The following is a 60,948-nucleotide window of genomic DNA, read 5'->3' as shown; positions in this document are numbered from 1 at the left end:
TGCTGTTTGGAGCGGTCTCATACCACATTACAATTCTGTATCTACCTCTTATACTCTCCTCAGCACCTGGCCTGTATCTGTGGTCACAAAGGGAAATCTGTTTATAGGAAACAATTATTTTGCATGTCCTCCTAAACATCCCCATTTGAAAGTAAAATGTTATGTAAAAGGCATGCTGGAAATGTTCCCGGCATGCCTGGCTGGAAAGAAAGAAATGGAATGGTATCAAACGTGTATTACATTCACTCCATTCCCGCCGTTGTTATGAGTCATCCTCCCCTCAGCAGTCTCCCGTGATGCATACTATTCATATGGTATCTCTATCAGAAGGTGGAGATGGGGTCTGTCCATGGAGATGTCTTTTCTCTATAAAACCACCAGGTGGCAGAAATACAACTACAACTCAGGTGTTGCATACCCTTTTGATATTGTTTTATTCTGGGAATTAAAAACGTTTTAATTAATTATATTTGTACTGTAACCCTCATGGCTTGACGATGAAAATATATTATAACACCCTAGTAGCCTAATAATAACCGTATGCTATATCTCTTGAGGTTTCTCTTGGGGGTGAATAGCGTGTTTGCCTTGGTTTAGCTATATCTGTGTCAGAAGTGGGATGGCCCCAGTGTTCCCTATAATATTTTATACACAAGACAAGAAACAGTAAAGTACAGTACATTGTTTTCTCGCGTGATATCAAATGTCACTTACAGTATTAGGCATTTCCAAAGACCACAATATATTGACTCAAAGGTCAGTCTGGTATTTTGACAGAAAAAAAACAGGAAGTATTCGTGTAGCCAGCTGGTGGTAATTGTAGTTGAATGAGCAGAGCTCACTGTGGCAGTGAAGGACGGACGCCCTGAGACAGAGAAATGCGCGGTGGAACTGTTTTCAATTAAAACTATTTATGCCACGACGAGAGAAATAGCTTACACTGACTGAAAGTATAGGAATATAGTGGACTGGAGAAGCACACTCCTGGTCCTTTAAAAAAATATTTAATAAAAGTGTAAATCCAAGCGACCCGATAGCTTTCACACAAGGTCGTGTGTGGGTCTCGGGAGCACTAGGTCGCTTTTTATCCCTTGCATGTTGTTACTGTATATATTTGATATTTTTGAATCACTTGGGTCCAGAGGATTTGCTTGAGGATGGGGTGTACCCTGAGCACGGACGATAAAGCGGCGGTGGAGCGCAGTAAAATGATCGACAGGAATTTGCGGGACGACGGGGAGAAAGCCGCAAGAGAGGTCAAGCTACTGCTTCTCGGTAAGGGAAGTGGTTGTCCTTGCTTCGTCCCGCAACGTGATACATTGTGGGACGAAACAATGGTTATCCGTGAACTTCAATGACTGCAATATTATATGCGATTGCGACATTGTAACTAAATGTCAAACGCACTATTTACAGTGATATACAATTGGTCTGTATACATATAATGGCAACAATTTGAATTGAGAATTATTGCACGATTTCATACAATTCCGCATAGCAGACAAGCTGTCATGATCAAATTTAAAACATTGTCAACTTTTGCATAGACTACCTTGAAATCACAAAGCACATTGGCTACAGTGGATTGCCTAATTAACAAAAGTTGAAGAATAATTTCCGATTTAGCATATAGGCAGAAAAAAGGTTGTCCACGCTGGCTCATCAGTTCCAGCCTTCGGTGTGTCACCACCCATGCAGGCAGTTGCAACAAAGTACCCCTTTTGTTACGCTTATCCAGCAACACAAATGGTTTCTATGGGCCATATGCATTGGCTTAATCCTCCCAGTATTTGACACCTTGTCGCCTGTCAGCAGCATTGTGTTTGAATGCTAAGTCCAGCTGAGTGTATATGATGTTATCAATTTGGTATTTGGCCCAGAAACTGTTGGAATAAAGAATTGCAAGTGCTATACTACTATGTTCAAAACATTTTTGTTTGAGACTTAATCACCTTTTTTGCTACTTCAGGCATAGATGTAGGCTTTTTATGAGTCCACCATTGCTTAAAGAGGTCTAAATTAAACTTGAGGTTCTTTCTTACCGCTACCCTCATTGGTTGGTGGAATAGTGGATGGACTTATCCCTGAGCGTAGCCTGCTGCACAATGTGTTTTGCCTAAAATCATTTAAAACCGTGGACATTCCATTGACAAACAAACGAGCCCATTCCCTGGACAGAAACTAGTGCTTGTTTTTGAAATACTGCTCTACCATCCACTCCATTGGGGAAGAGAGCTCTAGACACGCATGTCATATAATATTTTCATGTTGAATATGGGTCACAAGGACTGGATGTGTCTTCTCTATTAATACGGGTATTCTTCACTGATGCCATGAGCAAGAACAGCTGTCCTGAAATGCCTGTATAACTGTAGGCCTGTATAACTGTAGGCCTGTATAACTGTAGGCCTGTATAACTGTAGGCCTGTCAGTAGATGGCTATGAAAGCTTTTGGTGAGGACATTGTCCCTGTTCTGTTTTTCTGCTATTTTCTTCTGGTTTTACATGTTGATATTTACCATTTATAAACTGGGTGGTTAGACCACTGAATGCTGATTGACCACGGGTATGACAAAACATTTATTTTTACTGTTCTAATTACGTTGGAAATCAGTTTATAATAGCAATAAGGCACTTCGGAGGTTTGTATGGTTATATGGTATAAACCTCTTCCTTGTTGTTGAGAACCAAGGCTACATTCATCTGTGTTGCTATGATTGATGAAACTGATTCGAAGCAAGTCTGGTCAAGTACTATGGCTGCAGGCTGCGACTTAGGTCTCCAAATATTCCTCTGAGTGAAATTATAAAGTTTGTGTAAAGTCAATCCCAGACCTGTGACATCCAATATTTTGAACTCTTTTGAAAATGGTCTCTCCCAGTATCATATACAGAACAAAAATATAAACACAACATGTAAAGTGACATTTTCCATACATACGCACAAAAAGCTTTTCTCTAAAATGTTTCTTACATCCCTATTAGTGAACATTTCTCCTTTGTCAAGACAATCCATCCATCTGACAGGTGTGGCATATCAATAAGCTGTATTAAACAACATGATCACTACACAGGTACACCTTGTGCAGGGGACAATAAAAGGACACTCTAAAATGTACAGTTTTGTCACACAACACAATCTCACAGATGTCTCAACTTTTGAGGGAGTGTGCAATTGGCATGTTTGACTGCAGGAACGTCCACCAGAGCTGTTGCCAGAGAATGTAATGTTAATTTCTCTACCATAAGCTGCCTCCAACAGTTTTAGATAATTTGGCAGTACATCCAACCGGCCTCATAACCGCAGACCATGTGTAACCATGGCAGCCCAGGCCCTCGACATCTGGCTTATTCACCTGCGGGGTAGTCTGAGACCAGCCACCTGGACAGCTGATGAAACGGTGGGTTTGTACAACACAATAATTTCTGCCCAAACTGTCAGAAACCGTCTCAGGGAAGCTCCTCTGCATGCTCGTCATCCTCACCACTTGACCTGACTGCAGTTTGGCGTTGTAACTGACTTCAGTTACAACGCCAGGCCGATTAATCGGTATCGGCTTTTTTGGTCCTCCAATAATCGGTATCGGCGTTGAAAAATCATAATTGGTCGACCTCTAACTGAGAGCATCTTGACTGACTGTGTCACTGCTTGGTATGGCAATAGCACCGCGCTCGATTGCATGGCGCTACAGAATCTCTATAGCAGGCGGTGTGACTCAAAGGCCAGGAAAATCATTAGACTCCAGCCACCCAAGCCATAGACTGTTTTCTCTGCATCCGCACGGCAAGCGGTGCCGGTGCATCGAGTCTGACACCAACGGGCTCCTGAAGAGTTTCTATCCCCAAGCCATACGACTGCTAAATGGTTAACAGAATGGATACACAGAATAAATGAGTTGACCCTGTCTATGCACACTCATAGGACTCGCACTTGCACGCACACTAACACTCCAACGCAGACACATCTATATGGACTACACACACGCGCGCACACACTTGCATACAATCATCATTTATGCTGCTGCTACTTTTTTAAATCATATCTCCTGATGCCTTGTCACCTTATTCCTAATAGTAATATGTCGTCGGACTTTGTCGGTTGGCAACAAACTTTAAGGTGTATTACCGCCACTGACTGGAGTGCGGACTGCAGTTCCTCTTTCAATCACCCACGTGGCTATATGCTCCTAAAAACCAATGAGGAGATGGGAGAGGTGGGACTTGCAGCATGTCAAAAATCTAACCAAGTTCATATGTACGTGTCAATTTATTTTGAAACGCAAGGTCAGCTTGTTAGAGTTTGCAAGTAGGGCATTTCACTGTACTTGTGCGCGTGACATTGAAACTTGTTTGCACGTTGGCACCCTGACCTGCTTCCTGTGTCAGCCATTCAGGTTGGTAACCAGGTAACACACGCAGCCTTGTCAGATGACCGTGAGATATGCTAATAGAGGAGCAACAGGAAGGAATGTTCTAGATCAGGTCTAAACCCTAACACTCATTATGAATTGAGAAGGTGTACTCATGGAGAGGAAAAAGATGTTTGGTTGCTGTTTGATTACATATTAGTCTCTTCAGTTACTATACTTCTGTCACAAAAGTCTCAATTCCTCTCATCTGCCTCCTAGTCGCCCCACTAAACATACTTTGTTTAATTACATCCTGGTCAAGAGGTCACAGCCATATCAGTGATGCTGATGGTGCATACATCGGCACAGGCAGCACCTCAGAAACGGTGGTGAATATTAACAATTAAATCACTTCAAGGACACCAAGCGTCAAACGTCTGTGTTTTACATTGTCAGCCCATCAACGCCACACAATGTCCATGTCTGTGCAGTGGACTTCATGGGGGGTGGCATACGGTAGGACGCACGCACGCATAAAACAATTGTTGCATTGTCCAGATGCATGTAAGCATTTAATTGGCCAGTGTATACCATGTGTATCCTGTACATGCGGCTAATATCACACACACACACACAGCACAGCACAATGAGCAGTCTGTCAGCAGAGTATACCAACATCCTGCTGTCAGAGGAACAATCATTTGTATGAGGAGTGCTATGAATGTTTGGGTGTATGCTGTCAAGTCTGTACAAGCAACATCTTGTCTATATTAGGCTGACTAAACCCAACCACGTTGGTGTCGAGGATTCTGTAGGTGTTCTATGTAACATTTTATGTAAAGCATTACGGGTAGGGCTTTATTTTACAGTACTAATGCTTACACTTGTATTTCCTGGATGTTTGATAGGAAACTGTCTTTCTTGTACTTCAAATAGTTCAACACATGGTGGTTAATTACCTGTTACCAAATGTGTAGCAATAACTTTCAAATAACCTAGGAATTGCTTGTTTGTTTATCACTGTATCTGCTATTTTACCATGTCATTCATCACATCTGGTGATTTCATGTAGGCCTACTGTAAACTGAAGTGCTTATGAATTGAGGAATTCAATAGCTTCCACTTCTCCAGCACCGTCCCGTTAGATCTACTACTGTTACTGGTCTCTTCCAGTAAAGTATCGGCCTCCATGGAGTTTGAGGAAACATTCTATTATCCATTGGCCTGGATGTGGGCAGATGAATCCAGCTGATTTAGCTACATGACTCCCTGATTGGTTAATTAATGCTACTGTAACTTCTTGGGTTCCCTTGTGAGTCACTCAGAGGCTCAACAGCTCCCGATGGTAACGAGGAAAAGAGAGAGGGATGGTGCCTGCTCAAGTCGCTAATGTGGTGCCGCTAATGTGGTTCCTGGAGAGTGAGCCAGGCCCAGCCGTAAGCCCGTTCAGCTCTGTCCCCTGTCTCTCAGCTGTGTCTCTCGCTCCCTCTCAGCCGTGTCTCTCGCTCCCTCTCAGCCGTGTCCCTCGCTCCCTCTCAGCCCGTGTCCCTCGCTCCCTCTCAGCCCGTGTCCCTCGCTCCCTCTCAGCCCGTGTCCCTCGCTCCCTGTTTACCAGGACAGCCTGGCCAGAGGACTGTATGTCCTGGCCAGCCTAACTGAAACCCAGGCAGGACAGGCCCTGGTTTCTTCTAGTGACCCAGACAGATAACCCCTCGGCTCAATTGAAAGCCCTCTTCAACTCCGTACCAGGCAGAGAGATCGGGGGAGAGAGAGAGTGGGAGGAACTCCAAAAGCTATTATCCCCACCCTAGTGTTATATAAAAGCTCCAACTAAATCATAATTTAAGATTAAAATACAACAGAGCTGTCATTTGGAATGAAGACCTGATTGTAGCCAATCCCACCACAACACTTTGAAAAACATTCCTTCATTGTTGACATGCATTCCATTCATGTCCTCTTTTCACTCTGTGGAAAACCACCGTGGGGCACTTTCTAGGAGAGATGGGTTGGATGGTTGGTGGGCTTTAGAAGTACTGTTCTATAAACGTCCATTTTGTTTGCAGGCCTCAACAATTTTTCTTAAAATACAGTCGTTTCCCAACTGCCAGAAAGCAGCTGCCTCACTGTGGTTTTGGTCTGGCTCTTTGATGGGTGTATCAAATTGTGGGTGGGTAACATGACTCTGTCTATCCGAGCCCATGAGGTCCACTTTTCTGTCTCTGCTTTCTCGAATGGCCCATGTGGCTCAAATCAGACTTTAAAGTTACTGGGGTGGGGCCACACCCCTATGACATCACTAGAGTTGAAGGATAGGGCAAGGTCAGTTAGGCAAACAAACGCTTCAGTCTGGACTGACTTAAAGAAATGTCATAAGGGAACAGTACCTTGGCGATATCATCCAATAATTATTCCTATGACTTGCTAGCATACATTTTGTTGACCCTATGCAGGGTTTTGTGTTCCATATTGAGAAATCAAGTGTGTCGGTCAGACAGTAAAACATATATCTAGAGGGAGGGTTCAGTGAACACACAACGGCCTGTAAAGAGGGTATGTTTATTCTAGATTGAGAGGCAGCCAGTCAGTGTGGTAGGGAGTGGAATGCTGTGTTGTGTCGCTGCCTTGGCACCGAGGCCATTAGCAGAAGGAGGGAGGTGACTTTACCTGCTGCCAATGCTGAGTGTCTGTGTGCGCGCACGTTTGTTTTTATGTGTGTTACAGTGCACGTGTGTCTGCTGTCTCGTAGTCCCTCTGGGGTTCTTAGTTTTTGGCTCCTGAGCAATGAGACATGTTAGTCCTCTCCTCTCTGGGGCCAGGACCACAGCAGTGACATGTAATTAAAACAATTTGTCCTCCGGTGAAAGCCATTCCATTAGGCTGAACAGTAGGAGGTACCTGCCTGGCACACTGTTAAAACACACACATTCTCTCACACACACTGTATCAGCATGCTCTAAGGCTCTGGAGAAAGGCTTGTCCACAGGAATTCACTTCTACATGTTGGTTTCAGGTTCTCTTCTGCGTTAGGGAAAGTTCCAGGCCCCTAAGTTTCACTTGCCACAACGAGAAGCCCTGACGTAGTGTGTGGGTGTGTGTGTGTGTGTGGTGCGGCGTGCATGTGCTCATTGTCTTGCTGTATTGCAATACTAGCTGGTTCTTGTGAGATGGGAAGGTTGGGTGTTACAGAAATAGCTTCCTCCTGGCAAATCTAATGGGTGTTAGTACAGTTCTGAATAAACAGTAAAGAACTTTAATCACACTAGTAGCAACAACATTGTATTAAAATGTGATATACTACTTTGGTAGTATATCAATGGCGTTTGTAATTACACAACATGAGTTGGGACTTTCTTATTCCACTACTGAACTTCTATAGAATTGGTAAGTAATACTAATGAGTAAAGTTTAGACTGACATGGCTACAGTTCCCCTTTTTCTGACTGTGTTTGTGTCCGAGCTGAGCAACCCCTATGGGAAGGGACTTAGCAAGCCCACGAAACAAGTGAAAACATCATGAGTTTGTTTACAGGGTCAACCCATATTTCCCAGTGGTCTGACTCTCCCTTAGTGGAAACGTCCTCCTCTTATGTCAAGGAGGAGGGGCCTGCCTTAGTCAATCTCCATGACACATCCTCTACTTATGTGTTATGGGGACATTGGGGACATTTTGGGGACATTTTCCTATCAATAATACATGCCCTGGCTGTGGAGATGAGCCATCGCTACACAACCGCCACCAACCCTCCTCAGGTGACCGTGTGGCGAGCGCTTTGGTACCGGACCCGGTTGCCATGGCAGTGTGACGGAGGCACGGAGCCCCTAGCAGCAGCCAGGTCCAAGCAACGCTTGTTCTGTGTTCCCTGCCTTTCTCATAGGAGTATTGCCAATCACCTCACCACCTCTCACTCATTGGATGCTAGCTTTAGTGTCCACCCTCCTGGCTCTTGTCCCCATGTGAGTGGTTTACACAGCCTATCAGTCAGTAATGTGTAATTTCAATATAGAAGGCTTGTACCATCTTGAAGTAACACAATATGCGCTCATAGGCCCTTTCAGGCAAACCCTGGTTACAACTAGGGATCGTTGTTTTTCTGGTGGTATAGCAAAGCTGACAACTAACTCATGTACAAAGACACAATGACCCGATTATTAACTGGTTGATAGCAGCGTTGTGTTGATAGTGTGTTAGTGGTTGCTGGGAACTTCTGCAGGCTGCATGCTTCACTGCTGTTAATGTAGATGATGAGGACTGTACTGCCTGTGATTTGGCCTTTGCAATAATACTGAGGATACTGTATTCACCTCTGTCCCTTCACTGTACTCCCACCGCACTCACTCTCACACACACACTCACTCATCACTCTGCACTCTGAATGTTACGGAGTTTTGCTATGGTGCTGTTCATTCAGTGATTCTTGCGATGCTGCCTGGGATGAGTCGTTGGTTCCTGCTGCAGTAGGTAGTTAGCGCTGCTGTCGAAATGTGCTCATAAAGGGAGCGGTGGGGAGGGTCAGTATTAGAGGTCGACCGATTAATCGGAATGGCCGATTTTTAATTAGGGCCGATTTCAAGTTTTCAAAAAAATCAGAAATCGGTATTTTTGGGCGCCGATTGTGCCAATTTTTTTTAAAATGTATACCTTTATTTAACTAGGCAAGTCAGTTAAGAACACATTCTTATTTTCAATGACGGCCGAGGAACGGTGGGTTAACTGCCTCGTTCAGGGGCAGAACAACAGATTTTCACCTTGTCAGCTCTGGGGATCCACTCTTGCAACTTTACAGTTAACTAGTCCAACGCTATAACCACCTGCCTCTCGTTGCACTCCACAAGGAGACTGCCTGTTACGCGAATGCAGTAGAAGCCAAGGTAAGTTGCTAGCTAGCAATAAACTTATCTTATAAAAAACAATCCATCAATCATAATCGCTAGTTACACATGGTTGATGATATTACTAGTTTATCTAGCGTGTCCTGTGTTGCATATAATCGATGCAACTCTGGGGGATGATTTAACAAAAGAGCATTTGCAAAAAAAGCACAATCGTTGGACGACTGTACCTAACCATAAACACCAATGCCTTTCTTAAAATCAATGCACAGAAGTATATATTTTTAAACCTGCATATTTAGCTACAAGAAATCCAGGTTAGCAGGCAATTTTAACCAGGTGAAATAGTGTCACTTCTCTTGCGTTCATTGCACGCAGAGTCAGTGTATATGCAACAGTTTGGGCTGCCTGGCTCATTGCGAACTAATTTGCCAGAATTTTACGTAATTATGACATAACATTGAAGGTTGTGCAATGTAACAGCAATATTTAGACTTAGGGATGCCACCTGTTAGATAAAATACGTAACGGTTCCGTATTTCACTGAAAGAATAAACGTTTTGTTTTCGAAATTATAGTTTACGGATTCGACCATATTAATGACCAAAGGCTCGTATTTCTGTGTGTTATGTTATAATTAAGTCTATGATTTGACAGAGCAGTCTGACTGAGCGATGGCAGGCAGCAGCAGGCTCGTAAGCATTCATTCAAACAGCACTTTAGTGCGTTTTGCCAGCAGCTCTTCGCAAGCACAGCGCTGTTTATGACTTCAAGCCTATTAGCCTAATGGCTGGTGTAACCAATGTGAAATGGCTAGCTAGTTAGCGGGGTGCGCTCATAGCATTTCAATCGTCACTCGCTCTGAGACTTGGAGTAGTTATTCCCCTTGCTCTGCAAGGGCCGCGGCTTTTGTGGAGCGATGGGTAACGCTGCTTCGAGTGTGGCTGTTGTCGATGTGTTCCTGGTTCGAGCCCAGGTAGGAGAGGGACGGGGCGAGGAGAGGGACGGAAGCTATACTGTTACACTGGCAATACTAAAGTGCCTATAAGAACATCCAATAGTCAAAGGTAAATTAAATACAAATGGTATAGAGAGAAATAGTCCTATAATTCCTATAATAACTACAACCTAAAAACCTCTTACCTTGGAATATTGAAGTCTCATGTTAAAAGGAACCACCAGCTTTCATATGTTCTCATGTTCTGAGCAAGGAACTTAAACGTTAGCTTTCTTACATGGCACATATTGCACTTTTACTTTCTTCTCCAACACTTTTGTTTTTGAGTTATTTAAACCAAATTGAACATGTTTTCATTATTTATTTGAGGCTAAATAGATTTTTGATGTATTATATTAAGTTAAAATAAGTGTTAATTCAGTATTGTTGTAATTGTCATTATTACAAATACATTTTTAAAAATTGGCCGATTTTAATCGGTATCGGCTTTTTTTGGTCCTCTAATTATCGGAATCGGCGTTGAAAAAAATCATAATTGGTCGACCTCTAGTCTGTATCAACCGGACGGCTGCAGAGCAACGCTGTGGGTCAGAGATGTCAATACAGAAACACAGGAAGGGAAATGATCAGTATGTTTGACCACCTCGGGGTTCTCCACTACGCTCCAATTAAAATGGGGTTGGATAATGGCCTGTAATGAGTAGCTCTTTACAATTTGACTTTTCTTTCTCAGTATGTTCGTCAGTGTAATCCCATAATCCCATAAAAAAAATGATTTTTTAAATACCAGGCAATCAACATTATGATCAGTGTTGGCTTGAAATTCCACTGCAGATTCGGAACACATCGCTCTTATCGCATAATTGCAATTAGTTCCATTATAAGCTGACTGGTTTGGTAAATGTGTTCTCTCTCTCAGGTGCTGGTGAGTCGGGGAAGAGCACAATAGTCAAGCAGATGAAGTGAGTATGTTCCTTCCATTCTTCCAGATGCCATATCTGCCACACCATCAAAACAAAGCATTGTTTTTGCCCTTCTGTGTGGACATTTCTCAGAAATGAGTCATTGTTATTGTCCTAGTGCCCCATTCAATTCAGATGCTGTAAACATTGTTACCTGGATAGTGTTGTTATCAATGTTCGTTTTTTTCTCCTGTCATTTTATGATGGAAAGGTTGCCATGGGGTTTGGGGTTATTGGTCTGCTATTTTTCTGTTATTTTTTTGCTGTTAATAAAAATGAACATGAACATGTTCTCACAAAAGTGTTGCTCAATGTTCCTCATGGTGACTGACTGACTGTGTTGTTCCTCATGGTGACTGACTGACTGTGTCGTGTTTCTCCATGTTCCTCATGGTGACTGACTGACTGTGTCGTGTTTCTCCATGTTCCTCATGGTGACTGACTGACTGTGTTGTTCCTCATGGTGACTGGCTGACTGTCGTTCCTCATGGTGACTGACTGACTGTGTCGTGTTTCTCCATGTTCCTCATGGTGACTGACTGTGTCGTTCCTCATGGTGACTGACTGACTGTGTCGTTCCTCATGGTGACTGACTGACTGTGTCGTTCCTCATGGTGACTGACTGACTGTGTCGTTCCTCATGGTGACTGACTGACTGTGTTGTTCCTCATGGTGACTGGCTGACTGTGTCGTTCCTCATGGTGACTGGCTGACTGTCGTTCCTCATGGTGACTGACTGACTGTGTCGTTCCTCATGGTGGCTGGCTGACTGTGTCGTTCCTCATGGTGACTGACTGACTGTGTTGTTCGTCATGGTGGCTGGCTGACTGACTGTTTCTCATAGTGGTTGACTGTAGTTGTGTTGCTCCATGTTCCTCATGGTGGTTGACTGTAGTTGTGTTGCTCCATGTTCCTCATGGTGACTGACTGACTGTAGTTGTGTTCCTTATGGTGGTTGACTGTAGTTGTGTTGCTCCATGTTCCTCGTGGTGGATGACTGTAGTTGTGTTCCTCATGGTGGCTGACTGTAGTTGTGTTCCTAATGGTGTCTGACTGTAGTTGTGTTCCTCATGGTGGCTGACTGTAGTTGTGTTCCTTATGGTGGTTGACTGTAGTTGTGTTGCTCCATGTTCCTCATGGTGACTGACTGACTGTAGTTGTGTTCCTTATGGTGGTTGACTGTAGTTGTGTTGCTCCATGTTCCTCATGGTGGTTGACTGTAGTTGTGTTGCTCCATGTTCCTCATGGTGGTTGACTGTAGTTGTGTTGCTCCATATTCCTCATGGTGGTTGACTGTAGTTGTGTTGCTCCATGTTCCTCATGGTGGTTGACTGTAGTTGTGTTGCTCCATGTTCCTCATGGTGGTTGACTGTAGTTGTGTTGCTCCATGTTCCTCATGGTGGTTGACTGTAGTTGTGTTGCTCCATGTTCCTCATGGTGGTTGACTGTAGTTGTGTTGCTCCATGTTCCTCATGGTGGTTGACTGTAGTTGTGTTCCTCATGGTGACTGACTGACTGTAGTTGTGTTGCTCCATGTTCCTCATGGTGGTTGACTGTAGTTGTGTTGCTCCATGTTCCTCATGGTGGTTGACTGTAGTTGTGTTGCTCCATGTTCCTCATGGTGGTTGACTGTAGTTGTGTTGCTCCATGTTCCTCATGGTGGTTGACTGTAGTTGTGTTGCTCCATGTTCCTCATGGTGGTTGACTGTAGTTGTGTTGCTCCATGTTCCTCATGGTGGTTGACTGTAGTTGTGTTCCTCATGGTGACTGACTGACTGTAGTTGTGTTGCTCCATGTTCCTCATGGTGGTTGACTGTAGTTGTGTTGCTCCATGTTCCTCATGGTGGTTGACTGTAGTTGTGTTGCTCCATGTTCCTCATAGTGGTTGACTGTAGTTGTGTTGCTCCATGTTCCTCATGGTGGTTGACTGTAGTTGTGTTGCTCCATGTTCCTCATGGTGGTTGACTGTAGTTGTGTTGCTCCATGTTCCTCATGGTGGTTGACTGTAGTTGTGTTGCTCCATGTTCCTCATGGTGGTTGACTGTAGTTGTGTTGCTCCATGTTCCTCATGGTGGTTGACTGTAGTTGTGTTGCTCCATGTTCCTCATGGTGGTTGACTGTAGTTGTGTTGCTCCATGTTCCTCATGGTGGTTGACTGTAGTTGTGTTGCTCCATGTTCCTCGTGGTGGTTGACTGTAGTTGTGTTGCTCCATGTTCCTCGTGGTGGTTGAATGTAGTTGTGTTGCTCCGTGTTCCTCATGGTGGTTGACTGTAGTTGTGTTGCTCCGTGTTCCTCATGGTGACTCACTGACTGTAGTTGTGTTGCTCCTCATGGTGGTTGACTGTAGTTGTGTCCTCCATCCCGTGTGTCAGGATCATCCACGAGGCAGGCTACTCGGAGGAGGAGTGTAAACAGTACAGGGCTGTGGTCTACAGCAACACCATCCAGTCCATCATCGCTGTCATCAGAGCCATGGGACGACTCAAGATCGACTTTGGAGACGCCGCCAGAGCCGTGAGTGGGCTAGAGATGATGATGGATTGCATTTATCAAAGCCTTCTGACTAAAACTATAAACACACCCAATCACATGCCCAACGCTGATGATGCCATGGCAGTATTATTAATGCTATTGATGGTAGGGATGATTTTCACAGTGGAACTGATGGGGACGATTTGATGGTAATAGTGATGGTTGTGCTGACGGACTGCTCTCTCCCAGGATGATGCGAGACAGCTGTTTGTGCTGGCGGGGTCGGCAGAGGAAGGCTTCATGACGGCGGAGCTGGCCGGGGTCATCAAACGCCTGTGGAAGGACGGAGGGGTACAGGCCTGCTTCAGCCGCTCACGAGAGTACCAGCTCAACGACTCTGCAGCATAGTGGGTCACACACACACACACCACCTTGTCCTGCTCACACAGTCTGCTCAGCTTGGTCTGACACACACACACACACACAGCTCCTGCAGTTCCTCTTCCTCCCTAATTCTCATTCCTCTGCAATAACCAAAGGCCTTGAGCAGTCCATTTATTACAGATGCCCGCCCACTCTCTGGCAGACATATCTCTACCGCCTACAGTCCAGTCTGCTTGGTGTTTCAATCTTGAGTGAGACTGTCAATATTTGTTTTGTGTGGGGGTGTCACCCCTGTAGTAGGACTGTAACACACAGGTTGCAGCATGTCTGCTGATTCCTTAACCTTAGCATTTATCTCATGTAGCTGTCTAACAGCAGATTGGCCAGGGCTGTTGTGTTTACCAAACCCTGGTAGCAAAACACCACAGACAGCAGAGCTAGAAAACATGTCCAAATCCCTTTGTCAGTGGGCAGCGTTTGAGCTCAACTCCCTCAGTTCAGTTGTTTTTTTTCTGAAGTGGTTGTTCTTTTTTCGTCTGCATTGTGCCACAGCCTTTCCATTAGCCAATGAAGTCACCAGAGGGGCAACCCCTGCGCTGTGTCATGAGAAACCCCTCCACCTTGTTTTGGAACGGAACAGACGTCATCGATTGGCTCTCTGGCCTCAAGTGCCGTAGCTGCTGGCCATTTCCAAATCAATACCCAGAATCCTTTTGGCCAGGACTACCACACACACACACACCTACCCACACCCACCCACACCCACAGACCAGCGTCACGTAGCCTGCCGACCGGCCTCCACAGCGAGGCTGCTGACCCGATCTCTGCTGTTTGTTTGGGTTAAAACACCTGTGCTGAGTAGTGTGTCATTACTGCTGCCGTGATCTTTTGGAAGAGTAATACAGGGTAGAGTGTTTGATGTGTGGGGGGTTCTACTGTAGATTTACTGTTGAGGAGGGGGCAGGTGTGTGCGACAAGTCCAGAACTGAGCCCTATGTGGACTATTTTTGGAAAGATTGGCTTATAGGGACCTTTCTGGGGGGCACTGATAGTGTGGAAGAGTTGGAAAAATGTCACTTGTTTTAACCAGTTCAAGAAATAGAAGCAGACATGGTTCATGGCCAAACAAGATTTGTTTATTATTTGAATAGATTATTGTCCTATTGTTCCATTGATGTATGTGAATTGGATGCATTGACTCCCATCTAAACATTTTCTCTCTCTTCCCCTCCCCCAGTTACTTAAACGATTTGGACAGGATATCCCAAGCCACCTATATCCCGACCCAGCAGGATGTCCTGAGGACCAGAGTCAAAACCACAGGCATTGTGGAGACACATTTCACCTTCAAGGACCTCCACTTTAAGTGAGCACTTCCTCCAAATCCCTTTTTAAGTGTAGTCATATTCCCTACTTTAAACAGGATAACTCAATCTACTTCCCTACTGTGCCTATTGAATCTCTCAAACCCATAGAAATGTCCTTAGTCCAGTGGTTTCATTGTGACTGGATGACAGAGCTGACCATACGACATCAGCAGTGAATCATATCTGTTCTAGAATTCCATTGGCTGATGCCAGAGAGGAAAGGGGAACGGTTGGCTCACTGGTCAATACCCATATTTCCAGTGTTGGGGATTAGTGAACTACATGTAGTTCAACTAGTAATTGAACTGCATTTTACGGTAGCTTGGTGGTAGTTCTACTAAATTCAAATCTAGGTTGTGTTTTCTGTAGTTAACTGTCTTACTGTGTAGTGGTGTAGCTAACTACTGGAACTACACACTACTTCTTTACCATGTAGTGGTGTAGCTAACTACTGGAACTACACACTACTTCTTTACCATGTAGCGGTGTAGCTAACTACTGGAACTGCACACTACTTCTTTACCATGTAGCTTTGTAGCTAACTACTGGAACTACACTACTTCTTTACCATGTAGTGGTGTAGCTAACTACTGGAACTACACACTACTTCTTTTGCAAAAAGAGAAAATAATACCTGCCTAATTGTCACTTGAAACAGTTTTTTTGTGATAAATAGGCTAAATTACATATTAAAAGTAACTTTAGTTAAGAAAATTATATTTTCCTTAATGAAAGCATTAGTGTAGCTTAACTTCTTCCAGTGTGAAGTAATTGGTAGCTTGGTAAACTATATTTTCAGAGTAGCTTCCACAACATTGCATATTTAGTTGTTTTATCACGTCTGTCCCCCACTCCACATGCTAGTTGAATAGCAAGCCCTTTAAAAATGCTCTTCCTCAACAGTTTGTTCAGCCAAGCCACTCAGTGCAACTCAACAGAGAACTATGTGGAGCCATTCCAATGCAAACCATATCTAAGTACATTAGAGTCCCACAGCCGTCTGTGTGCCAATGGGTGGAAACTGGCTCACAAACCATATCTAAGTACATTAGAGTCCCACAGCCGTCTGTGTGCCAATGGGTGGAAACTGGCTCACAAACCATATCTAAGTACATTAGAGCCCCACAGCCGTCTGTGTGCCAATGGGTGGAAACTGGCTCATTCTTAGGGTATGTTCCCTTGGGTTGAGTTAATGTGTTACACAGCTCAAAGTGCAAATTGTTAAGGGTATTAACAAGAATGTTATTTAAAATACAAAAACATTACATTTAACAAAGTTTATGCATTTATACCCCACAAAAAAATCTGAAACAATTATACCCTCCCTTCTAAATATTTTATTATGTGTTGAGCATTTCTACTGTGTACCATCTCTCCACAACACAGAAAAGCCTCCAAAAAAATACAAATGCATGTATTCTCTGTCATTTCCATCTGGTGGCCTGTTTAACCATCTAACACTTAAACCCATGTTTTCCCTAGTGGCCAATGGCCAATAAAGTTGTTTGTCTTGTGTGCGACGTGCATGGAAACATGCTCCGTTTACATTGTCTGGTGCATTATCCTCCACTTCCTCCTCAGGATGTTTGATGTTGGAGGTCAGAGGTCAGAGAGGAAGAAGTGGATCCACTGCTTCGAGGGTGTCACTGCCATCATCTTCTGTGTGGCGCTCAGCGACTATGACCTGGTGCTGGCTGAGGATGAGGAGATGGTGAGTTCCTGTCCAACCAATGGACATGAAATAAGTGTACATGTACAGTACCAGTCAAAAGTTTGGAAACACCTACTCATTCAAGGGTTTCTTTATTTTTACTATTTTCTACATTGTAGAATATCAGTGAAGACATCAAAACAATGGAATCATGTAGTAACCAAAAAAGAGTTAAACAAATCTAAATACGTATATTTTAGATACTTCAATGTAGCCACCCTTTGCCTTGATGACAGCGTTGTACACTCTTGGCATTCTCTTAACCAGCTTCACTTGGAATGCTTTTCCAACAGTCTTTAAGGAATTCCCACATATGCTGAGCACTTGTTGGCTCAAAGGACAAATTTCCACAGTCTAATGTCCATTGCTCGTGTTTCTTGGCCCAAGCAAGTCTCTTCTTATTGGTGTCCTTTAGTAGTGGTTTCTTTGCAGCAATTTGACCATGAAGGCCCGATTTCACAGTCTCCTCTGAACAGTTGATGTTGAGATGTCTGTTACTTGAACTCTGTGAAGCATTTATTTGGATTGCAATTTCTGAGGCTAGTAACTCTAATAAACTTATCCTCTGCAGCAGAGGTAACTCTGGGCCTTCCTTTCCTGTGGCAGTTTCATCATAGTGTTTGATGGTTTTTGCGACTGCACTTGAAGAAACTTTCGAAGTTCTTGAACTTTTATGGATTGACTGACCTCCATGTCTTAAAGTAATGATGGTCTATCGTTTCTCTTTGCTTATTTGAGCTGTTCTTGCCATATAATGGATTTGGTCTTTTACCAAATAGGGCTATCTTCTTTATACCACCCCTACCATGTCACAACACAACTGATTGGTCCAAACACATTAAGAAGGAAAGAAAATCCACAAATTAACTTTTCACAAGCCACACCTGTTAATTGAAATGCATTCTAGGTGAACACCTCATGAAGTTGGTTGAGAAAATGCCAAGAATATGCAAAGCTATCAAAGCAAAGAGTCCCTACTTTGAAGAATCTCAAATATAAAATATGTTTTGATTTGTTTAACACTGTTTTGTTTACTACGTGATTCCATATGTGTTATTTCATAGTTTTGATGTCTTCACTATTATTTTGTAAGGAAAACTCTGGAATGAGTAGGTGAGTATGTCCAAACGTTTGACTGGTATTGTGTATCTGTATGAAACCAGCCAAGTCCTGAACAAAATATAATATTTACTTTGAAAATGCATTTTAGTCCTGGACTAAGCTTCATTCTGGTCCAAACAAACACTGAGTCCAAACATGTTTCTGAGTATATCTCGATAGTCTAAATAGGCTTTCTCTCCTCAACTCCTTTCCTTCATCTGCACTGATCTGAAAACATAGGATAAAGCAATATGGTGGCCGTCCTAGCAGGTGTTTGCTTTCACCTGTCCCGTTTTTCCACATCAGTGCAGGGTAGCCTAGTGGTTAGAGCGTTGGACTAGTAACCGGAATGTTGCAAGTTCAAACCCCGAGCTGACACGGTACAAATCTGTCGTTCTGCCTCTGAACAGGCAGTTAACCCACTGTTCCTAGGCCGTCATTGTAAATAAGAATTTGTTCTTAACTGACTAGCCAAGTTAAATAAAGGTAAAAAAAAAAAAAATGAAGGCCTGTAGCTCGAAACCCCACAAAAACCATTGTCCAATGTTGCCGTTTTCTCTCCCCAGAACCGGATGCACGAGAGCATGAAGCTGTTTGACTCCATATGCAACAACAAGTGGTTCACAGACACCTCCATCATCCTCTTCCTTAACAAGAAAGACCTGTTTGAGGAGAAGATCAAGAAGAGTCCTCTAACTATCTGTTACCCAGAATACGCAGGTACAGTAACACAGCCAACCAGCCATGGTAGACTGTCTATTGAATGATTGGTGATGAGTGTGTGACTTATCACTGGAGTTGTCTGTACATTTTCTATGATTTCTTTGTCATTTGCACAACTGAACAAATAGAACTGAATGTCTCCATGAGTGGAAAGAGGATCTCATATCAACATATAGCGCCGGTAATATAGTTACTGATCATATTCAGATGGTATGTTCCACCGCATCAGTGTTGTGACAGGAGACGTTCAACAGACATTAGTCACTTCTACCTTTTTTAAAGAGACCAACGAGAACAACACAAATAGCGGAAAGCCAGGAGGCAGGACATAGTGTTTCTCTATCACCTGTTCCTCCATAACACCACAGGGAGGATATCCCATTTCAACACAGTTCCCATGTGGTCACTTCCTGTGTAATTGTGTTGTCTATACTGGGGAGTATAAGAAATGTTGATCTTTTGTTTCATGGTTGGTTTCTTATTTTATTTTGTATGGATGACATATGCTTGTTGTGAACAGTTGAAGTCGGAAGTTTAAATACACCTTAGCCAAATTCCTGACATTTAATCCTCGTAAAAAAATCCCTGTCTTAGGTCAGTTAGGATCACCACTTTATTTTAAGAATGTGAAATGTCAGAATAATAGTGTAGAGTGATTTTTATTTCAGCTTTTATTTCTTTCATCACATTCCCAGTGGGTCAGAAGTTTACATACACTCAATTAGTATTTGGTAGCATTGCCTTTAAATTGTTTAACTTGGGTCAAACATTTCGGTAGCCTTCAATAAGCTTCCCACAATAAGTTGGGTGAATTTTGGCTCATTCCTCCTGACAGAGCTGGTGCAACTGAGTCAGGTTTGCAGGCCTCCTTGCTCACACATGTTTTTTCAGTTCTGCCCACAAATGTTCTATTGGATTGAGGACAGGGCTTTGTGGTGGCCACTCCAATACCTTGACTTTGTTGTCCTTAAGCCATTTCGCCACAACTTTGGAAGTATGCTTGGGGTCATTGTCCATTTGGAATACACAAATGCGACCAAGTTTTAGCTTCGTGACTGATGTCTTGAGATGTTGCTTCAATATATCCACATAATTTTCCTGCCTCATGATGCCATCTATTTTGTGAATCGCACCAGTCCCTCCTGCAGCAATGCACCCCCACAACATGTTGCTACCACAGTCATGCTTCACGGTTGGGATGGTGTTCTTCAGCTTGCAAGCCTCCCCGTTTTCCTCCAACATAACAATGGTCATTATGGCCAAACAGTTCTATTTTTGTTTCATCAGACCAGAGGACATTTCTCCAAAAAGTATGATCTTTGTCTCCATGTGCAGTTGCAAACCGTAGTCTGGCTTTTTTATGGCGGTTTTGGAGCAGTGGCTTCTTCCTTGCTGAGCAGCCTTTCAGGTTATGTCGATATAGGACTCATTTTACTGTGGATGTAGATATTTTTGTACCTGTTTCCTCCAGCATCTTCACAAGGTCCTTTGTTGTTGTTCTGGGGATTGATTTGTACTTTTTGCACCAAAGTACGTTCATCTCTAGGAGACAGAACGCGTCTCCTTCCTCAGCGGTATGACAGCTGCGTGGTCCCATGGTGCTTATACTTGCGTACTATTGTTTGTACAGATGAACGTGGTACATTCAGGCGTTGGAAATTGCTCCCAAGGATGAACCAGACTTGTGGAGGTCTACAATTTCTTTCTGAGGTCTTGGCTGATTTCTTTTGATTTTCCCATGATGTCAAGCAAAGAGGCACTGAGTTTGAAGGTAGGCCTTGAAATACATCCACAGGTACACCTCCAACTGACTCAAAAGATGTCAATTAGGCTATCAGAAGCTTCTAAAGCCATGACATAATTTTCTGAAATTTTCCAAGCTGTGTAAAGGCACAGTATGTAAACGTCTGACCCACTGGAATTCTCATACAGTGAAATCATCTGTCTGTAAGCAATTGTTAGAAAGATGACTTGTGTCATGCACAAAGTAGATGTCCTAACCGACTTGCCAAAACTATAGTTTGTTAACAATACATTTGTGGAGTGGTTGAAAATCGAGTTTTAATGACTCCAACCTATGTGTATGTAAACTTCCGACTTCAACTGTATGTACTGTCTTAACTATGGGATGAATTCTAACTTGCTCTTCAATTATCACTTAGTCTCCTATTAACATCAATTCATGACATAGTGAGAATGACTGAAGCAGAGGTTGGGATTCATCCCTTATGAGGAACACCATTACAAATGTGGGGGTTTTCTTGTCTTGTGGCCAGGCTCCAACACATACGAGGAAGCTGCGGCCTACATCCAGTGTCAGTTTGAGGACCTGAACAAGAGGAAGGACACCAAGGAGATCTACACCCACTTCACCTGCGCCACCGACACCAAGAACGTGCAGTTTGTCTTCGACGCCGTCACTGACGTCATCATCAAGAACAACCTGAAGGACTGTGGACTCTTCTAAGACCTGGATTTCATCGATGGAGGTTTTCTGGTGAGCCCACCTTTTTTTGTTCCCTTTCTCCATCAGTCTCTCCCTCTCTCTCCCTTCTCTATGTGCAACATAGCCCTGCCTACGCACTACAGACTTGTGAACTTGTGTTCGTATGTGTAGAGTGCTGGGGGATCGATGTTGGCGCTACATGGTTGAGGGCACATGTCTGACTGGTGGCTGCCATGAGTGCTCACAGTGCCAGTGTGCTAAACTAGTATGCTAGCTTTCCCAGATGGTGAGAGTTATCCTCAGGAGCTCTTGTTGTCGTGTGTATCTCTACCTTCTGAAGACTGGCATCCAACTTCAAACGTTTTAGAATCAATTGACGTTTGAATTGCGCTGCTTCCAGGCTGCATTTGAGATGCAGTTTAACCCTTTCATTATCAACTACTTGTTAAATCTAATCATCTGAAATCAAGGCCCTCTGGAGTCTATTCGGGAGTCTAGTTAGATGCTCTGCTTCATTAATATGTTTGGGGGATGATCATGGCATGGTCAAACAATATTTTCAGGATATTTGAATGGAACGGCCTTTTGTACTGCCAGGCATACAATAAGATCTAATGGTGTGTCTTCCTCTCTTTCTCTCTCTAGGCGGTGAAAAGCCTGCATAATGTGCATTTTCGGGGAGAAGATCAGGAGAATCTGAGTGGGGAGAATCAATTATGGACCATTGCTGTACTGTATTCCACTTTTATTGGATTTATTTATGTTTTTATCTTGGAACATTTTGAATTTGTGTTTAAACATTTGTGTTGGATGTTTGTCATTGTAAAATCATTTTCACACTTCTTTTTTGGAAGAAGCTTGTTTTATTTAGTTTGTTCCTTTTTTATGCCCTCTGGAAAAGGAAGCTTGTTTTATTTAGTTTGTTCCTTTTTTATGCCCTCTGGAAAAGGAAGCTTGCCTTTTGGTGGAAATATTCATTTTCTCCCTCCCCAATTGTTAGGGGAAAAGGATTTGATTTGAGCTCAGTTTGTTGGTACTGTGCCTTTGCATGTCCTTTTCTCTGCGGTCACTGACCAAATTGCTAGTTTTTTTGCCTGCTAAAATTGTTCCAACATAAAAGGTGAAACGTTTCCTTAGGGATATTAACAATCTTTTGTGCACATTCCCAACCAATTTAGTGACGGAATTCCCCATGGTCCAAAGGTGTGTTTGTGTGTGTCTCGATGGTGACCAACGCAGCCCCGCCCACAGGCTGCCCCATACTGACAAAGGGATGTGGTTTTTAACAGTACACCATATCAAATGTGTATCCAATATGAACCCTAGCTAGGTCAAGGAGCTTACGTTATGCTGTGGAATTAAAGAACAGCTAAACCGGAGTAATATTTTACTGTATATTTTAAGATTTATTTAAGGAGATTTCGGGGACTTGGTCTCTGCGATCACTGCAGAATCACAATTGTAAAGCAAAGTAAAAATGGATGGGGAACAAACACATGGTTATGGTCTGTAAGCAGCCACAGCTGTTTGTGTGTTCTCCAACAGACGGGGAGCCTTTGTACACTAATTCCCTTATTTTGCTAATAAAACCCTTTATAAACCATTCAGTGAACCTGGCGTCTTCAGTGCTCTCCTGAGTTGCAGTTGGTGAAAATGGGGAGGGAGTCAACTTACTGCAGGTGAGATTGAGCATTTCCTCTGGTCACCCTCATCTATTCATCCTTATGTCATGTAGTCACCCTCATCTATTCATCCTTGTGTCATGTAGTCACCCTCATCTATTCATCCTTGTGTCATGTAGTCACCCTCATCTATTCATCCTTGTGTCATGTAGTCACCCTCATCTATTCATCCTTGTGTAGTCATCATTTTTCTGTTTTACCATCCTGTTTCTTTATGCCATGTTGATGTCACAGCTTGCTGGGGAAAACCCCAAAATGTATCCTTCTGTTTAACTGTAGTTTTACTTCACAAGGTGTGACACACTTCACTGTGAAACAGTGGTATAACGGGAGTGATTTTCCCACCATGCTAATTCCCTATGTCTTTGTTCCTTAACTTTTGTTACTTTAACGTAGCGTTAAATATTTTAATTTCAAGTGTTTCTTGAGTGTTTGGCACAAATGCATACAAAACACATCACATCATAGTGTGTGTGATCAAGGAAACTGGCAAACTGGAGACAATTCTCCTTGTCTCTAGATTATTCTCCTCTGGTGGCATTTCCCTGTCTGTTTGAATATACAGCTGTATGGAGTGTGGCACTGCTGTTGTTTGTTGGGTGTTGAATGATTGACAGCCTGTTGTCATTGGGTTGTGGGTGACTTGAGGAGAGGCAGAGTCTGGTCAGTGGCCATGGTGACATGTTTGATCATAATGACATAAAAAAATCACTATTCCATTATCTTGTTTCTCTAATCTCATTAGCCAGATTACCCTGCAGAGCTATTGTTGGTTTAGGTTTTTTGGGGAAATGAAACGCTTTCATGTAGTTTACAGGTTCTTTACAACCTTTCAGGGAGTTTACAGGTTCTTTACAACCTTTCAGGGAGTTTACAGGTTCTTTACAACCTTTCAGGGAGTTTACAGGTTCTTTATAACCTTTCAGGGAGTTTACAGGTTCTTTATAACCTTTTCAGGAAGTTTACAGGTTCTTTATAACCTTTCAGGGAGTTTACAGGTTCTTTATTACCATTCAGGGAGTTTACAGGTTCTTTTATAACCTTACAACTCAGAACAGCCTGTCATGAGAGACAAGGTTCTCTATGGTGAATCTCCTCAGTAACCTCCCACTGGGGGCTCACTGGTGGAATCAATTTCCAACATTTCAATGAAATTACGTTGAACCAACATTGAATAGACATTGAATTGACGTGTGTGAGAGACACCTATTCAGTTCCCATATCGTGTGAACTTGTTCAGATTATCTGATACATATTTGTATTGGTCATAGATGTTATCCCAGATACACTTTTTGCAATGTAAATGAGTTGGCACTTTCCATAGGCATAGACCACTACTGCCCACTTCTATGACACACTCTTGTAAGTTCCCATATCCCAAGTCAGATCTGGGCACCTCAGGGGAGCGGAGGAGGCATTGAACTGGCACAGATGCCCCTTAGCAGCCACACAACCCTTCAGCACTGTGGAGCGTTCACTACTTCCTCCGTCCTTCCATCCCTGGCCAGATTGTCTTCCACCCGGTGATCTCTATTCTCTAAGGACTTTCTAAGGACTGGGTTGGGCACCATATTTTGCATAATGTGCGCACATGATAGACACGCGGATTTGCATCTATAGATGCGTGCACATCCCTGTGGCAGTGTGTCTGTGCAGGAAGGCTACATTTGCATAGTTTAGCTGTCATTACAATATGACAGAGAAGGAGGGAGAGACAGATGTGTGACGGACGGACGGAGGGAGGGAGGGAGGAAGATGTATTTATGTGAAGCGGGGCTCAGGGATTTGGCTCCCATGGGCGCCACGGTTGGGGGAGGTATATTTTTAGCACCCCGAAAATATGAGAACAAAAAAAACTTGGAGAGCAGGGGTGGCAGGCTTCGGCTGCGGCAGTGTGAAATAATGAAAAACAAAAGTGACACTGTTAATGAATGGTTAACGCTGAAGAAAAGAGGGAGGTTGTGGTGTGTGTGTGATGGAGAACAATGGACATATTATTCCTGTGCTGCATGGAACTGTACAGCGTTTACTCTTTGTTTACTGTGTCTGGTATCTTTTTATTTTTATAGTATTATTTTATTTTTTTGACCCCTTTTTCTCCCCAATTTCGTGATGTCCAACAGTAGCTACTATCATGTCTCATCGCTACAACTCCCGTACGGGCTCGGAGACGAAGGTTGAAAGTCATGCGTCCTCCGATACACAACCCAACCTAGCCGCACTGCTTCTTAACACAGCACGCATCCAACCCGGAAGCCAGCCGCACCAATGTGTCAGAGGAAACACCGTGCACCTGGCAACCTTGGCTAGCGCGCACTGCGCCCGGCCCGCCACAGGAGTCGCTGGTGCGCAATGAGACAAGGACATCCCTACCGACCAAGCCCTTCCTAACCCCGACGACGCTAGGCCAATTGTGCGTCACCCCATGGACCTCCCGGTCGCGGCCGGTTACGACAGAGCCTGGGCGCGAACCCAGAGTCTCTGATGGCACAGCTGGCGCTGCAGTACAGCGCCCTTAACCACTGCGCCACCCGGGAGGCCCCTGTTGTCTGATATCTCTGTATGAAGCAGCTGGCCGTTGGAGGGAGAAGACAGGCTTATCGGTGGGATCTGGGCCTGGTGGTGGTTGTGTTGCACCGGCCACATAGTTAAACTAGCCACACTTAGTCTGTCTGGCTGCCACCTCCAAGTCATCATGGGGTGCTGTATTCACTCGCACGTACGCACACACACACACACGCACACACACACACAATCTGCAATGTTTGCTTTCAGTCTGCCGGTGTAGACTCCTTCACCTTCATGGAAGGACTCCCCCCCCCCCCCCCCACACACACACACACACACATTGTTTATATTACAACCCCAGGGAGCACCAACACAAACTTCTGCATGCAATAAGGGACACAGCTGATTGGAGACTATAGTCAGTGCACAGCATCAGTGTCGGTATTAGCAATTCTATATGATACACCACTGAAGCTGTGACATGAGACGGAGAAATTGATCAATGTCACTTTCCAAATCCTGTAAAACTGTCCACAGCTGACCAACCCTGGTCTTACCAGTTCTCCTGTTATTACCAGTCAGAGGACCTGTTGATATTGTGTATGGATGTTCTCTCTCTGACGTGTGTGTGTGTGTGTGTGTGTGTGTGTGTGTGTGAGAGAGACAATGTTTCCCTGGCAGATTTTTGTTTTTCAACAGATGTGGCATAGTTAGCGTGAAAGTCAATAAATTAGCCATGTCTGCAAAATAAATGTTGATTGGGAAGTTAGCCTAGCCAGCTATCTATTTTTGTAGTAATCATGGTCGAATTCCGTCCAGGCACGCAGGGCACGTGCCCAGGGGCCCTGACCTCCAGATTTTGTTAGTCACTCTCATTCGGATATCATTAACATGGCATTAGTCATGGCATAATGTGTAGAATTGCAGTGAATTAGCTTTAAAACTGAAAACATTTAACCACCCCACAAAAAGGATTTTGAATGGAAATCAGTTGTTTGGTCCCCACAAGGATAGTTAAACAAACTTGTGTGTGTGTGTATACATATCAATCTACTACGGTATTTGTGTGTAACTATACAGCCTGTGCTTACGCTCCTTGCTTCTATCTTTCCCCCCCCCCCCTCAACCCCACAACACGTCACCTGATCTTTGTTGCTCTTGTTCAGTCCCCGTGACTCGCTTTCATCTTCTTCCTCTCCCCGTGATGTCATCGGCGCTGGGCTCCATGGCAACAGGCAGAGATATTCCTTTAGTCAGGCATTACCTTCAGCTCAGTGGAGAAGAGACGCGTTATATATAGCTCCTGATGTTTCTATGTGTTAGACAATGATAGGACGTAAAACGCCATCTTTCATCACCAAGCTGTTTTCTGCCTATGGGACATTGGGTCTTTGTGACGAGGCGGTCATGTGACTCTACGGGGCCAATTGAAGAATAACGCCGACCCAAGATTTAGTAAAAATATATATTTTTATTATCAATGACAACACGTCTCCTCAAGTAGAGTGCATGCATTGAACCAAGAAAAGCGCTTCAGGTAATCGTCACAACTGCATTGAGCAATGCTATCATTTCCAGCTTTTTAATTCTGCTTTTCTTTTCCAGTTCGTTTTATAGCTCTCATTCATTCTTTCCTGTTCTTTCCTGTCCTTGACTACTCTGTGATAATGCTTCATTTAGTTTGACACAGACACACCAACAGATTCACTGATCACTTCTCCAATGCAATGTGCCTAAATCTAATAGCACGTGTGTACTACACTATGCCACCACCACCACCCACATCAAATCCATAGCACAACGTGTGTGGCGGGTGGGGTGAAGAACCCATCTTCTCCATAGGCCTCGGTGCAGGGAGAGCCCAGTGATCCAGATGTGTTAAGAACAGTTACAGCTCTTACAGCTCTAATACCACATCCATTCCTTTCTGCAGCCTGAACAATAGTGCAGGGAGAGTTAGCTCTCTCTGTGCCTTGATGTGAAATGCCTGGGATTAAACAGCCTTTGCAGACTCTTAACATTCCTGTGTGCCCACTGCCTGGGTCCAGTCACATGAGCTGGCTGGGGTAGGGTGGTGGTCATGGAGGGTTGAAGTGTTACCCAATTCCAGACAGGAGTTTGTGCCCACGAGGCTGCTGCAAAGGCTTATGGGAGATGAAGTCCGGAGCCAGGCGGTGTAGGTAGGCCTACCACTATGGCTGCTCACTGGGCCACTGCTGAGGATCTCTCAAGCTCCCGCTGTCTGTCTGTCTGTGGGCGGGCCTTTGCTGATTTCCTGTGAATGAATCATTCATAATGCAAAATATTATGGCTCATGTACTTGTTTTGTCCTACTTTAGGAAAATGGGGGCAATGGTGATGTCATGTATTTGTTTGTGTACTATCCTCATAGTAACCAAACTGTCCGCTTTGTAAGGAGGCTTGGGTCCTGGCTGGTGTAACCATAACTCTCAGGCTGTAGGCTACTAGAAGCCCTTTGGACTCAGGTTTCTCCTTCCAGACAGAGGGATGGGTTGTGCTCAGACCAGAGCACCTACTTCAGCCAAGCTAAGTAGCCTAATAGCCCACTGTACATATGGAATTCTTTCTCGGAACATTGCTTCTGAAATTGCTTCTTCCAGTTACTGATAATGTCATGTCTTTCATATCATTAAAGGTGAAGACTGCTATTTTATCAAATCAATTCTCTGTAATTATTATTACGTGATTAAACTAATCGTGTAAATTTAATTAACTAGGAAGTCGGGGCACCATGGAAAATCTTCAGATTACGAAGTTATAATTTTCAGAATTTAACTCTTCAGATATTTTAATATCTGATCAATTAGTCTTCTATTAATGAATTATTCGTCGTAAATTGTTGGTTATCTGACCAAACCCAGCCTAAACTATGAATCATCCATACACCAATTGGCTCAGTCATTTATTTACTAATTAACTAAATAATCACAGAAATGCATAGCAAACAGACAGTAGATATTGGTTACTAACAATGATTGTGAAGATCCCCTAGTGGGCTAAACAGATATGACTGCTTGGTATACAAAGAAAAGGGGGTGTGGACCGATAGTGGGAAAGACAAAATGGATCACTACACACGGTAGATAATTATATTAATTGAAATGCTAATCCTTTGCACATGAACGCTCGCTCATTCGGGAATAACTGCAATCAATATATGTACGCCCATATGTTGTTGTCGTCTTCTCTGTTGGAATCGTCGGTCCGTCTGCTGTAGAGTCAGTTCATCAGAGAGTCTCTGGATACTTCCCCAGAAGTCACAATGTCTTTCATGGTTGTAGATCCATTGGCGGCTCCTGATAGTGTCTGTTGTAATGGATACGTCAGGCGTTGTTCTTAGAATATATGTTTCGGCTATTGTTGGTATTCCATCCTAGGTTTACATAAATTCTAGCTGCAGTCTAGTAATTAGTATCTAAGATTTGCTCATATTCTGTAGGGATCGATAGTCTCAGAGTCTAACCATTTCCAGCCGTGTAGCTATTGCCTATGGTTAGGTATTCAACAACCATTGCAACCTTAGCTTACACCGGAGTTTGCGTGGTGAATTTTCGTGGTGAAATTTCCTCAGGAGTGGGTTTTATTCGTAACAATAGAACAATAGAAAAGGGCGGTTCCATGACGGCAGATCATGTCTGTGCTCACGGGGTGTGGCCGCTGAGTAGTTAAGCTTTACCGGGAATAAAATTATCTCAAACTAAAGGTTAACATCACATCATTTCACAAATAGTTTCATCTTTACTCATTCATTTTATACAAGACTTAGATGCAACCCCCATAATTGAGAAATGTACACATTCAGAGATATAGTAACCAGAGTTCTGTAAGTTTGAGTGTATCACAGCAAACTTCGAACTTCCGGCGCCAACAGAGATGGCCGCCTCGCTTCGCGTTCCTAGGAAACTATGCAGTATTTTGTTTTGTTACGTGTTATTTCTTACATTGGTACCCCAGGCAATCTTAGGTTTCATTACATACAGTCGGTAGGAACTACTGAATATAAGAGCAACGTCAACTCACCATCATTACGGCCAGGAATATGACTTTCGCGAAGCGGATCCTGTGTTCTGCCTTCCACCCAGGACAACGGATCGGATCCCAGCCGGCGACCCAAAACAACGACGTCGTAAAAGAGGCAAAAGAAGCGGTCTTCTGGTCAGGCTCCGGAGGCGGGCACATCACACACCACTCCCTAGCATACTACTCGCCAATGTCCAGTCTCTCTCTTGACAACAAGGTTGATGAATTCCGAGCAAGGGTAGCATTCCAGAGAGACATCAGAGACTGTAACGTTATTTGCTTCACGGAAACATGGCTCACTCGAGAGACGCTAACAGAGTCTGTGCAGCCAGCTGGTTTCTTCACGCATCGCGCCGACAGAAACCAGCATCTTTCTGGTAAGAAGAGGGGCGGGGGGGTATGCCTTATGATTAAAGAGACATGGTGTGATCATAACAACATACAGGAACTCAAGTCCTTCTGTTCACCTGACTTAGAATTCCTCACAATCAAATGTCGACCGCATTATCTACCAATGGAATTCTCTTCGATTATAATCACGCCATATATATTCCCACCCAAGCAGACACATCGATGGCCCTGAACAAACTTTATTTGACTCTATGCAAACTGGAAACCACATATCCTGAGGCTGCATTCATTGTAGCTGGGGATTTTAACAAGGCTAATCTGAAAACAAGACTCCCTAAATTGTATCAGCATATCGATTGCGCAACCAGAGCTGGTAAAACCCACAACAACATTGACGAATACGCTGTTTCGGTGAGTGAGTTCATTAGAAAGTACATTGACGATGGCGTACCCATAGCAACGAATAAAACATTCCCAAACCAGAAACCGTGGATTGATGGCAGCATTCGCGTGAAACTGAAAGCGCGAATCACTGCTTTTAACCAGGGCAAGGTGACCGGAAACATGACCGAATACAAACAGTTTAGCTATTCCCTCCGCAAGGCAATCAAACAAGCTAAGCATCAGTATAGAGACAAAGTAGTGTCGCAATTCAATGGCTCAGACACGAGGTATGTGGCAGGGTCTACAGTCAATCACGGATTACAAAAAGAAAACCATCCCCGTCGCGGACCAGGATGTCTTGATCCCAGACAGACTAAATCACTTTTTTTGCCCGCTTTGAGGACAATACAGTGCCACTGACACGGCCCGCAACCAAAACCTGAGGACTCTCCTTCACTGCAGCCGACGTGAGTAAAATATTTAAATGTGTTAACCCTCGCAAGGCAGCAGGCCCAGACGGCATCCCCAGCCGCGTCCTCAGAGCATGCGCAGACCAGCTGGCTGATGTGTTTACGGACATATTCAATCAATCCTTATCCCAGTCTGCTGTTCCCACATGCTGCAAGAGGGCCACCATTGTCCCTGTTCCCAAGAAAGCTAAGGTAACTGAGCTAAACGACTAGCAGTCACTTCCGTCATCATGAAGTGCTTTGAGAGACTAGTCAAGGACCATATCACCTCCACCCTACTTGACACCCTAGACCCACTCCAATTTGCTTACCGCCCAAATAGGTCCACAGACGAAGCAATCGCAACCACACTGCACACTGCCCTAACCCATCTGGTCAAGAGGAATACCTATGTGAGAATGTTGTTCATCGACTACAGCTCAGCATTTAACACCATAGTACCCTCCAAACTCGTTATCAAGCTCGAGACCCTGGGTCTCGACCCCGCCCTGTGCAACTGGGTACTGGACTTCCTGACGGGCCGCCCCCAGGTGGTGAGGGTAGGTAACAACATCTCCACCCCGCTGATCCTCAACACTGGGGCCCCACAAGGGTGCGTTCTGAGCCCTCTCTTGTACTCCCTGTTCACCTCACGACTGCGTGATCATGCACGCCTCCAACTCAATCATCAAGTTTGCGGACGACACTACAGTGGTAGGCTTGATTACCAACAACGACGAGACGGCCTACAGGGAGGTGGTGAGGGTCTTCAGTGTGATGTCAGGAAAATAACCTCACACTCCACTTGAACAAAACAAAGGAGATGTTCGTGGACTTCAGGAAACAGCAGAGGGAGCACCCCCCTATCCACATCGATGGGACAGTAGTGGAGAAGGTGGGAAGTTTTAAGTTCCTCTGCGTACACATCACGGACAAACTGAATTGGTCCACCCACACAGACGGTGTCGTGAAGAAGGCACAGCAGTGCCTCTTCAACCTCAGGAGGCTGAAGAAATTTGGATTGTCACCAAAAGCTCTCAAACTTCTTCAGATGCACAATCGAGGGAATCCTGTCGGGCTGTATCACCGCCTGGTATGGCAACTGCTCCGCCCACAACCGTAAGGTTCTCCAGAGGGTAGTGAGGTCTGCACAACGCATCACCGGGGGCAAACTACCTGCCCTCCAGGACACCTACACCACCCGATGTCACAGGAAGGTCATAAAGATCATCAAGGACAACAACCACCCGAGCCACTGCCTGTTCACCCCGCTATCATCTAGAAGGCGATGTCAGTACAGGTGCATCAAAGCAGGGACCGAGAGACTGAAAAACAGCTTCTATCTCAAGGCCATCAGACTGTTAAACAGCCACCACTAACATTGAGTGGCTGCTGCCAACACACTGACTCAACTCCAGCCACTTTAATAATGGGAATTGATGGAAATTTATGTAAAATATATCACTAGCCACTTTAAACAATGCTACTTAATATAATGTTTACATACCCTACATTACTCATCTCATATGTATATGTATATACTGTACTCTATATCATCTACTGCATCTTTATGTAATACATGTATCACTAGCCATTTTAACTATGCCACTTTGTTTACATATCCTACATTACTCATCTCATATGTATATACTGTACTCGATACCATCTACTGCATCTTGCCTATGCCGTTCTGTACCATCACTCATTCATATCTTTATGTACATATTCTTTATCCCGTTACACTTGTGTGTATAAAGTAGTAGTTTTAGAATTGTTAGGTTAGATTACTCGTTGGTTATTACTGCATTGTCGGAACTAGTATCTAACATTTAACATCTGCTAAACATGTGTATGTGACATATACATTTGATTTGAGTTGTGTGTTTCCTGCCCTCCATTAGGTCAACCTTTGTTCACTCTGTGGTCTCTCTCTCTGCATGACCAGGGGGAGAGAGTCTCCACCAGGAATTTATGGCCTGAGATAACAGAACCTGGGTGTAGGAGAGAGTGAGAGAGGGGGAAGCCACTATCTACACCCAGAAAGGGACACGTCATGACAATAGTCATGCACCCATCAAGAAACGCACTGTTAGAACTGCCAAATCGCAATGAATAGATGATGAATTGAAAAACTCCATGGCTGCGAGGGATGAGGCAAAGGGAATAGCAAATAAGTTTGGCAAGATTGGCAAGCATACTATAAATGAGAAAGCACGTAACTATACAAAAATAATAAGAAACTATACTATGGAACAAAGGGGAATGATTGTAAAAAGCTCTAGAGTACCTTAAATAAAACTCTAGGCAAAAAAGCTAACTAAAGCTAGCTCCATCCTTCATTGAGCAGATGTCTTGTTCATAACAAAACCCTTTGATATTGCAACCACTTATTTTCTTGTTAACGAGCAAACAAATGCTGAGCCTTCATATTCATGTATTCCACTACCAACCTCCAGTAATTCACCAGGTTGTAGGCAATAGGTGGTTTGTCCTGGTTCAAACAAATGGTTCAAACATTTGACCAATCAGCCTGTTACCGGTGCTTAGCAAGCTTTTAAAAATATCATGTTTGATTAAATACAATGATATTGTACAGAAAGAAAACGTAAGACTTTCAGCATGCTTATAGGGAAGGGCAATCAACATGCTTGACACTGAAACAAATGACTGATGATTGGCTGAAATAAATGTATAAGATTGTGGGAGCTGTTTTGTTAGACTTCGGTGCTGCTTTTGATATCATTGATCATAACCTTCTGCTTGAAAAAACATAGGTGTTATGGATTTCCATCCTCTGTCTCATCATGGATGAGTTGCCTATCTAATAGAACAGTGTTTTATGGAAGCCAGAAAAATCTAATTGTATTTGTCACATTCACCGAATACAACAGGTGTAGAACTTATAGTGAAATGCTTACTTGCAAGCACTTAATCAACAATGCAGTTCAAGAAATAGTTAGTCAAATATTTACTAAATAAACGAAGGAAATCAAATCAATCAAAACGTAACACAATAAATGTACATAACAATAACAAGGCTATATACAGGGGGTACCGGTACCGAGTCGATGTGCGGGGGTACCGGTTAGTTGAGGTCATTTGTAAAAAGAATATGCATAGATAATAAACAGCGAGTAGCAGCAGTATAAAAACAAAGGGGTGGGGGGGTGGGGTGCATTGTTTTCTGTTTTTACTAATAACCTTCCACTGACCTTGAATAAAACCTGTGTGTCTATGTACGCTGACAACTCAACAGTATACACGTCAGCTACAACAGTAAAATAAATAACCTACACCTTTAACATAGAGCTACAGTCAGTTTTAAAATGTGTAACCACCAATAGTGTTGTGACTTTACTTGACTTATTTATTTAATCAACTATGTTTAATTGTTACCCAATATAAATGAATCATGTAACAATTAACTTATTAGGATTTGTGGCACCACGAGAGCGTTTGTTTAAAGTGTTACCATCTCCCAAATTAAAAACCTAAAGGTCTTTTCCTATCACATCCATGAAACAGTCAATGTATTAATCATTACCTCTTATCAGTCGTAACCTCATGCATCTGCAAAAACTCCAGCCTCACTCATGATTCAGTACTACACAAATTGGTTTAATTATTTATTTACTAACTTAATACATGAGAAATAGGTCCCTAACTGACGGACAACATATGGCGGCTTGTTACAGAGAATGAAGAGGTGGGAAAAGAGAGAAAAAGGGACACTTATCATTGGTTCATTTTAGAACTATTCTCACAGTAATCATATACTTTGCACGCGATACGCCGCCTGTTTGGAGTAAAAAAATCATGAATGTATTTACGTGTGAATGCCTTATTTCTGTCGGAACTAGCCCTCCTTAGGAAGGGGGGTGGGTTGGCCTTTCACCGTCACACTTGTAAGGCTCGGATTGTCCGAAAGGGTCCGGACCTGTCTCTTCTACTGTTGTTCACTCTGGAAGATGCTCCTGGGAAGATAGCTAGCTAGCTAGCCGTGTCGATGGTTCCCTCAGGGTGATGAGAGTAGCGTACTAAGGTGATTTGAGAAGAGTAGTAAAGTAGGATGATTTGAAGAGTAGTAGGATGGTCCCACTTAGATTCTCTTTTCTAGATATGTGACTCATGACAGCTAATCAGCCGTACCAGTGATTGTCCGAACGGGGAGTTTTCTCCTCTCTCCACCTCGTGTTGATAGTGTTTGCACCACTTTACACCCGTAGCTGCAGCCCGACGATGTTCTAGTCTGGGTGGCGAGTTTATTTCCTTCACCCTCCCCGCTTTTCTGGTCAAATGTTAATTTCTGTTACCAATCCTTTTATGCATCCTGGCTGAAGGGCATGGTTCCATCAGTCTGACTCGCTCTCTGACCTCACTCGGGGCGTGGCTACTTACTATGCACAGTTTATAGGAGATCGATTATCTTATGCCTCCTAAAATGACATTAATATCTTAACAAAAATACTTTCATAATGTGTCCTATTTCATAGACAATGTTAAGGATGGAAACTTGTTAGATAAAGGGGATATACTTTCCAAGTAACAGTATTTCCTATAACCTGTTCAATGACATCACAAAATAAAAACCAGTATGACATTAGTTTTCTATAGATCATTTCTGACCATTCCCCACATTCTTATGTTAGATATAATGTTCCAGTATTCACATTAAAACGTGTTAGAGTTTCGGTGGGAAGAGTCTGTTAACAAAGACATTCCTTTGGTTAATACTGGTGGGGAAAACCCTAGACACCCTCTCCTTTAATTTACGACAGGGTGTGAGCTGTGGAACCGGCAGTAATTCCCTCCTCCCCTCTTCTGTGGATGAGAGAGGGTCTGGTTATTGTCATCCATTGCCAAGCTGATCTGACCCATTCAGATCCTCACAGGACAGTCATGACAATAGGCTGGTGCTAAATAGCTCAAACTAAAAACATCATATTTGGGACAAATCTAACCTAAACCTCATCTAGATCTATTATTGAATAATGTGGCCATTGAGCAAGTTGAGGAGACTAAACTGCTGGGTGTAACCCTAGATAGCAAGCTGTCATGGTCAAAACGTATGGACTCAATGGTTGCTAAAATGGGAAGAGGTCTGTCCATAAGGCATTGCTCTGCTTTCTTGACATCTCAATCAACCAGACAGGTCCCACATACCCTAGTTTTGTCGCACCTAGTCTACTGCCCAGTTGCGTGGCAAAGAAGGACATATGCAAATTGCAGTTGGTCCACAACAGAGCAGCACGTACTGCACTTAATGTACACGGAGGGCGAATGTCAACATGCATGTCAAAGTTGAGGAGAAATTGACTGCATCACTATTGGCCTTGTGCGAGGTGTTGATCGTACAGAACTGTCTGTTCAAGCAGTTGGCACACCGTTCAGACACTCATTGGTACCACACAAGAAATGCAACCAGAGGTGTCTTTACAGTCCCCAGGTCAAGAGCAGAGGCTGGAAAATGCACAGTATTAAATAGAGCCATGACTACATACATGACTACTAACTCTCTGCCACCCCAGGTAACTCAAACTAGCAATAAAACCAGATTCAAAAACATGACGGACACTGTGTATTATGTAATTTATTATGTAGTGATACGACTGTGATATGTGGTTGTCTCGCCTGGTTGTCTTGAGATGAATGCACTAGCTGTGGGTCACTCTGGATGGGAGCATCTGCTGAATGACTCAATTTTAATGTAAATGTAGCTCTAAGTATTTCATTTGTTTGATTCCTGTTTGGACCCCAGGAAGATTAGCCACTGTCTCGGCAGCTGCTAGTTGGGGATCCTAATGAATACTACTACCGGAAGGCTCCTTTAAAACGGGCCTAAAGACCTTTCTCTTTAGGACAGCCTTCTGTTGATAGCTGTGCTCCTTGGTGTCCTTGTCCCGTGTAGCGTCCGCTGTCTTCTTTGCGTTGGTTACCCTGTCTAGTTGTTTCCATTTTGTTTCCGTTTCTTTGACATTTTGTGCACTTTGAGACTGTGCTCTGTAATGAAAATAATTTTACAAATGTAGTAAATTATTCAAAACATCCAATACTGTAAAGGAGGATAATGGAATTGCTACTGCAGCCAGATGTGTTCCAACATGTAGATCCTTAATTAATATTCATCCTCTATACATCATGAATAGATAAAGGGCCTAATGGCTGCATGGAGCCAGAGAGGAGCCCATCTATATTTCAGAAGATAATTGGCCATTTAGAGCCACTGGAACCTGATGCCTAATTACAAAAGGCAAAGCAGAAATCAGTAGGCTACCGTTACATAACACAGAGACAGTAATTATCAACCTCTCTGTCCAGCTCCCACGTCTATTTTAATGTCTGGAGCAATTTACTTACATTATTCATGGCATTGCATGATTGTTTACGGGCCTCTTTGGTGGTTTTTCCGGAAAGTGTTGTCTGTCAACCTGGTGTCAGAGCATTTCGTATTATTCTGTGTGTAAATCCAAGACACTGCTTTTATTAAGATATGTTACATTTCTTATGGTCTGTATTAATTTGTGGATGTCCATCATACATTTCGTATGATATACGAATTACAATTCATATGATATGTTATGCAATTTGCAAAAGGTACAATGTATTACGAATTTGAAAACATATGATATGTTACAAATTCCAATTGGTTGTGGCTAACGTTAGCTAGGTGGTTAACGCTAACTTTAGCTAGGTGGTTAACGCTAACATTAGGTAGCTGGCTAACATTAGCTAGTCTAAGGGTTAGGGTTAAGTATAGGAGTTAGGTTAAAGGATTAGGGGAAGGAGTGCCGATCATGATAAGTAGCTAAAAAGTATTAATTTGAAAAGTTACCCTTTTAGCTAAAATGTTGTTTGTGATGAGATTTGAACATACAACATTTGGTTTGCCAGACATTCACATTATACACCCGACCAACAACCCACCTTTTGGTTTTTCCTTAATTTGTCTAAGATGTGGAGGGGGGGGGGGGGGGGGGGGGGTGCTAAGCTGAAATATGGAGTTGTTTTAAGATGACCATACTATGGATAATTTAGCTATTTGATTTAGAATTTTAGGACCTGCTTTAGGAAGCAAAAAAATCGTAACCTATTATTTCATAAAATATTGATTTTGGCCTTTACTACTAAAGCCCATAGAAATGCATTGAATAACATTCAAGAACTCCAAAAAGGATAGTCAAAAAATGAAACAAGGTTTTTAAGTGTCTGTCCTAAATGTCAGGAAATATATAGTGTATATTTTTTGGGGGTAGGCACAAAACTACCTTCATACTTCCATTTGTTTTTTTAAACCGGTAGCGGTTACCTTCAGACGAGTCCCGTGACACTTGTGAAGGTCGTAGAGCACCTCACGAGACCCTCCATAGAGTGGTCATAATAGTTTTTAGGTCAAACCGTTCACACGCTATAGACATTTACTTGAGAAGACTGACCGGTTGCATTACCGCCTGGTATGTTCAACTGCTCGGCATCTGACCGGAAGGCGCTACAGAGGGTAGTGCATACGGCCCAGTACATCACTGGGGCCAAGCTTCCTGACATCCAGGACCTGTATACTAGGTGGTGTCAGAGAAAGGCCCAAAAAATTGTCAGACTCCAGTCACCCAAGTCATAGACTGTTCTCTCTGCTACCTCACGGCAAGCGGTACCGGAGGGCCAAGTCTAGGACCAAAAGGCTCCTTAACAGCTTCTACCCCCAAGCCATAAGACTCCCGAACAACTAAACTAATCAAATAGCCACCCGGACTGTTTACATTGAACCCCCCCATAGTCACTTTACAAATGACCTCGATTAACCTGTATGCCAGCACAATGACTCGGTACCGGTACCCATTGTATATAGCCTTGTAATTGTTATGTAATCATTGATTAGATTTTTTAAAAACGCTCTGTTTATTTAATAAATATTTTCTTAACTCTTTCTTGAACTGCATTGTTGGTTAAGGGCTTGTAAGTAAGCATTTCACTATACACCTGTTGTATTCGGCGCATGTGACAAATAGTATTTGATTTGAAGACCAATTTTCAGGATGTGTCATTGTCTGAAAAACACAGCTCTGCCACCTTTCACCACAGATACAGAAGCGCAACACTGGCAGATGAGGTGGATTGAGACGCATGCAATACAAAACAACTGATATCTCTAGCTTCAACTGACTGATTTTGATGGGGATTTTTTGTTATGTAACTTAGATTGATGCACCAGTGCGTCGGTCGACTCTAGGGGGGTTGCAACCTTCTGTGTCACGTTCTGACCATAGTTCTTTTGTGTTTTCCTTGTTTTAGTGTTGGTCAGGATGTGAGCTGGGTGGGCATTCTATGTTGTGTGTCTGGTTTGTCTATTTCTATGTTTGGCCTGATATGGCTCTCAATCAGAGGCAGGTGTTAGTCATTGTCTCTGATTGGGAACCATATTTAGGTAGCCTGTTTTGTGTTGGGTTTTGTGGGTGATTGTTTCTTGTCTTTGTGTCTATGCACCAGATAAGACTGTGTTCGGTTTTCACATTTATTGTTTTGTAGTTAGTTCATGTTAAGTGTCTCTTATTAAAGAACATGAACTCTAACCACGCTGCGTTTTGTTCCGCCTCTCCTTCCCAGGAAGAAACCGTTACACTGTCTTATGTAACCATGCCAAACGTAACCTATCATACTAATTTGAGTGACCAGTTTTACATTTACTATGGTCCGTCTAGGCTATGAGACCAGGCTGTGTCTGTAGAACTGAGCAGAGGTCGGAGGGAGTGAAAGAGAGAGGTTTGGGGTGTTATTGTAAACCATTCACTGAGTGCTCAGGGTGTCTAGCACTCAGTCTGCTGCTAATGATGGGTTTGGGTCCTTTCCAAGGTAAAACTAGAGTAATCATACTGTTCTGAGTCTGATAACGAGGTGCAATGATTGCTAAGTATTTAGCCTGAAATCAGGGTTTGAGATGGATTGAAATAGATTGAAACAGTACAGTTTTACAGTTTTAGACTGGCTTGAACAGTGGCTGTGGACTCTACAGCAGACCACCTGACTCATAGGCTATAGCGCCCCCTGGAGTCAGACTACTATAGCACTCCCTGGAGCCGAGAGATGGAACCTCTCACTGTATGTAATTAAAGGCACGGCTATGCTATCGTCATCAGCATGACAGCATTGATTTCTCTCAGGAAAGAATTGACCTATAAATGCTGCTGTAAACATAACAAATCAGCAGCATTATCACTGGAGCATTCAACCAATCCCAAGAATTAAGTGCCAATAATTGAGTCATCCCCCTCAAAATATGTATTTTTACATTTTTTGTCAAGTCATTTTTATAGTCCATTTTTATAATCTATTCATTCAGTGGACAAGATGTATATTTAAAGAAAAACAGAATATTTTTTGTAAATAATGGGATCTCACACACAACTGGTCTGTGAAGTAGTGTTGAATGATTATTAAAAGCTCCCGTGTCTTTTCAATAGTTCTATAATGTGCTCTGACTAATGAGCGTGGTGATTGAGACTGCACTGTCGTCTCCTCCAATCCCAACTCGCATCAGAACTGTAAACTCTTATTAAATCCCTCTCACCCTTCTGTAACCACCTTGGAATAATTGTTTTCTGTTTGCAGAGATGCTTCCTGCTATTCACAGGACCTACTCATGTGTTAACAGGAAGCCATCTTTCTGTCTTCATCATTTCTTGATGAGTCTGCTGCTTTTCAGTGTGAGGGTTGAAGAAGAGGGCTTGTGAGAGATTAGATTGATAATGACTTCAAAGGAAGACGATGGTTCAGATCCAAGTTTCGATTCACCGTCCAAATAAGATTTCATTATAAACTTTTGTCATCCTGAACACAAAAATAACCTTCAAACAACATAACAGCCTTTTAGGGGGAATTGAGAAGGAGATGCTAATGCATGGTAAGGATCTACTAATGGTCCACCCTGTGGGTTTCCTAACCATTAATTGGTCTCTAGGGCTGCAGTGTGGTGAGTGGAAAGGACTCAATGCAATTAATGGAAACGACTAAAACGCTTGTTTTAAAAATAGCTTTAGGATGTTAAATCGAAACCAAACCAATGTCAGTCAGACAAGCCCCCCACCAAGCTATGGTGGCCTGTTGCAAATAGAACAGCAGTTTGTCGGAACTATGATCTAGGCCTTCACAGCAGTATAGCAAGTGTAAAAATAATAATAATTCTGACATAGGACTCATCAACCAAGGACGTTCCTGGGAGCCAACAAACGGACTGTCCTCCACTGGACACCACAGCCTCTCTGTGAGAACAGGTGTCTATTTACTGGGAACCAAACCTATGTAAACGGGACGAAAGAGGCTGGGACCTACCTTCATTCACCAATAGAAACTTGTTTCTGTTTCTAAACGCATTACTACGGTTTGCTACAGTGTGTATTAATGCATACACCCATTTGCCACAGTACAATTTCAATTCCTCGCCATATGTTTTCCAGCTGAAGGACTGAAGTGGAATTCTTCACAAGGTTGTTTATTGTGGTGGAAAGTGGTTGAGAAAATGAACAGATGTCTTTTCACTTGGTAAGGAGCACAGTTTCAGTCGTTGTCATGTACACCAGTTCACACTTCATGTTTACACTTCACACCAGACCCTTAGAAAAAACCTGAGAAAAAAAATTGAAAGATCTGTTTATCTCTGCAAGGCAAAATGTTATGCCAACTATAGACTTGGATTTGATGGATTGTGTGGTAGCCTACAATCCAAACCAACAGAAGCTTTGCTTGACCCAGTGTTCATCAGCAGCACCACAAAAAAACTAAACGCTCAATGTTTTCAAATCCATTATTCATCAGTGGTTCTCATCTTACCTGCAGTTTCAATAAGTGACTATTGTTTGTGTACTGTTGATCCCAGTGTGTGTGTGTGTGAGAGCCAGCCGTATGTGGAGTGTTGTATTTCTCTCACACAGCCCTCTTCATCGACTACAGCTCCACAATACCCCCACAAAGGGGATCATGTCTTACTGTTTATCAATCAACATATTCCCCTACTATATTCTGCTCACAGGGTTACATGCACAGCATAGAGGATCTACACAGTGTACAAAATATTAGGAAGACCTGCTCTTTCCATGACCAGGTGAAAGCTATGATTCCTTATTGATGTCGCCTGTTAAATCTACTTCAATGAGAGTAGATGAAGGGGAGGAGACAGGCTAAAGAAGATTTTGAAGCCTGGACACATGGATGGTGTATGTCTGCCATTCAGATGGTGAATGGTCAAAACAAAATATTTGCATGCCTTTGAACAGGGTATGGTAGTAGGTGCCAGGCGCACCAGTTTGTGTCAAGAACTGAAACGCTGCTGGATTTTTTGCACTCAACAGTTTCCAGTGTGTATCAAAAATGGTCCACCGCATCACAGTGTTGCGGCATCACTATAGCCTGCGGTTCGATCCCATAGGGTGGTGCACAATTGGCCCAGTGTTTGTGTTTGGCCAGTGGGGGGTTACTTGGCCCGTTGTGCTCTAGCGACTCCTTGTGGCGGGGCGGGCGTTTGCACGCTGACTCCGGTCATCAGGTGAACTGTGTTTTCTCCAACACATTGGTGCAGCTGGCTTCCCGGTTAAGCAGGCAGGTGTTAAGAAGCGCAGTTTGGTGAGTCATGTTTCGGAGAATGCATGACTCGACCTTCGCCCGTTGTGGCGCTGCAGCGATGAGACAAGATCGTGATCACGAAATTGGGGAGAAAAAGGGGTTACATTTAAAAAAACTTTGTCCACCACCCAATTGTCCACCACCCAAAGACATCCACCCAACTTGACACAACTGTGTCGGCATTGGAGTCAACATGGGCCAGCTTCCCTGTGGAACGCTTTCAACAACTTCTAGAGTCCATGCCCTGACGAGTTGAGGTTGTTCTGAGGGCATAAGGGGAGTGCAAGTCAGGTGTTCTTAATGTTTGTACACTGTGTATTTCATGGACATGTCTGCTTATATCTTAGCCACTAGATGGCAGTATGGGCTCTTCACTCCCTCAGCCAAGTCTTTTTGAATTTCCATTTTAGAAATCGAAGACATATACCTTGACATGTGCTCTGATTAGCCTTGTTTCTAATATTTCCTGTGTGCCAGTCTGAGAGAGACTGAATGTGGAAGGTGATGCTTGGGCTTGTAATAGATGCCCTCCTTCACATCATCAAATATACATGATGAGATTACTGTACCTGTTGAGAAGTTGATAAATGTTCATGGCTCATAAATACATGTAAACAAACAAACAGGAATAATTGGTTGAATATGATCCAGATGACCCAATTGATAGCCTACCTCTGCTTTATATTTTGAATGTAACTATCTGAGCCCACTGGCTTTCTGGCATAGCAACCCTCTCTCCATGTGGTAAGGACCCTGGTTGCCCGTGGAAACGGCACATCAACCAAGGACGTGCATGGGAGACTCACCAACAGCCAACAAACAGACTGTCCTCCACTCTAGGGTTTATCAAATTTGTGTGCATACGCAGCACCAGTTATGCAAACAAAATAAAATGCACAATATTTTCAAATCAATAATTTATCACTGATTCTCATCTTACCTGTAGTTTCAACAAGTGACTAGTGATTAGTGTTTGTGTACTGTTGATCCCATCAAGTATGTGCGCATGTGTCTTTGTGCGTGTGTGTGAGGGTGCGGTACGTCGGTCGGTCGATCGGTGGGTGTGTGTGTGTGCGTGTGTGCAGTCGGTGTAAACAGCCATTGATCCGTACGTGGGATGTTGTATATTGTCTCACACAGTCCTCCTTATCGATCTGATTACAGCTCCACAATACCCACTTGTTTCCCTCAAAGGGGATCATGTCTTACTGTTAATCAATCAGTCCACAACAGCATCCCGTTTCTGAGAAATCCTCCTGGGTCTGTCAGACGCTCATTGAAAACCCTGTCACAGGTGCAACACAGGGCTGAGAATGAAATGGACGATGTGTTGTTTTAGTGTGCAGAACACATCTCAAAAAGGAATATGAATGCCTTCCAAATGGTACCCTATTCTCTGTATACTGCACTATTTTGTACCAAGACCCATAGGGATATACTGTAGGGTGCTATTTGGGACAGCCTGTGAGTTGTTTCAGTGCGCTGGCCACATTTTGAAAATAAATAGCATTCTGATGTAATGTTCTCTGTAATTAGGAAAGCATATTAAATGGATTAAGCCGTGGTTGGCTCTAGGCGGTGATAATATCTTATTATGGCTATGAAATGTATCTTTAATCACATGGTGATGGGCCAGTCACATGGCTGGGGCTGTACAGGGGACACAGATCAATAGGAGACGTTCTAGTCTGTTTTGGGAATGGCGGTGTGGAGATGCTGCTGAATCGATGATACACTCATCCACTGCCCAGGGGGAGTACGGGGAACGCTCAGTGTCATACCGTGTTTACGCTCAGTGTCATACTGTGTTTACAAGTGTGTGTTCTTTATTTTTTGCGTGTGCACGTGGGTGTGTCACAATGTTACATAGATGTGTTCTTCAGGATTACACACAGTATAGCGCACAGTTTTTCAGAGCCTAACTGCTTATTTCAGCCACCAGGTGGCAGCATGGGCTCTTCACTCCCTCAGCCAAGTCTATTTGAATTTCCATTGACGTTTCAGAAGTTGAAAACCTAATCCCTTGAAAATGGCTCTGATTTGCTTTGCTTCTAAAATTTCCAGTGTGACAGCCAGAGAGAGACTGAATGTGGATGGTGATGCTTGGGCATCAGTCAACACCAAGTGTGCTGTTGGCCTCTTACTGAGAGGACTTGTAATATACATGATGAGATTACTGTAACTGTTGAGCAGAAGATAAATACAGATTATGAGCCATAAACATTTAACAGACATACAGCAGGCATTGGTTGAATATGATCCAGATGTCCCAACTGATAGCCTACCTTTGCTTTATAGTCTTCCTTTCTGAGTCGGTGCTCCACCCACCCATTCAAAGAGATTTCACCACAGACCCGAGGTCCTTCAGAGGAGGAGAGAATGGATTTTCGTTTGAGTTTTCTGTTCTCATAGGTTGTCTCTGAGAAGGAAAGGTTAAACGCTCTGCCTGCAAAGAGAGAGCGAGAGAGAGCTGCATCTGTTGATTTAGCCAGGAGTCTGGCTGCTAGTGGCCAACGTGTTTCATGGATCAGTGGAGCACGAGGGAAACATGCGTTGTGTTCAGTAGTGAGCACACACACAGACAGAGAGGATAAGAGCAGTAGAGCCCACACCATGCCTGACACACTTATAGGGACAAGGGCAGGCTTGTTGATATCGATGTGGTTGTGGGTATGCACTTTGTCTGTACATGGCTGACTGTTACTTCTGTGTAATGCTTCATTTTCTAATCATCTCCCTCGGGCTGTAATGACATGGTGTTAAATATGAGCATCTTGTGTTAACAGTATGGATTACTCCCTAAAAGCAATTAGCATAGTATGCAGCAGTGAAACGGCCTTTGTACCTCCAAGTACACAATAATATCTAATGGTCTCTCTCTCTCTCTCTCTCTGCTCTCTTCCTCTCACTCTCTGCTCTCTCTCTCTGCTCTCTTCCTCTCACTCTCTCTTATCTCTTCCTCCCTCTGCTCTCTTCCTTTCTCTCCCTCTCTCTGCTCTCTTCCTCTCCCTCTGCTTTCTTCCTTTCTCTCCCTCTCTCTGCTCTCTTCCTCTCCCTCTGCTCTCTTCCTTTCTCTCCCTCTCTCTGCTCTCTTCCTCTCCCTCTGCTCTCTTCCTATCTCTCCCTCTCTCTGCTCTCTTCCTCTCCCTCTGCTCTCTTCCTATTTCTCTCTCTCTCTGCTCTCTTCCTCTCACTCTTTGCTCTCTGCTCTCTTCCTCTCTCTCACTCTCTGCTCTCTTCCTCTCACTCTCTGCTCTCTTCCGCTCTCTCACTCTCTGCTCTCTTCCTCACTCCCTGCTCTCTTCCTCTCTCCCTCTATCTGCTCTCTTTGTCTCTCTCTGCTCTCCTCCTCTCACTGCCATTCTCTTTTTGCCTCTTTCGCTCACATTCCACACACTCAATTCTTCTCTCTGTCCCACCCTCCCTCTTTTCTCCTCCGTCTCTCCCTAGATCGATTGGCCACTTTAGATGTGCAGACTAGAATTATCCCAGTGCACCTTCCATCTCTCACCCAATCAGGTCTAGGTTTACCTGTCCAACATACCCCCACATACACCTCAGCTGTACCCCTCACAGCTCCCTGACAGAGACAGCAGTGTGTGGGTCTGGGAGAGAGAGTCCTTAGAGCCTGCCAGTGTAGAACTCAGTGGAGTGAGAATCCGTTAGTTGGCAGCGGCACAGACGAGGCAGATGCAGATCTGTAATGAGAGTTCTGGAGGAGAGGCAGAGATTTAAGAGGGAGGAAGGTGAAAGGAAAAATAAAATGGATGCCAGTGAAAAACTCTGGCACCGTTTTGTCCTGTTGGTGTGGGTTATAATGGAGCTGTTCTGGGGTCAGTGTTCTGGGATCAGTGTACGGCTGTACTGTTAATGATCCCCTATGTCACTCCTAATCTCAATGGATTAGTGCACTGAGACTCAGACTGCCGGCCTCTGTCTCTCTCTCTGCCTCTCTCTGTATGTCTCTCTCTCGCTCTCTCTCTGTCTCTGTCTCTCTGTCTCTACATATCTCTGTCTATATATATATATATATATATATATATATATATATATATATATATATCTCTGCCTCTGTCTCTCTCTCTATATATATATATATCTCTATATCTCTCTCTGTCTCTATATATATATATATCTCTATATCTCTCTGTCTCTCTATATATATCTCTCTCTGTCTCTGTCTGTCTCTGTCTTTCTCTCTCTCTCACTGGAGGAAAGTCGAGGATCGAGGTAGACAGGCATCAGGAGGGGAATAAGGACTTGAATAACACATCACTATGCAAAGCCAGTAGCAAGTGGGCACACACGCACCTTTGAGACAGCTCTGCCTCTCTGCACCTCATGTTGTTATGGATGCATGTCATGGACCCTGTCTATCTACCTCTGTGAGTGAGGCTACACAGGGGAGAGGCAGACAGACATCCCTGAGAGGGAACAACCTTGACAGGGCTCTTTCTGAATTCAGACGTTGACTGAAGGCACTGTCTTTTCCCCACTACTAAGCCTCAGGGCTTTTCGGCCCAGAGATCCCCACTCCTGCACTTGAATAAAGCCATGTCACAGCTAAGGGCCTCGAACAGTCCAAACAGGGCCCTGGCTGTCAGAGTCCATGCTTAGCAAGAGACACTGTGTTCTTTAGGATATAGTGGAGCTGATGAGAACAGGTTGAATATCCAAGGACAGGGCAGCAATGTAACGTGTTTTTCATTCTGTAACCATTTACCATTTACATGTGTGTTTGATCTCCTTATACTGTAGAACTTGATAAACCATCAATTTCAGGTCATTATGTCTGTTTTTACATCGAGAAGATAACACACACACACACCCTCTTATCTGCCTCTCTCATTCTGTGAAGATCTACAGGACGGAGTATTCCAAACATAACAAATGGGAAGCAACTGATGATTTATTTGTCTGGATAATGAAAAGGGAAAGTTGAGCCTGGAGCCTCGGACAGCAGGTCTGTAAGGATTCAGCTCAATTCAGTCATCAGTAGGTAAACTACCGTTCAAAAGTTTGGGGTCACTTAGAAATGTCCTTGTTTTTGAAAGAAAATCACGTTTTTTGTCCATTAAAATAACATCAAATTGATCAGAAATACAGTGTACAGTGTGTTAATGTTGTAAATGACTGTTGTAGCTGGAAATGGCTGATATTTTATGGAATATCTACATAGGGGTACAGAGGCCCATTATCAGCAACCATCACTCCTGTGTTCCAATGGCACGTTGTGTTAGCTAATCCAAGTTTATCATTTTAAAAGGCTAATTGATCATTAGAAAACCCTTTTGTAATTATGTTAGCACAGCTGAAAATTGTTGTTCTGATTGAAGAAGCAATAAAACTGTCCTTCTTTAGACTAGTTGAGTATCTGGAGTATGAGCATTTGTGGGTTTGATTACAGGCTCAAAAGGGCCAGAAACAAAGGACTTTCTTCTGAAACGCATCAGTCTATTCTTGTTCTGAGAAATGAAGGCTATTCCATGGGAGAAATTGCCAAGAAACTGAAGATCTCGTACAACGCTGTGTACTACTCTGTCATGACGTTGGCCTGGGGGGTAGGTTTATGACAGTCAAAAATACCTCTTCCCCCATTTTTCCTCTCTCTACCCTACTGAGGTTACATTTGCAAAACTCTTGGTTAACATAGAGATTCTGGGAACATCAGTAGTTGGGGGGAAATAAACTATATTCTGGTAATCTGAACAATTGAACATATGTGGTGGTACTTAATGAATATGATGTCAGTTCGGTTGTCATCTGAGACATTCTCATCAATGATAAGATGACAAACTCTACAGTGGAAAGTCTACACATCAGTTATCGGATTCACATGGAATTGTTGTTCAATTTAAATGTTTGAATATGAAATTATTTGTGATGGGATGAAATGTGATTTTAGCTTCTAAAATGTGAGATTTGGATTTTCATAAGATATGGCTCTGCTCAATCAGTGGCCCGCCCCTGTGAAGGGACATGGGCTATAAAACTTTCCAAACACGCCCTCCTCTCCCTTCCTATATAAGCCCTTGATGACAATATAACTTCCTGTTCCGAAGATGTGAGGACGACGGTCCTATGTCAGAATGGTTCAGATAATAACTACAGAACGAAGCCAACATCAGCGTGAGCTTTGGTTGCTAATGGTATGAACTTTGAACTCTTATTCACTACAGAAGTGATACCTCCTAGCCGTTGAGTTAGCAACAGCAGATGCAACGAGGGTTAGGAAGGAACAGACAGAGTATTCCGTCTATCACCCAACAAAGTTTCTACAACGTATCCAATTGTCAACCAGAGACATTCTTCAAAGGACTCGGTTTGGCAACACGGCCTTCCATCTACCACCAACCTACCGAAGCGCAGCTCAGAGTAAATATTTATTGCATTTTCCTTTTCCAAATGGGCGGTAATTTAGAATGCATAAGATGCTGTATTTATGATATCACAGCTTCGCCTTTGTTCCTCAGTCTTCCCGCTCTTTCACTCAAACCCAGCCCTTTTCCTTTGTGTAACAAGCTGTCATATCTGTTCCGCCCGCTAGGGACGTTTTCCTTTATGACGTAATTTGTAATCAAGTTATGATTGAATTATGTGTATGTGTAATTCTGTGTGAATAGTTAGGTATTTAGTAAATAAATAATTAAACCCAATTTTGTATTGCTGATTCAAATTGTTAGCCAGGGTTCGTGCAGATAACCAAGAATTTACAACTTTCAGATGAGACTGAAGTAAGATGACGATTGATATTGACTGCTATTGATGTAAAACATTACTAGGTCTTTAAGAGTTTATTCGGAAGATAACAGCTCTATAAATATTATTTTGTGGTGCCCGACTCTAGTTAATTCCATTTACATTATTAGCTCAATCAGGTGATATTAATTACGGATAAATTATTTTATAGAATAGCATGTCATATCACTTAATCTGGCATAGCCAAAGACACGACAACTCCCTTCACAGAACAGCGCAAACTGGCTCTAAGCAGAATAGAAAAAGCAGCGGGAGGCCCCGGTGCACAACTGAGCAAGAGGACAAGTACATTCAAGTGTCTAGTTTGAGAAACAGACGCCTCACAAGTCCTCAACTGGCAGCTTCGTTAAATAGTACCTGCAAAACACAAGGCTCAACGTCAACAGTGAAGAGGCGACTCCAGGATGCTGGCCTTCTAGACAGAATTCCTCTGTCCAGTGTCTGTGTTCTTTTGCCCATCTTAATCTTTTCTGTTTAATGGCCAGTCTGAGATATGGCCTTTTCTTTGCAACTCTACCTAGAAGGCCAGCATCCCGGAGTCGCCTCTTCACTGTTGACGTTGAGACGGGTGTTTTGCAGGTACTATTTAATGAAGCTGCCAGTTGAGGACTTGTAGATATTTGCAGCTGCCAGTTGAGGGCCTATGTAGATATTCCATTCAAAATCAGCTATTTCTAGCTATAGTAGTCATTTCCAACATTAACAATGTCTACACTGTATTTCTGACCATTTTGATGTTATTTTAAAGGACATTTCTAAGTGAAGCCAAACTTTTGAACGGTAGTTTACATAATGGTGCAGATTCACTGCTAGACGAGTGGGAAGAGGGGGAGGAGAGGCTGAGCCAACACAATCACACAGAGAGATCAAACTGACACAGCATAGCAACCAAGCAGCCTTGGTAAATAACAAGTGTAGCCGCAAAAATGTATTCACACTTTGAAAGCTATACATTACTGTGCTTTATTGTCTGGATGGAGAGAGAATTCCGGCCCTGTGAAGCACTATCCTTGTGAAAATAGATAGTAAATTTATATGGCTCATATCGGCTTGTTCTATTGATAAATAACAGGATTTAACAGAGAAATATCACCTCAGCACCTCTCCATTTTGGGGACATAGGCTGCCAGTTGCAGAGGGGAGGAGTGGGGTGACTTTGTCTTGAGAGGCAACTGCAGCATGTGTGGGGCTCGCCCAATACTGAAGGCCTCTGTGACTGTTATGAATGTTTGTGCTGGACGATGTATGCGGCGGTGGGTAATTAATTAGCCCGGCGTGTGTTATCTGCACACACACAGGGACCAGGGCCCTGACACTCAAGGGGAGAGAGATCTGTCATCCCTCCCTCCCACCTCCTGTGTTGGCCTGAGAGATGTGGATTGTGACTGGGCGGGGAATGCATAATCATTCTCACACACACACACACACACACACACACACACACACACACACACACACACACACACACACACACACAGTCATCCTTGTGTGTGTGACTGCCTTTGGTCCTACATTCTTCAGGGTTTACTTTACCTCGTCTCTCCTCACCTTGTCTGTACTTTACCTTCCGTTTCCTTCAGAAGCTCCTGAAAGACTACCCTCACCGATCCATGCTGTCCTCTCTTCTCTCTCAGACACAAAGTTGAGGCAATCTCTATTTTGAAGTAGTAAATGTTCTTCTTCACGATTGGCTGATCCCTCCTGATGACCCGGTTGGACTTGACTCCAACAGGGTCAGCAGGAGGAATCAGTCAATGAAGTTCAAAGTCCCACCCAGTTGACTACATTGAAATGGTGGAAGCCCTCAATGGCACTGCTCATATTGATACTGCCTTCTGGCCACTAGAGGCCTCTATCATTCTCTATGTTACAGCCACACACATTATTTCATAGCTAATTTTTTATGCATGGCGCTAGGCTAGTCTCGACCGTCACTCTCGCCCCTTGGTGTCTATGAGCATGAAATGGCTCTGAATGAGTGCGGAGGAGGGAGAAGTTAGGGCGATGGGACACTTTGCTCTAAGAGAGCTCTTAGAAGTGGACTGAAGTGGCGACAGGCACTCAAGCAGACGGCCTATAGACCAACCTCTCCTCTTCTTTCTCTGTGTTTCCCAGCTGTGTTTTAGAGTCACAGATCCCAGTGACCTTTGCAGGCTGTGTGGATAATATCATGACATTTCCACCCATCGAGCTGAAATTGTTAGTCTGACCTTCTTCCGGGGCTAGATCATCATCAGCCTCGCGAGGGGGCCCGTTTGAATGAACCACTTCCGATAGAAAGAGACTGATAGCCGTAGCTCTTTCTGAGCAATTTGGAGCTATCACTTTCACTGAGGTTAGGGATATTGATATAAAGCACATCCATAGCAGCTGAGGTGAGAGAGACCGAGAGTTCATCACAGATAGAAACATCAATACTATTCTGAAAGCGCGGACAGCAACCCACAACACTCGTTCTGCTCTGCTCTTACCCCTCTTCATGGAGAAACAGAGGAGGAGAGACGTGATCAATGGTGGGGATAAACACAACAAGCTCTGAAGAGAGAGAAATAGAGAGAGAGAGATTGAGGCACGGAAGCAGGTGGGCGAGAGGTGGCACTCAGAGGAGCCTATGAAAGGCCACTCAAGTGAGAGGCAGGTGAGGCGAGTACACTGCTCAGAACCCCTTGACATGCTCTCTCTCTCCCTCTCTCTTCCTGTCAATAGTTCAGGGGGATAAGCTCAGATGATGGTGAGTGAGTTGATCAGGGACAGAAACATCAACAGTATTTTGAGAGCATACCTCAGGACCGACAACAACCCAAAACATTCATGCTGGTCAGTTCTTATCTTAGCCTCCCTCTGATAAACACCGCTACACAATGAATAGGAGGAAGAAACGGAAGAAGAGAGATGTGAGAAAAGGTGGAGACAAACACAGCAAGCTAGAGAGAGGTGAGAGAGGGAGAGAAAGAGAGAGGAACATGTGAGGCGTGAACTCAGGTGGGAGAGAGGTGGTACTTAGAGAGGGCGCCATGAAACTCCACTCAAGTAAGAAGCAGCCAGTTGAGTGCTCACTGCTCAGTACCCCATACCATGCATTCCCTCTCCTCCTCTCGCTCTCCCTCTCTCTGTCTCCATCACGCTCTCTCTTTATCCTTCTGAAATGCCAGTTACGCCCTGTCTGAGTGCTGTTCGTCTGGAGCTGGAGCTAAAACATACTCACTGGCTCGACTGGACTCACCTGCAAAGTGCTGCTGTTCTCCACGTTAAAACACTCTCCTAACATGTCTGGTTTTGTGACAGTCAACACACCACAGCATAATGCTTGTGACAAAGAAGGGAAAATAACAGAATTCAGGGGCTGTGACAGATTCATGATTGTAAGGTTACACTGATGGTGGTGAAAAAAAGCCCGTCGCTGAGACACTGCCCTCCGCAGGGTGGGAAGACTCACTGCAGCTGGGGTCACCAGCATCATACACACCATCATCTTTTCAACAAGGCCCCTTGGCAGTATGACTCGTGTGGATTACAAGATGACAGGGAACTTGCACGGTTAGTTGAATGCATTGGAACACTCATCTTGATATTGGATGTCCTGTGTTTTGTACTACCCTGCTGCAGCAGCCAGACTCTATCATCTGGATTTACAACAAGTGTCGTACACATTTACAGCTAGCTATCACTTAGAGTAACTTCCCAGCCTCATCTTCCCTTTGATCCCAGAGTAATGTGTACTTAACCCTCACATCCAGACGTATATGGTAAAAAAAGCAGAGGATTCTTTATTGAAAATGAATACCACGTAGCTCGACACTTAATCCTGGCTGCTTTTGTACAACACAGAGAGAGAGGACTTCAGGACCCATTTAGACAACACTTTGAGAGCTCTTTTTTTTTGGCAGCATTCCTAGTTATGAATTTCTCATTGGTATTCCTGCTCTGCAGTTGTTGTTGTTGTTGACTGAAGAGAAAACCACTTCACCACTGAGTGCCTGCCTCTCCTGTATTCTTGCAAGCAAACAGTGGGGGGCTCTCCCTATTACCTCAAGCCACTGCTATGTTATATATACTTAAATTCACTTCGTAGCTCAAATTAGGGCGATCTCTTGGAAGCCTATGCTGTTCAGAGCTGGGTTCAAATAGTATTTGAAATCATTTCAAAAACATAAGCTCTTGTTGATTGAGCTTGCCTGGTGAAATGGAACCATGAAAAAATGGTCTCATAAGTGTAGACCACACCCATCTGGCGCTCCACGCAGGCTAAAGCACACGCTCCAAGAGCATGTGGAGCATTTCAAACAGTATTTGAACCCAGGTCTGCTGCTGTTTGCCCCTTAATTACATGTCCATCTCCTCATTACTCTGTGTTGATTAGTGTTTACCTCTTTGTTAACGTTATCACAGTGTGTTATTAATTAAAGATTGTAGGGTTTTGTCGGAAGCTATTTCAATTATCCAGTGTGTTTGCTTTTCGACGTGTCTCCTGCAGTTTAATAGTTAGTTTCTGATTTAAGATGCCTGCAAACTGGATGATGGGGTCGAACTGTCTGCAGATCTGTTTGCCAACTGGACCACATGATGAAATATTACAAATCAAATCAAAGTATTGGTGGCATGCACAGATTTGCAGATGTCATCACAGGTGCAGCGAAATGTCTGTGTTTATAGCAGTTAATGCAGTAATACCTAGCAATACAAACGTAATCCCAAAAATATAAAGAAATTAAGAAATATCAGAAAGAGCAATGTATGTACACTGAGTGTACAAAACATGCTCTTCCATGATATAGACTGACCAGACGAATAAAATCACATCAAAATAAAATGAAATGTTATTTGTCACATGCGCCGAATACAACAGGTATATTTAAAAATGCTTACTTACAAGCCCTTAACCAATAATGCAGCTTTAAGAAAACCATAAAAAAGTAAGAGATAAGAATAACAAATCATTAAAGAGCAGCAGTAAATAACAATAGCGGGGTTATATACAGGGGGTACCGGTACAGCGCCGAATACAACAGGTATATTTCACCTTAGGGTGAAACACATTGACTCTGTACCGGTACCCCCTGTAAAAAATATCCCCACAACATGATGCTGCCACCACCATGCTTCACCGTATGTATGGTGCCAAGATTCCTCCAGACGTGACACTTGGCATTCAGGCCAAAGAGTTCAATCTTGGTTTCCTCAGACCAGAGAATCTTGTTTCTCATGGTCTGAGAGTGACAGCAGGCCATTTACTGAGGAGGGGCTTCCGTCTGACCACTCTACCATAAAGGCCTGATTGGTGGAGTGCTGCAGAGAGGGTTGTCCTTCTGGAAGGTTCTCCCATCTCCACAGAGGAACTCTGGAGCTCTGTCAGAGTGACCATCGGGATCTTGGCCACCTCTCTGACCAAGGCCCTTCTCCCCCAATTGATCACTTTGGCCAGGCGGCCAGCTCTAAGAAGAGTCTTGGTGGTTCCAGACTTCTTCCATTTAAGAATGATGGAGGTCACTGTGGACCTTCAATGCTGCAGACATTTTTTGGTACCCTTCCTCAGATCTGTGCCTCAACCCAATCCTGTCTCGGAGCTCTACGGACAATTCCTTAAGAGTGCATTCAGAAACTATTCAGACCCCTTGACTTTTTCCACATTTGGTTAAGTTACAGCCTTATTCCCTTATAAATCTACACACAATACACCCCCATGACAGAGCAATAACAGGTTTTTAGAAATGTTTTCAAATGTATAAAAAAAAGGAAACAGAAATACGTTATAAGTATTCAAATGCACTGTATATCAAAGTGTGTGTGTGTGTGTGTGTGTGTGCGCGCGCGCGCGCGTGTAAAATAGTGGATCCAGCCCCTAACAGTAGCAACTAATCCAAAATGTACCTAAACAGGTATTTAATTAATTAATTAATATGTCACTCCCAAATAAATACCCCTTGTCAATAGTTTAAATACTAATGGCCAATACACTTCAATATCTCAGGACATAATATCACATAAACATTCAACAAATCAAAATGAACCCTCACCAGAAAATTCTAATTACTGAGCGGGCACATCTACTGGATAGCTGTGCACAAGGGACCGGTGAGCACACTCTCTAAGAATCAGTCCACAAACAAACAATCTGCGGTTGGTGGTGAGTACAAGTCGTGGATACTATGGGGCTATACTTGCAAACATGATAACAAGTTTACATTTTCTCTCTGTCTCAAAATGCAGCCAAATGCAGTGTTAGCTGTTCCCATTACGTAACCTAGTACATGTATCCCAACGCTAACCCGACCAGGTGGCATTGATTATTTCCAGTAACAAATTCTGTATCAACTTATCAAAGATATTAGATTGTATCCAGCAACCAAAGGCATTTCTTAAAATAGGTCAACTTGGCCACCAGAGGGATGTTTTAAATCTCCTAAGGTTTGCTTTTGTTCCAATTGGTCTGTCTCGTGTAGAGTGCCAATATTGCATGATGCATCCCTACTAGCTGCTCACATTAGACTAAAGTAAAAAGGCACATTTTCGCATGTATGACCAAATCCCACGGTTTGCTCATCCATTTCACACACATCCATGTGCTTTTACGATAAATAAAATAATGGAGGTCTATACAACATTTAAGTGTATCGTACAATGTAAAAAGTCAAAGGGGGGGGGGGGGACTCATATGGGATTCCAATCCTTGCCCCAATCTGAGACAATAACTAGCCGCTCTACACTGTAAGCTATTTGAACTATTTGGACTTCTGTTAAGGACACTTTCATGAACAAGTGTTGGATCACGTTCAACTGTTTTTACAAATATAATTGGCTGATACAGAATTTGTACCTACACATAAGCACGGCCAGCTGTGCAGGTCAGCATAGGGCTAAATGTGCATTTTATCTAATGGAAACAGTTAACATGTAGCGTTTGATCACGTGCAACTACATCAACGATTTTAATTGGCTGATGTGCATTTTGAGTCAGAGAAAGTTTTCACTTAATCTTTTTCTAATGTTCGCAAGTATGGCCTGGCAGAACTTTAAACTCAATTATTTGGAAAGGATAGATTTGAGCATATGTGGCGGCCATTTTCAAAAATCCTAATTTACCTCATATCTCATTGGTGTTACCATCATTGGTGTTACTATTCCTAATGGTAGCACAATGTTATCATAATGGTGACAATTATTTAAAGTCATGTAGACGTACAGTACTCAAATTCATTTAAATAAAAACAATCTAGAAAAATTCAGCAAATGCTATGCCCAAATGCCAACGTAATTCAAGAAGCACCCATGAACGACTGCTCTCTAGTGCGTATCATCAGTGTGTGTCCCTGTACGTTCGTGCGCATGCACATATGCACTGACCTTCACTTTGATCTTAGCAAATTCTTCACATGAACTCCTCCAAAGTCCATGGGCTGTGATGCTGATTTGGAATAAGCAAATTTACAGGAGATTATGGAAACACAGAGAGAGACGAAAGAGAAATCTTAATTTATATGTCAAATATTTGGGGAAGCTTGGCTTCCCGTGGCATCCATGAATACACGCCACACCCTATGGCCATCAGTATCATTGACCCTGTCCCATGGCATTCCCAAAGGCATGACAATGGGTGGCACAGATAGCAGATGCCCTTTACCCACTGACTCCCATTAAAAAATATATATACACTTTCCCTGACAGCATTCTCTCCAAATAGGCTACTTCAAATAGGTCTGTAATGAGCCAAGCACAGTTCTATCATTCCCTGACACATTTATCCCCCTTCATTTTACAAAATGACAGCATGAGCTGAACGGAGCGGAAGAGACGGAGTTAAGAACGAGTCCTTGAGTGTGTTTGTGTGTTTGTGTGTTTGTGTGAGTGAGTGAGGGAGCTTGTGTGTATTACCGGGCTAGCGCTGCACATCATTACAGTGCAATATCTATATGATCTTCCTCTGTCTCTCTGTCGCTGCGTCTCTTCCTTGTCGTGATGACATTCTACCTGTTTTTCAATAAAAGGTGCAGTCCCGCTCAGCGCACTGAGAGACGACCAACAGCACTTTCCTAATGATATATCCAACCATCTAATGAAGCCCATAGGGGGAGAGCTGCTCATGTCTATTCTCCCTGTTCAGCCTCTCACACAGCATTGAGAACACACCCAGTAGTTGAATCAACGTTGTTTCCACTTAATTTCAACTCTAAAAATCTATGTGATGATGTTGAATCAATGTGGAAAACTGATTGGATTTGTAAAAGTCATCAACGTCAGGGCATTTAGTCTTTTTTTAGCCAACTTTTAACCTAAATCCAATGACATGGTGAAATGTTTTGTTGATTTCAAGTTGAATTCACGTTAGTTGACAACTCAACCAAATGTAAATCAAAACTCGAGGTTGAACTGACGTCTGTGCCCAGTGGGCACTCGCTATGAGCACTAAACTTACACACTACACATCCATCAACAAATGATAGATGTTAGTCTACTCAGTACTGCTGAGGGTATGTGTGGTTAGTTTAACAGTCAACAACTGTAATCTCACACGACTTCCTCGTTCTTGGCGTGTGATGTGTGTCTCCATCCAAATCTCCATCCTCTCTGTTCAACATGTGTCTTTCATTTGGGTCTCCTCTCTGCTTTTGGACGATGCTGGTTATTGGGATGGGGGCGTTGCTACTAGCCTTTGGGGTTTTACCTCTGATATTAGAGTTGTTTTCTCTTTGAGGAAAGAGGGAATCAAGTGGAGCAGTTCTTCCACGAGCGTGTGTGATGTCAGGGGAATTAGCAATGGAGCTTTGAGGGCTATCGTTCTCCGAGCAGAAAGCCATCTGTCAGCATGGTATTAGGGACGGATATTTCTCCCATAGCAGAGATCGGAACGCCTACATGAAAAAACAGTCACAGCAAATGGAGGGAAAGAGAGAGGGGGGAAAAAAGAGACAGAATGACAGAGAAAGAGAGCTATACAGAGATGCTTATTCAGTCAATCTCTAGCTTGCAGCAATCCAGCCTGGCCTCAAAGACAAGGAATCAAGTGATTTTCAAAACACTATCTTATCACTGTCTTATCTTCTGTAGTGAATGTAGAATCAAAGCACTGACAAGATGTTACTATTGAGCTGAATGTCTGTCTCTCTTCCAGTGCCAGGTTGGCACTTTTAACTAGGCATAGTTAGTGCCAGGCCAGCCTCAGCCCACACTGTGTCTCTGAGGTAAGCCTACTGCCCTGGGCTACTCTGATAAGAGATTGGGTCTGCTGCATTCAGACCCATAATTCCTTTTTTTATTTCCCCAAACAATTTGTCTCTATCTCTGAACGGCTGTGTCTCGACCTGAGATAAGAGACAAACCAACCGCTGTTCTTATCTCTGCAACTAATACATATAATTATAAAGCTGTGCTCCGGCTTGTTAGTGGGCAAATCAAGAGGGTGGATATGCCCCCAAAGGTTCACACTGCAGCATTGTCTTATGGTCAGCTCAGGTGACAGGATCTAGAAAGTGCACTGACCCTATAAATGGTTTGTTAGCCGTGGTCCTATAGTTTCATTACTTGTAGGATCTTAATTTGATCACCCTGTTGCAGGAGAACCTTCCTACAATGCAGAACATTTTATTTTAGGTTTAAAAAGGCTTATGAAGTTTGACATTTCCATTTGATTTTTCCTTGCAAAAAATGTATCAACCCCTACATAAATTAATTAGAATCCACATAATAATTCACATTTACTGTTGCTGCAGGACTATTTTCCTGCTGTAGAAAACTTGTTCAAATTAAGATTCTACATCTGTATCTCACCCCAGTAATAGACTCCCCAAATGGAAATACGACTTGTGTTACAGTGAATTTTGACATTTCCACAGTAAAAATGCAAACCTTGTATATTGATGGATAGTCTGGATATTCATCTTTAATAACCTAGTGAGTTTGTGAACCTTTTGAGGTGGCCATTTTATTCAACAGTCTGTCTCTCCCTTTTAGGATCCTCTGCCTCTAAGGTACTCAGCTTCTCTTCTGAATTTATAGAGACTGATAAATGTTTCAGAGGAGAGGGCGAAGTCAGGACATAGACTGACCGTCCTGACTCCATAACCTTACCTGTCACCCTGAATGACGTTATGTAATGCTATGTTTTGGCTATGTGGCGAGGGTAGAGGAGGGTATCTGGGCCCTCACATCAGGCCGTCCAGATAAGAAAGCCGAAGGTTACCTGAGAGGAAGGAGAAGGGGACTGAAGAAATGACTGTCCAAGTCATCCCTCTCTCTTTCCTCCTCCCCCCTTTTTATCCCTCCCTTTTTATCCCATTCTCCTGCCTGCATGTGACATGGAAAGTCATCTTCAAACTTGCTCGCTTGTGGCCACCGGCACAGTATCGATCACTTTCCTATGTCCTTGTCTGACATCCGTTTGCTTAGTTTTATCTGGCCCTGTAGAGAAAGTTTCATCTTTACCTTATTGTCTGAGCGGAATCTTAAGTGGTTGACATCAGTGGCTCAGACAACGCTAGAGGCCTTTAGAGCTCATTCAGTCTGAAAGCTGATGGTATGATTTGACCTGAATGTAAACGAGCAGTCTGCCTCACTGAGCTGTCAGTTATGCTTTAGGTGTGCTGTAGCGTAGCAACCCATGTCGCATATTGCTTCAGTGAAATACTTGAAATGGACCCAAGGTTTCCCCCTATTTTCATCTTATTCAAACAAAGAAGCACTTTCCTTCATTGTAAGAAATGTCTCCCAATTTCTTTGGGAGCTTTTAGGGAGCTAGAGAGATCTGATAAGCACCTCCTCTTACACCAGCACTCAAGCCGTCCTGCTCTGGGCTACCCACAACCTCCTGGTGCCTGTCTAAATCAACATAATTTAAGAAACATAAACTCACAACTACTGAACACACACACTCCAGTGTATCTCTAAGCTTTGTATATGGCTCTGTAAGTGTTCTGCCTCACACTGAAAAAGCCTTTGATCTTCCAATACCGCAATGATAAATATTAATAGTGATGGTAATCTGGTCAAGCCTAGTGTTTTGGCTGTATATAAGTTAGTTATTTTCATTGCATTCATGAATAAATGAGGTTGACAGGCTGACTCGTAGTGCATGTGGGTGGGTAACAACTGTGTGGGACAGGAGGAGGCCTTTGACAGGCGGATGATGTTCAGTATAAGTTCGTTGGAAGCCCAGGGCAGCTGCTCCTCTTTGAGTGTCTGGAGGTCAGGGCTGACGACGAGAGCCTTAACTATTTTCTGGCGTCAGGGAATCTGTGATTATTCTTTACCTCTGGCCAGCCACATAAAACACATGGAGCGGTCACACATGCAGGACAGGATCAGTAAAGTCACATAGAATATCATACTGTCACCACCGGGTAGAAACATGACGGTGACGGAGGCCCCTGACCCTGGTGAATGCCTTGCATTAAGCCTGGGAAGAAAACACTTCAATTTGCTCAACTTGCCATTTGCTCAACGTACCACTTGGCCATTGGCTCAACGTACCACTTGGCCATTGGCTCAACGTACCACTTGGCCATTTGCTCAACGTACCACTTGGCCATTTGCTCAACGTACCACTTGGCAATTGGCTCAACGTACCACTTGGCCATTGGCTCAACTTACCGCAAGGCAAACATTTTGACTATATTAGCACACACAGCTACAAGGATGATCTTTCATGCTAGATTTACGACCTCATATTGAAGCTTACAGAGACCCCAACTGATGAATAGAACAATCTTGCAGTTAGATACTCAAACGTCTAACACAATACATTATTTTGACTTGGTGAAAATCTGGTTTAGGGACCTAACTTGTTTACCACTTTTTCTATGTGGTTTCTTCCTTCACGGACACAATTAAATGATCATTTCCTAAATATTTGGTAGAATTATACATTTTGT

At 43.4% G+C, this 60,948-nt stretch overlaps 1 protein-coding gene across 2 annotated transcripts; it reads left to right on the top strand.

Annotated features, from left to right (window-relative positions):
- The first annotated feature begins 592 nt into the window (after positions 1-592).
- LOC139392631 (guanine nucleotide-binding protein G(i) subunit alpha-1) lies at positions 593-23,706 on the top strand. 2 transcript variants are annotated; one of them, XM_071140742.1, is made up of 9 exons: positions 593-1,275; positions 11,059-11,101; positions 13,475-13,616; positions 13,824-13,981; positions 15,196-15,324; positions 16,907-17,036; positions 18,704-18,857; positions 21,137-21,357; positions 21,952-23,706. In XM_071140742.1, the coding sequence occupies exons 1-8, from the start codon at positions 1,158-1,160 to the stop codon at positions 21,325-21,327; spliced, it is 1,065 nt and encodes a 354-aa protein (XP_070996843.1). In that variant the 5' UTR covers positions 593-1,157; the 3' UTR covers positions 21,328-21,357; positions 21,952-23,706. The 2 variants fall into 2 exon arrangements, with proteins under 2 accessions (XP_070996843.1, XP_070996844.1); XM_071140743.1 differs by lacking the exon at positions 593-1,275 and adding an exon at positions 1,661-1,678 and having other exon boundaries at positions 21,952-22,909.
- Positions 23,707-60,948: the final 37,242 nt, after the last annotated feature.

Source organism: Oncorhynchus clarkii, chromosome 33 (assembly GCF_045791955.1).
Source record: "Oncorhynchus clarkii lewisi isolate Uvic-CL-2024 chromosome 33, UVic_Ocla_1.0, whole genome shotgun sequence".
Lineage (NCBI taxonomy): Eukaryota > Metazoa > Chordata > Actinopteri > Salmoniformes > Salmonidae > Oncorhynchus > Oncorhynchus clarkii.
This window is presented reverse-complemented; position numbering and strand designations above follow the sequence as displayed.

What these genes read in the sequence shown, in the direction of transcription:
- LOC139392631 (XM_071140742.1), top strand. Translation starts at nt 1,158, where the DNA reads ATGGGGTGTACCCTGAGCACGGACGATAAAGCGGCGGTGGAGCGCAGT. An exon ending in GGTCAAGCTACTGCTTCTCG is followed by an intron (nt 1,276 to 11,058) that starts GTAAGGGAAGTG and finishes TCTCTCTCTCAG; the next exon opens with GTGCTGGTGAGTCGGGGAAG. An exon ending in TTGGAGACGCCGCCAGAGCC is followed by an intron (nt 13,617 to 13,823) that starts GTGAGTGGGCTA and finishes GCTCTCTCCCAG; the next exon opens with GATGATGCGAGACAGCTGTT.